Source organism: Miscanthus floridulus, chromosome 3, assembly GCF_019320115.1.
Source record: "Miscanthus floridulus cultivar M001 chromosome 3, ASM1932011v1, whole genome shotgun sequence".
NCBI classification, from domain to species: domain Eukaryota; kingdom Viridiplantae; phylum Streptophyta; class Magnoliopsida; order Poales; family Poaceae; genus Miscanthus; species Miscanthus floridulus.
This window is the reverse complement of record NC_089582.1, coordinates 114,879,581-114,940,006: the sequence shown is the minus strand read 5'-3', so window position 1 is coordinate 114,940,006 and position 60,426 is coordinate 114,879,581. Positions and strand designations below refer to the sequence as shown.

Genomic DNA, 60,426 nt, shown 5'->3' with positions numbered 1-60,426 from the left:
GCAAGCATCATCACCATCCTTCACAACATGGAGAACTTGAGCAACATGACCCCAGGCATAGTCATTGGCAAGTTAGTGGCATTTGAAATGTCACGTAAGATAGGTCAAGAAGAAGCCTCTTCATCAAGCAAAGGCAAAGCTCTCGCTTGTAGCGAGAAGAAAAAGATGAAGGGCAAGAAAGTTGAGTCAAGCTCAAGCTCAAGTTCCTCAAGTGAAGATGAAGAAGAAGATGAGGACGACGATGATGATGATGAAGATTCAAGTGATGATCAATCTTCCTCCTCCACCTTCAACCTTGATGAAGAATCAATCAAATTAATCAACAAGGTGGAGAAGACGATCCAAAGGCTCAATATCAAGGGTGTGCCCATCCAAATTCAAGATCTCATTTTCACCAATCAAAGAAATGAGCAAAGAAAGAGAGGATGCTATGGATGCGGAGAGTTAGGGCACTTTGTGGAAGTTTGTCCAAACAAGCCCACACCCAAGACAAAGAAGAAGGCATGCAAGAACCAAGCCCTCACATCAATAAGATCATGGGATGACTCTTCAAGTGAAGAAGAACCCCATCACAAGAGGCGAAGCCACAAGCATTCATCATCAAGCTCTTCTCGTGTGTGCCTTATGGCACGAGGTAATGAAAGCTCTTCCTCTAGTGAGAGCGATGGTGATGATGATTTGCCTTCTTATAATACAATTGTGCAATAAAATCTTAAATATGCTAAAGTTTGCACTAGTCAACAAAAGAAGCTCAAAAATTTAAAAGAAGAGCTAGGTAGTTCACAAGAAGCATACAAAAATTTGCTTGAACAATATGAAAACTTTGCAAATCTCAATGTTGAACTATCTACTAAAATTGAGCAACTTGAGGCTAGTGCAATAACAAGTGCATGCACAATTAATGATAAGCAACTTGAAAAGAAAAATGAAAAATTAAAAGAAAAGTTAGCTAGCTCACAAAATGATTATCAAAGTTTGCTTGCTAAAATGGAAATCATGGGCAAACATTGTGATAAGCTAACAAATAAAGTTGCTAATCTTGAGGCCGTCAAAAATACCCCCACCAAGGCATCTAAAAGAAATGACATAATTAAAAAGGATGCCTCTACTTCTTGCAATGATTTATGTTTAGACTCACCTTTGTGCAACCAAGTTTGTGTTGAGAAAGTTGTTGTAGATACATGCACACAAGAGGTTGCAAAGGAGAATGAGCAACTCAAGCAAGAAGTAGTTCGCCTCACCAAGGACTTGACTCAAGTGAAAGGTAAGGCGAAGCAAACCCAACTTCATCAAGATAACACCATCAAGGGAGTGAAGAAGCTTGATGAAGGACAAACCGTGGTTTGTTACGTGTGCCACAAGGAAGCTCACAAGTCCTATGAGTGCAAGGTGAAGAATGGGGGAGGAGCAAAGAAAAAGGAGAAAAAGCAAACAAGCAAGCTCTCCAACACCTACACCAACAAGGTGGACAAGAAGGCCTCCACACCTTATCTCTTGAAGAAGAAGAAAATGACAAGGTGGTGGCCATCAAGGTGAACAAGCAAGCCAACAATGGGGTCAAACGCTTTTGGGTGCCAAAGGAAATCATTTCAAACATGAAGAGCACCAAGAAGGTTTGGATCCCGAAAGGGAAGTGAGAAGTCCATCGGACTTTGGGGAATTTGGAGACTTGGCAAGGTAATGGGTGCATTTCATGGGGTGCATCATGATGGACAAAGTCATTACCAAATAGGTTAGTGAATACTATGGACCCAAATTCTATTTCCCATGTTAGGTAACTAGATGTCATTACTTTCAATTAGCATTTGTTTCAATTGGTATTGTCTTTCAATTGGTATACTCTTAAAGCATCTAGTTATCTTATATGCCTAATGTTTGCATTTACATGCTTAAATATTTTGTCATGCATTCAATAGGTATATCATATGGTAGGCTTGCTCGGTTTCATTATCAACCCTTGGAGCAAACCTACATGGTTTAAAAATTGTTTAGGAGCACGGCACATAGCTTGTTTTACAATTAACTATCTAATATGTGCCAAAGTCCAAATTGTAGATAATCTCTCCTAAATATCATCTTTCAAGTGGTATTTTGATACTTAAATCAATGTGCACAAATCTTACAAGTATTCAACACTTGTGTGCACAAATTTAGGGGGAGCTTAATCTACAAGTTGGATGTTTTGAGACTAACACATTTTCAAGCTTATCTTGTGTGTTGTAGTCTCATTACATGGAAAATAGAGTCCCCGGAGTTAAGCATCATTCTTCAATTGGCATCATCATGTTGATTACCTTTCTTTTTATATGCTTTCTCCATGCGTTATATAGATTAAACTCTCTTGTGCAATAAATTGCTAATTATGCATATGCTTTGCTTTCTACCATATGTATGCATACTTTTAGGGGGAACTTAGTCTATATAATGTGAGAGTCAAATTTTGTGATCCATTTCACTCTATACACAAAGGATCATAAAATTTGACCCTCCCTTGTGCTACTAATGTCTTCCTTTTTTTGGTGTTTGATGCCAAAGGGGGAGAATTTGAAGGACCAAAGGTAAGCATCAAGTTGATGTCTACAAGTGGTAATGGTCCGAGAAAGGGAGGAAAGTGAATTATGGATTAGTCTAAGTAATGGGAGAATTTTTTTAGAAAGATAGGCTTTAATCCATAATATAACATGGGGACATTTGCAAGGGCAATACATGCTTTTAAGTAAAGTTTTAATTGATATCTGTCAATTAGTATTATATAACCTTGCCCTTTGTATTGCAACCTAACAAGTAGGTAGTTTTTAACTTCCAAATTCTAATTATTTGCTTGCTTTGGTCATGTTGGCATCAATCACCAAAAAGGGGGAGATTATAATGAAAATGGACCCTTGGCCCATTTACTTTGGATTTTAGTGTTTGATGACCAACACAACCAAATTGGACTAATGAATTTGCAAGTGTTTATTTTGTAGTTCAATAGGGAGCAAGACATACTTGGACGAAGGCGACGTGATGATCCGATGATCAACACCTTAAGAAAGACCTTAGGAGAACAAGAAAAGACCTAAGATATTAAGCAAAGTCCAAGCATGAAGATAAGAACCAAGCCGTATGCAAGATCGCGAAGAAACGAGCTTGCAGAGACGACCGGACGCTGGACTGGACGCTGGAAGCGCGACCGAACGCTGGACCGGTGGCTCGGTAGATAGGTGACCGGAAGCTAGGACCGGACGCTGGCAGCAACCGACCGGACGTAGGGCATCAGCGTCCGATCGAGTACAGAGAGGTTCCAGGCGCGTGAAACTACGACCGGACGCGTCCAGTGGCAGGCGACCGGACGCTGGCAACGTTCGATCGGCAATTCGCGGCTACAACGGTAGGGACGACCAGACGCATCTGGTCAGGATGATTCAGCGTCCGGTCAGTAGCAGATTTGCGGGAGTTCGACCCCAATGGCTACTTTCTCAGTGGGGCTTATAAATACAACCCCTAACTGGCCATTTGAGTGGTGTGGAGCTAAGGAAACATACCAAGGGTGTTGATACACCATTCTAGTGATCTCCACTTGCATAGTGCTTAGTGTTTCATTAGGTGATTAGCGTAGGTGCTTTGCGAAGTGCTTAGATTGATTAGACCACCACTTATGCGCTTGCTCTAGGTGTAAGCCTAGTGTTTAGTGAGGTTTGCATACCTCTTACCACCTCGTGCTTGCGAGCACAAGAGTTGTACATCGGAGGGGCTTGAAGTCTTGCGAGATCGCACCAACCACGTTTGTGGTGCGGCCGCCACCGTGTACCGAAGGGAATAAGGCCCGCGGCGTTTCGGCCAGAAACTTGATAGTGAAGACAGCGGGGAGCATCCGGGAGAGGCTTGCCAGAAGGCACGTCGGAGACCCACTTGCGCGTGGGGAAGGCCTAAGGCTATCCATGGAGTTACCCGACCAGGAGCTTGGCCCTTGCGAGGGATTCCTTGCGAGGGGCTCCAACGAGGACTAGGGGGAAGCTTGCGCGCTTCTCGATACCTCGGTAAAAATACCAGAGTCGTCGACGAGAGTTTGCATATCTCTACCTTGCTCTTTAAGCTTCCGCATTTACATTGATCTTTTTATTATCATTTGCGGTAGAGATAGCAATACACTAGCAAAACCGTAGTTGTACATCTAGATAGATTATCTTTTGCATAGGTTTTGCTAGAGATAGAAAAAGAGGCCATAGTTTGGAGTTAGAATTTTAAGTTGCCTAATTCACCCCCCCCTCTTAGGCGTCACGGTCCCTTTCACACTCTCAAACGTGTTTCTCAGCTATTGGAATGAGCAAAAGTACCCCCACACACGAATGGAGGTGGTATTTATAACATGGGCTAAAAAATGAACCGTTATGTGCCTCTGAGGGGTGCCGGACGCTCCGGTCATGTTGACCGGACACGCCGACCAGTTCACCCTAAAACCCAGTGTTTACAGTGTGACCGGATGCTGGCCAACGTCTAGTCAGCACTGACCGAATGCGTCTAGTCACAATTTACCCTCACTGGAACCTTACTGATGTCGACCGAACGCTGGCCTTCAGCGTCCGGTCACTTCACTTCTCAGTGTTCGGTCACTTCTAGACGACTTCACCTTGATCAAATGAACTGACTAGACTGTGAGCCAGCGTCCAGTCATACCAAAGCCAGTGTCCGGTCAGTATTTGACCCTCCATTCACTTCCAACTCTCGATCATATGTGAATGAAGTTTGCTCCATTGGATCTAAGGACTATTTTGGAGCTACCTAGCGCTAGTTTTAGCAAGTGTGCACCACACCTAACCCACTAGACTCACCTAGGTCAAGCTACCCGTCCATACCCCCTTAATAGTATGGCCAAAGAAAAACAAAGTCCTAAACTACTCTAAGTATCACTCCAACTCCAATCGACACTTAAAACTAGTCCATCCTTAACCTTGTCGTCCATCCTTTGAAAACTGAAATGATTTCCATCATAGGGGCATGACCATCATGATAGCCCAATTGATCTCCATTACCATGACCTAACTTAATTGCCTCTGCAAAACACACGTTAGTCACAGTAATCACGCATTATCATTAATCATCGAAACCCAACTAGGGGCCTAGATGCTTTCAATCGTCATGCACAACATGGTCTTCATCTTTGTCTTCGTCGGGCTTTACTTCACCAATGACAAGCTTCTTGATTGCTTTATGTGGAGCTTCTTCATTACCTACATTCTCAACATTGACTTGCTCTTTTTTGAGAGCCATCGGTTTCATCAAAAGTCACGTCTACCACGATTTCAATCAAACCGGTGGTTTTATTGAAAACACGATATCCATGTTCGTTAGTACCATAACCAAGCATGAAACCTTCATCAACCTTTGGTGCAAACTTAGAGCTTTTGGATTTTTTGTTAAGTATAAAACACTTGGATCCAAAAACTCTAAAGTAGTGCACCTTAGGCTTTTTACCGGTTAAAAGTTCGTAGGCGGTCTTTTCTCTTTTCTTGTGAAGATATAAGCGGTTGATAGCATGGCATGTCGTGTTGACTGCTTCCGCCCAATAGTTGGTTGGAGTCTTGTATTCATCCAATATTGCTCTTGCAGCTTCTATGAGCGTTTGGTTCTTCCTCTCCACAACACCATTTTGTTGTGGAATGTATGGAACCGAAAACTCATGCTTGATTCCTCCTTCATCAAGGAACTCTTCAATGTTGGTGTTCTGGAACTCAGTCCCATTATCACTTCTAACTCTCTTGATTTTGACATCAAACTCATTTTGGGCTCTTCTTGCAAACTTCTTGAAGATACCATGGACTTCACACTTTTGACGCAAAAAGAATACCCAAGTGAAACGAGAATAATCATCAACAATTACAAAACCATATTTGTTACCACCAATGCTTATATAAGCGACGGGTCCAAATATATCCATGTGAAGCAACTCCAATGGCCTTTCGGTTGTCACAACATTCTTGATGGGATGTTTAGCTCCAACTTGTTTTTCCGCTTGGCGTGCACTACAAATCCTATCTTTCTCAAAAGAAACATTTGTTAGTCCAAGGATGTGTTTGCCTTTTTGAAGTTTGGCCAAGTTCTTCATCCCAACATGGGCAAGTCGGCGATGCCATAACCAACCCATGCTAGATTTTGTCATTAAACAAGTCTCGGGATTTACTCTATTTGATGTGAAATCAACTAGATAGAGTTTTTCTTTTAAATGACCCGTAAATGCAATAGAGGAATCCTCCCTTCTATAGACTTTCACACCCTTATTCGTAAAGAGACAATTATAACCCATTTCACAAAGTTGTGAGACGGACAACAAATTTTATCTCAATAAATTCATAAGTAAAACATTTAAAATGGTATTATCATTTGATGTAGCAATTTTACCAAAACCGAGGACTTCTCCTTTTTCCATTGTCATCAAACACAATATTTCCACTATGATCATGATTTGGTTGGAATGATGTGAACATGTTCTTCTCTCCGGTCATATGATTGGTGCATCCACTATCCAACACCCAACTTGTTCCACCGAAGGAATATTCCTACAAGGACAAATTAAGCTTTTGTTTTTAGGTACCCAAAAAGATTTGGGTCCTAGAGGGTTAGTCACATAAAACTTAGGAACCCAAACACTCCTAATAATTTCCTTTCTCTTTTGGGCACCAACATACTTAACCACAATCTTGCCATCCTTGCCCCAACAACACATATAGTCACTAGCATAGCACCGTGAAAGTGGTGCTTATGGCTTGGGGCCATCGGATTGCACCGTGATTGTCTTGTTACTTATAATCCGATCGTCGAGGAAAAGTGGTGAAATCTTACACTTCGTCTTTGGAATGTAGACCTTGTTGTTGGCCTTGCATATTAGCTCATCAAGAGCAACGCCCTTGTTGAACTTCACACAAGGCACACCATTAATCATGTTCCTTCCATTTGCCTTTCCATCATACCTATTTTAGCTAACACATTCCTTGATTGATGGGTGCCTTAATGGCTTGTATATAGTCTTGTTGGATTACTCTTGACACTTGCACCCATTTTTCAATATCATCTTCAACCTATGAATCTCCTTGTCTTTCTTCTCTAACTCAATGAGGTTAGCTGTATATGCATTTATATCAATTTTATAGCATCTTTTACAACCATCACTAGTGGAGACATTAGAGTCTTCGGTTGCCTTAGGAGAAGTTGAAGTGCTAGCCCAAAGAGTACTATAGTTTAGCTCAAGATTTTGGTATTTTTCTTCCAAGCTTGTGAGGCTTTCTTGAGCTATACTCTTCTCATTCTTGAGGCTAGCTACTTGATCATTAACCGAGAAATGTTCCTTAGTCAATTTCCCAATTGAGTTATTGGCTAAAGACAATTCTACGGTTAACTTCTCAACCTTCATCTTTTCCTCGGCGATAGATGCTCCAAGTGCAAGATTTTTCTCTCTCTTGAGTGATTATATCTCCTTGCATCTCTAAGCATCTATCCCCCTTCTCTAATTTCTTCATTAACATTGTTATTTTAATGAAGGCCTTTTTACCAAATTTCTTTATCATAGTTGCTTCAATTTCTTCTATGTTCTCATCACAACTATCATTCTCATCACTAGAGGAAATGGGTGTAGTATGTACCTTCTCCCCTTTTGCCATGAGACAAATTGGGTATAGTAGTCGTTGTCGATGAGGTTGGAGAAGAGCTTCGGTGGTGAAGATAGGTTGTGAAAGAGTTTTGGTGGTGAAGTTGAGTCAGGGAAGATCATGGTCGGTGAAGAAGAGTGGTGGATGGCGATGTTTGCGGCTCCCTTCTTCTTCTTCTCATCATCACTTGAGTCACTATCATTTGACTCCCATTCTTTCTCAAGATGAGCTTCACCTCTCTTCTTGCCTTTGTTCTTCTTATCTTCATCCTTGTTGTGCTTGTGCTTCTTTTTCTTATTAGGACAATCGGCTATGAAGTGACCAGTTTGACCACATCCATAGTAAAATCTCTTTTTGAACCTTCTCTTTCCATCACCATAGGTCTTGTGGTTGCTTTTCTTCTTCATAAACTTTCTAAGATTTCTAATCACAAATGCAACCTCCGCATCAGAATCTTCTTCTCCACCTGAGGAATCATCCTTCACTTTCTTCTTCTTTTCTTGACTTAAACCTTGACCTTCATATTGTTGAGTTGCTTTAAGGGCTACACTATTGTTGAATCCCATTGCATTAGGATTTTGATTGTGAGCATTGATTGCATCTTAATCTAGACACTCATGATGCTTGAGTTTTGAAAGAACTTCTTGACATGTCATCTCATCATAAATGGGCCTTTCCATGATCACGGATGCTAGCATGTTGTTCTTGGCTCTATAGGTTCTCAACATCTTTCTAGCAACCTTGTTGTCATCCCATTTGGTGCTTCCAAGAGCTCTTATGCGGTTGACTAATACCATGAGCCTATCAAACATGGATTGTGTTGTTTCATTTTGCAAGAATATAAATCTTTCCAATTCACTATGAAGTAACTCAATGTTGCCTTTTCTCACTTTTATCTCCTTCAAATGACACTTTTAAAGTATCCCAAAATTATTTTGCACTTTCCATTCCATTCACTTTTCTAAACTCATCCGGAGCTAGGCTTGATACAAGCAATGCTACGGCTTGTGTATTTTGATGGAGGTTGTGCACTTCTTTCGGAGTTATCTCTCTATCTTCATCGGTAGGAATCATCACACCAACATCCATAACTTCTCAAAGTCTTATGGCAATGAGATGCATCTTCATCTTGTAAGACCAATCGGTGTATCTTGTTTCATCAAAGTGAGGTGACTTGCCAATATTGACGGATAGAGTATGTAGTGTTAAACCTTTTATGAGTTTTCCATAGTCAAAACTCATGTTTAAATATATTCCCTTTCCATGAGCATGCTCACCGGCTCCAATATCACTAGCGACATCTTTGTTTGCTTCATTCTCGTCACTAGTATCATTCTTGCCACTTATTGCATCATCAACCTTCTTGCTCAATTCTTCCTTCATCTTGCTCATCACATCTTGCATCTTTTTCATTTCATCTTGAAAGAGCTTGGTTTGAGCACTCATCAACTCTTTAGCTATTTTCTTGGCCACTTCGATGGCAACGGCTTGCATCTTGTCGGACTCTGACATTATTTTTCTCACGCGGTGAAGCGCAAAGAGAAGATCTTGCTCTGATACCAATTGAAAGGATGTAACAATGCCTAGAGGGGGGTGAATAGGCGTATCTAAAAATTTACTACAAATGCTAAGTTCAAATCTGTCAGTCAATGTTGGAAGTCCCGGCGTTTGGGTCGGAACTCCCGACGTTGTCAGAAGTTTCAGCGCAAACATCAGCAGTTCCGACACCTACGTGAGCCACAAAAGCAGTGTCAAATTTAACTTTGCGGATAAATAATCTTACAACCTCACTTCCTAGTGGTTTGATGAAGATGTTGGGTCACTCCTTGATGTCGTAATGCCTCCAAACCGTAGATCGAGTCTAAACCATAAAATGGAAGTTTGGGAGAGAAAGAGACAAACAAATATAAGTAATCTTTAGCAATCACAACAACAACAACAACAAGCATGCGGGACACAAGAATTTATCCCGAGGTTCGGCAACCCCATAAAAGAGCTCCTACATCCTCGTTGTTGAGGTGACCACCTAGGTCAGAGTCTCTTCCACCTCCTTGCCTCTCTCAAAGCGACCACAAAGGTCACTTGAGCTTTCTACTAAGAAATCAAAGGGCGATACAAACTTTCCAAGGCTCTTCCATAAGATGGAAGCTCTTAGGCAACGCCTAGCCGGCTAGGGGAAAAGCCCCAAGAATAATGGACGCAAAATCAACCAGCTTGACGAAGAAATTAAGTGCTCAAGCTTGCCAAAGTGATGCTCTCACTTAATCCACTCTCCTTTCACTCAAAACCCTAAGGGAATCGAAGATTAGAGCAAAGGGGGAAGGAGGGGGTGCTTTAGTTGCTTGGGAGCTGTTTAACACCAAGTGGGTCAGCTGTGAATGAGTCCGTAACGGTTAGAAGTGAAGAGAGGGGTATTTATACTCTATGTGAAAATCTAACCATTCAGATCTACGTCGAAAGTTTCGACGCAGATCTTAGGACTTCCGCGTTAACAAAAAAACACTATTCACATAGGGTCAGAAGTCCGCGCGTGCAAATCAATGTCGAAACTCCCAGCAAACATCGGGACTTCCGACGTGCGCAGTTTAACAACCAGCCAGCACCGCTGATGCCGGGACTTCTGGCTTGGGTTGGGACATCCGACAGTTGGAACTTCCGACGTACGTCGAAAGTTCCGACGACCACAGACAGCCGCCCAGCAGAACCACCGATGTCGGGACTCCTGGCTTGGGTCGAGACTTCCGACGTCCAAAGTCGTCGTGCAGGCTAAGTGATTGGGAGTCAGAACTTCCGGCAAGAGTCATGACTTCCGACTGTCGAGAGTTCCGGCTTACGTTGGGACTTCTGACACCGACAGTCACAGAAAAATAATCTACGTGCTCGTGGAGTGCTAGAGTGTCTCTCTTTTGATTTTATTTTAATGCTTGAGCACTCTATCTTCCTCAGACCAACCAATCATGCTCCTATAGATACTGCAAGAGTTCTAGATGAAGCACAACTCGGAGTCTGAACAACAAACGAGGAACCTAGTATGAACCATACCAAGAGATCAGATTACAATCCTATAGATACAATCAAATGCTGTCATGATCAGGGGCGGATCGTGTAATGGACAAAGATGTATACATTGCCCAAAAAAATCAAAGTTAGTAGGCATAATACTGCATGTATAATACACTTGTAATTAGATCAGATCCGAAGACAAATAGCATAAGGTAGGGGACAAAGAGAAAGTGTATGTGTACCTGATGTGTGCTCGTCGCCGGCGAAGGCCCCAAAAAGCACCTGGCTAAGGGCCCGACGATGACCTGGGCGTAGGGGGCGGCGGCCGCCGCCCACTCGTCGCCACGAGAGAGATCGTGCACGAGAGAGCGCACGCAGGGGAACGGGGGAACCGAGAGAGAGAAAGATCGCGTAGGCCGATCGTAGGAGCGTGCTAGACAGGTTAAGGCAACACACGAATGGAAAAACACGTCTCACACACACACACACACACACACACACACACACACACACACACACATATATATATATATATATATATATATATATATATATAAACTCGACCACACACGAACCACAGGCTAGACCAGACTCCGGGTCAGACCATTACTGCGCTTTGGCACATGGGACGGGCGAGGGGATTTTTTTTAATATTAGCCTAAAATTTGCTCCCACGAAAAGTCAAACTCAGGACCTGAGGAGTGCCGCCGGGCCACCTAACCGATTGAACTAGATGCCCTTTGGCAACATGTCTCACATATAGAAAAGTTGAATACCTAAAAATGTTGAATCAACAAGATATAAAAATCTACCCAATTCAGAAAATATCCACCGGCCGAATCCCCGGCGTCCTCTGTTCAAGTTCGCGTCAGGGACCCCGTGCTAGAATTCGACAAAGGGAAGGGGCCTAACTGCGAAGTCTATGACTCGAATGAATAGTGCTATTAAGGACCTTTTTGCTGGAAATTTGCTGAATTTTGGAAATTCATAGGAAATTCGTAAAATAGCAAATGAGGACTTTTTGGAATCCTTGTGAAATTGTCTATGCAGTAGATCTATAATATGGCATGTTTTAGTTTAAAGTTTTGGCTGCAAAAATAGATTTGTGCAGTAAGGTTGTAATGCTAGTTGAATTTGTTATTTTCCATAACTGCAGATCTAGGGCTCCAAATGAAGTGAAATTTTTATGGCATGCTACTCATGTGATAGTTGATGTGTGGTAAAAATTTCATGAGTATTGGATGAAGTATGAGTGAGTTATTGATTTATCTCACTCTCATATGATTTCTTGCAATAGCAAATTGTCTTTTTCACAGAAGTAGCTATACTTATGCAAATGGATCAATAATTTTGGTGAAAGTGTAAACTCGGTAACTAAAAAAATATTACTCCTTTCATCATGTAATTCAATATAGTGCACATTTGAAATTTGTTCTAAAATATAGAGATTCAAGAAACAAAAAAGTATTTCATCCATCCTAAATTATAAGTCATTCCAAGAATCTTAGAGAGTCAAACTATCTCAAGTTTGACCAAATTTATATGATAAGATAATAACATTTATGGTGCCAACTAAGTACCATTAGATTCTTTATTAATTATATTTTCATAATATACCTATTTGATGTCATAAATATTTGTAATTTTCTCTATAATTTTGGTCAAACTTGAAATACTTTGACTCTCTAAGATTCTTAGAATGACTTATAATTTGGAATGAAGGGAGTAATGTTTACTAAATAGAAATACTTGATTTAGTACTTGTCATATTTTTTATAAGGGATTGAGAGTTTATCCTTTAGTCATGAGGAATAGAATTAGTTTTCAATAAATTAGGAGGTTATATAAGTGAGGGGTATATGCGTCAGAATGGCTAGAATACACTATATTTCAATAAATTAAAAATAATGTTTAATAAAACTTTTTTTCACCTGCTTTGTTTGTGTTTTCGTTCTCCTGTCAAGAAACTTTATCATCTGGTATTTACTAGGTCTACTCGTGCTATCTAGATAAATAATTCTTATGTGTAAGAATGCATCTAGCTCGTTGCAACAAATATACTACAGTATTTCAGTAAAGGAGTTACGATGCTAAAAGTAACAGAATTTGAACCATTCATCCCCGAAGATCATCATCAAAGACTTCATCAAAGTTCAAAAGGCAAAAATCCCTTGAAAAAGCAAGTGGTTTTGCGGCCGGCATTCCGTATTCGACGTGCTCTTCTCTTCTCTTTATATAACGAAGAACAAAAAGAAGCCGCATATAGGAATAGGAAAGCGTAAAGAGATGCTCGTGGGCGCGTGGGCCAGGGTGTTTGGTTCCCGGATTAAATTTTAGTCCATATTACATCGGACGTTCGGATGCTAATTAAGAGGACTCAACATGAGTTAATTATAAAGCTAATTACACAGATAATGACGAATTTACGAGATGAATTTATTAAGCCTAACTAACCCATCATTAGCACATATTTACTGTAGCACCACATTGTCAAATCATGGACTAATTAGGTTAAAAAATTTGGCTCACAAATTAGTCGTAATCTGTGTAATTAGTTATTTTTTAGTCTATATTTAATATTTTATATATGTGTCGAAATATTCGATGGGACATGAACTAAAATTCAACCCTATGGTGGCCAAGACCGTCACGTTGCGTGCCTTGAAAGCTGCGCCATGCCGTGCCGTACCGCGGAGACTTAATTCACGGAAGGCACCGACGCGAACGCGACGTCCGGCACGGCACGGACCTGGATCTGGCCATTTCGTTTCGATCGTTCATGGCTGTGTTGAGTTCGTGAAATTTGGAAATTTGATTATTATAGTATTTTCGTTTTTATTTAGTAATTAGTGTTTAATCATAGGCTAATTAGGTTTAAAACGTTCGTCTCGTGATTTCTAACTAAACTATGTAATTAGTTTTTTTTCGTCTATATTTAATGCTCCATGCACGTATCGTAAAATTTGATGTGATGACTACTGTAATACTTTTGGGAAACTTTTTGAGAACCCAGCCCATATCGCGGACAAGTGGACAGAAGAGTAGAAGACCATCTCGTGACTCGTGAGCTGGTGAAATAGAAAAACTTGCACGTTGTAGCAACAGACATGGCGTCGCAGAGCATTTTTCGTGGGTCCTCTGATACCTGTACTAAACCGCTGCCTGGCCCACCCAGCGACCTCTTGCCGCCGCTGCTCATAAAGTCATAATCCAGGCGTGTGGTCAAGGTGCATGCCCGTCCTCTTCTGTACAGGTACGGGTGGGCGTTGCTGTTGATTACTTGCACTCGTACTGTTGCTCCATGACTCACTGGGTCCTGCTCGATCATCTCATGGTTTGCTCAAAACCACCAAGCCGTAGAATCCTGCGAGTTTGCCAACCCAGAGTCGCACCCTAGTCGATGGAGGACGGATTGGTAGAACCGCATCCAGGGAACAGGGTCATTCTACAACTTTTTACAAGTTCGGTGGATGTCGAATGTGGATGTTATGCGCTTCTTTTCTGCACGTCCGTGGACTCGCAGGTTATGCTTTTGGCAGATGCCTGTCTAACAGGGTCATTCTGCTGCTCTGGATGCCTCTGTACTGTACGGTAGTGCAGCATACATCTGTACACGCTGAGCATAAATTTATCTGAATCCCAAATGGTTCACGAGGTCAAAAAGGAGAACATAACTGGCAAAACTTTTGCTGTTAGCCAACGAGTCAAGTAGAAGCAATTGTGGAGCCAAACCCAGGGCTATGTAGAGCCAATACAACACAGCCCTTTGGGTGGTGAAACAGATGATAATTAATTACATAAGCACGGGAAACCAGGTGATAATTACATAAGCTGCAGAAAACAGATGGCACTCTGAACTCGCTTCAAGGCAAACAAGTTCAAGGGCACAACAACAAATCTCGCGCCAATCAATCAATCAATCGGTGAGAAAGATGGGGCTTATATTTCCGCAAACCCATTATTTGCACAGACTACATCTTAACCAAAGGGCACGCGAAACATCAACTACTTCCGCGATACTGGCCAGAGTTCACATGCTAATATGTACAACATTCTTCCAGGAAGAGCAAGCCGCTTGATAATGATAATAATCCACCTTCACACTGAATACTCTGCACATGGAAGGTAATAGAAAGGTCAGTCCAACATTGCAGTACCGTGCTGTTGATTAGCAAGCCACCAAGCAGGTGTCTACAGCTAGTTTTTTGGTTAAAGCAGAAAGACATGTTTGGTGTATTTCTTATATGCTGGGGCCCTGTGATTTATATGTTTGCAGAATCCAAGGGAATTGATGAACTACATGGAGAAAAAATTGCAAAGTTACGTTACACATGAAAATACAGCTATCAGGAGGTGTCAGACATCAAAATAAACTACAAGTCAGAGGTGTTTACTCTGAGCATTAATGAGGTGGAAGCAGAAGAGATAGCTAATTCCTTCAACTGTAAGCTTGGACATTTCCCTATGAAATATTTAGGTCTTCCAATAAGCTACAAGAGGTTATCTAACGAGGAGCTCAGTATCTCTGCTAATAAGGTTGAAAAGAGATTAGAGACTTGGAAATGCAATCGTCTCATGGTGGTAGATCCATCTTCATAAACTCAAGCTTAACTAGCATCCCTATGTATTCAATGGGGTTCTATTGGTTGCATGAGGGTACTCATAAGAGGCTGGACACTGCTAGAGGCAGATTTCTCTGGGAAGGGGTTGGCAACAAAAAGAAATACCATATGATTAAGTGGGAAGCTCTGGCAGTACCCAAAGAATTTGGAGGTCTTGAATTTGTGGATACCAGAACCATGAATACTGTGTTGCTGGCTAAGTGGATTTTCAGACTTGATAGAGGTGATAAGTGTATGGCTCTAGAGGTGCTTAGAAGAAAATACCTAAAGGACAGAAGCTTCTGTCAAACCAACCAAAGGGGTGCCTCTCAGTTCTGGCAAGGTTTGGGGAAGGCTAGAGAATGGTATGAGAGAGGGACAAAGTGGAGATTAGGCAATGGAAAGAAGATCAGATTTTGGCATGATGTGTGGTTGGGGAACTGTCCACTTAAAATTAAATTCCCAAAACTGTTTAGGATCAGTAGACAACAGGACTGGTCTGTGATGGAACTAAAAGAGGTGGAGTGGAATTTGGATTTAAGAAGATTAGGTAATGATGCGGTGGCTGAGTGGAATGAACTGCAGGAGGCTTTAGAGTTAGCAGTTTTTTCAGAAGAGGAAGACACTGTTGTCTGGGCACTTGAAACTTCTGGCAAATTCTCAACCAAATCTCTATACAGGTTTATGAAACATAGTGGCACAGTTGATTTGAGGATGACAGGGATGTGGAAAGTAAAGCTGCCCCTCAAGATCAAGATTTTTCTTTGGATGTTATGGCATCACAGAGTACTCACTGGTGAACAACTGAAGATTAGGAAAGGCAAAGGGTCAGAGAAGCAAATACTGTGGGAAATTAGAAACTAGGAACCACCTGTTCTTCAATTGTAATATTGCACAGATCATCTGGGTGTGGGTTAGGATTGGTATGAGGTGGACTGAAAGACCCACCTCACTCCAAGATTATGAGAATAAGATGGGTGTTGGGTTGGGTCAAAAGAATATTTTCATTGCTTTCTTCATTCTAGCAGGGGTGGCCTGGAGTCTATGGAAGACTAGGAATGACTGGGTTTTCAACAATCATCTAATCAAATCTCCTAAGTCAATTGCTTACAAAGTTTTGGGTTTCTTATCACAGTGGAAGAAGTTGCTGAAGCCACAAGAGGTGTTGATGATGGAGGATACCATACTGAAGCTGCAGGAGGGACTGAAGGCGTGGTGAAGCTGTTGACCTGAAGATGGCTACATCTGGAGAAGGAAGATGTGGGTGTATGGATCCCAGGCACTTTAGAGGTGTTTGTCTGAATTCGTTGGTGACCAAGGCGCATATGAAGTCTAAAGTTCTTGTCTTTCTTTTATTTCTGCCTGAGCCGCTTCTGTTATGGCGCGGTTATGTCTATCTTTCTAAAACTTGTAGTTGCTTATGCTAAACTGTAAGCTGGTATCCCCAGCAGTTACCTTAGTATGCTTTCAATATAAGCAGGGCCAATGCCTTTGGTCTAAAAAATATGAAAATACAGTTATGCCTTCTGTCATGACCAATGAGAACTTCCAACTGCTGGTAGAAGCTCATACAACCCAACCTAAATCATGCATATTGCTTGTTTCCCTCACATAGGAATGTCAGCTTTGCATCTATTTTGCATTTTTTTTCTTAAAAAAGGATTATTCAACTTCGTCAAATATTATTATTATGATCAATGAACATAGAACAACAGCTTCTGTGGAGGCTGCAGGTGCACCAATGTTAAAAAACTGTGAGGTTATAACATCACAGGTAGTGAAAACTCACCCTATGTTTTGCTAACCGATTCAGCAGCTGCTGACAACTGCTGACGATCTTCCAAGAATGTTTGTGCTGATGGAACAGAAGAAAGGCTCATTCTGGCAGCTCCCTTGTCTTGCTGATCTTCTGTCTCTTTACTGTCTGAAATACCTGATGCTCTCCCCCTAGAAGGTATAGAAAAACTGCGGGCTATAGATCCAGGCGGTGGAGCTGGTAAAGGTGAAGCAGTACTTGGCAGCGTTTGTCTTGCCCTAAAATGATCTTGAACTTTGGGTGTCAAAGATGCAGGATTTGGTACCAAAGGGGCGGAGTGGGCTACTAAACTGGGAAATGCTGTATTTTTTGATGCATTAACAGGTGGTCGAGGAAGCTCATGAAGTTCCTTGATCTTTGGTGAGGAAATGGGTGGTGGCGAGTTGCCGGGGGATACTCTTATGTGCACTGGCTGATGTGCAGAGCTATGCCTGGGCACTGCAGAAATAACATCAATGTTCTCTGTTGACCGTGGTCTGGAAGCTATTGGGCCAGAAAATGACCCTCTTTTCACTTTTTTGTTGTCAGAAGTCTTCAATTCATAATAGCCAGGTAAAGCCAGATCACCCACTGGGAGTACTTTCCTTGTTTCTGCTGTATTGGTATTGCTCTCTTTCAGCACAGACTGTACATTAGACAATCTTGTAGGACTAGGTAGTTTATTGTCTCTCAAATCTCTTATGTCTGCAGATGGGTGGAGTGGAGATGAATGGAAGGCACCTTTGCTCTCAAGAGGTCCAGAAGTAGGATTTCCTGATGCTATCTGAGAAGTAGCTCGAACATCATTTGGAGTAGGCAAAACATAAGTATTTAACTTCCTTGTCGCAGAACGCCGCAAATCTTTTATTCTCTCTTCTGTATTGAGCTTTTTCTCAGGAAAAAGTGGTGCTGACTGACTTACAATTCTTTGTCTTTCATGTGGCACAGAAGAATACTCTTCTTTGCTTCTGTTAAAAAATTCCTGCAGAAATCATAAAGTCGGATAAGAAACAGTCAATGGTAAAGGGGAAAAAAAGAAGTTAAAATACATACTTGAGTCGGCTTCATTTTGAACCTTCCCATTTACCATTATCCACTAGCTAAGGATGATTGACTAATAAATAACTAAATCTAATGCTGTGCTCGTGACATTTGTCATAAACATATACAGCATAAAATGATAGGATATAACAGTACTATACTAGAACAACTGAGGATCATGTTGGCAGGGTCATTGTTGGCATTGAACATCAAGCAGTGTTCCATATCGTTCAGTAGGATATTTGACCACAATTTAATAACAAGCTATGTTAGTACCTCTGTATGATTCCTAGAAGCGTTGCCAGATTCCTCAGCTTCCTTATTTTCTCCATAATCAAAAGACAACTCTCCATCATGACTGTCATTGTAATCTTCATCATTCTCATCCTCAACAAGGTAATCCTCTTCCTCAAGTGCGCTGAACTGATGATCAATGTGTTGCTGCTCAGCAGCAAGCCTAACATGTGGCTCTACAGCCTCAAGGGACTTGACCCCCTTTCTGAACAAATTTAGCTGGTTCACATGATACAATTATGTTTCACCAAATTAGTTTCCAGACAGATTGCCATAAAGAAGGAAAGGAGAGTCTAAGACATAATCTGTTGCAGATCTCTCTCTTTGTTTGCTGCACAGCTGATTTGGCAATAGGTCATTCTTTGCTGTCCTAGTTGCTGTTGAAGTAGGGCAATAGGGCACCACTGGTACATTAGTTGGTAGCTAATACATCAGCCATGTCTTGGTAGTGGGCTAACGTAGGAATTGTACAGCTAGTACTAGGAGTAGTTGGGGCTGTACTCGGCCATGCTCATGTGTACCTTATAGTTGGTACATGAGTTGTATATACTCTACCACTATGCAATGAAAAAAGGCAGTTCAGTTGCCACAAACCAAAAGAGCAGAGCTCTGGCCAGCGCTGGTGCTTGTGATGTGTGTGTACTTGAGCTCAACCCCTTCTTCTACCTCTAGCCATAGTGAGTGAGTGTGTGTGCTAGTAAGCAAGTTGCTTACCTGTGCAGGGAGGCGAGGGACCAACAAGTGGTATCAGAGCCATACAGGTTCGCCTGCGTCACGGGACTAATCGCCGGCGATGGCACCTGGCTCGGAGACGGGCGACAGCAGCGGAGCTGCGGGAGGCGACAGTGCTGCTAGGGCTGCCCAGCCACGACAGGAGGTCGTCATGCGCACAGTGCGGGAGGTCAGCGGCACCAGTTGGCCGACGCTGACTCGCACCAACTATGGCGAGTGGGCGGTGACCATGAATGTCAAGCTCAGAGCCCGACGGCTCTGGAACGCCATTGACAAGGGCACCGACAACGAAGAAGACATGTCAACGAAGGAGGCTATCCTCGCTGCTGTGCTGACGAAGTACAGGGTGCCATTGGGGGCGAAGAAAACTGCTAAGGAGCCGTGGGAGGCCATTGCTGCAATGCGCGTCGGTTCTAACCGCGCAAAGAAGGCGACGGCCCAGCTGCTGAAGCAGGAGTACGCCAACCTCAAGTTCCGCGATGGTGAATCGGTGGAGGACTTCTCCCTCCACCTACAGTCGGTCATCAGCAAGCTGGGGAGCCACAGCGTCACCATCAACGAAGAGGAAGCGGTCTCCAAGTACCTCCACTCCGTGCCGGTGAAGTACATCCAGATCGCTCTCTCCATAGAGACGATGCTGGACTTGTCCACCCTCACCATTGAGGATGTGATCGGCCGTCTGTGGGCGGTGGACGAGCGCATGGAGCAGGCCACAGCAACGACGGACAGCGGCAAGCTGCTGCTGACACAGGAGTGGGCTGCCCGGATGGAGGAGAATAAATCCGGGAAAGCCTTCTCCAGCCGCGGTGGCGACAGCAAGCGCCGCGGCAAGGCTTCTTCGAAGAAGAAGATCGACCCCAACGCCTGCCGGCGCTGCGGGAAGACAGACCATTGGGCAAAGGAGTGCCCAAATCGCAAGCAGGAGAAGAAGACCGAGGCTCATTTGGCGTAGGCTAACGATGATGATGAGGCCACTCTCCTGATGGCGACGTTCTGTGCATTGCACGACTTTGAGGCCAAGGAGAAGGGAGAGGTGATGGCGGTACAGGAGCACGGGAAGGCTCTGAAGGCTGTCAACCTCGACGAGCCGCACGCCCAAGTCCACCTCGGACGTGTGGGCGGCGAGCAGGAGCAGCGGTGGTATCTGGACTCCGGCGCCAGCAACCACATGACGAGTTCCAAGGCGGCCTTCTCCGAGCTCGACGGCAACGTGACCGGGACAGTGAGGTTTGGTGACGGCTCAAGGGTGGCGATCCGAGGGCGCAGCACCATCATTTTCCGGTGCCAGAACGGCAAGCACCGCGCGCTGACGGACGCCTACTACATCCCCCAGCTGCGCTCGAGAATCATCAGCATCGAACAGCTGGACGAGCGCAGCAGTGAGGTGCTGATCAAGGATGGCATCCTCAAGATCAAGGACCGGGAGCAGCGCCTTCTCGCCAAGGTGAAGAGATCTCGGAACCGGCTGTACCTGCTCGACTTGAAGGTGGAGCAGCCCATCTTCCTAGCTGCACGGTGCACGGAGGAGCGGTGGCTGTGGCATGCCCGGTATGGCTATCTCAGCTTCGACGCTCTTGGTCAGCTGGAGAAGATGGTGACTGGGCTGCCTCACATCGAGCACGCCGGCGAGCTATGTGACAGCTGCTTGGCTGAAAAGCAAAGGAGGTTGCCATTCCCGAAGACAGCGAAGTATCGCGGGGCGGAGGCCCTCGAGCTGGTCCATGGTGATCTCTGTGGGCCGATCACGTCGGCGACGCATGGAGGCCGCAAGTACTTCATCTTGCTCGTGGACGACTGCAGCCGGTTCATGTGGCTGCAGCTCCTGACGAGCAAGAACGAAGCGGCGGAGGCGGTCAAGAAGTTCAAGGCGCGCGCGGAGGCGAAGAGCGGCAAGAAGCTGCGCGTGTTGCGGACTGATCGCGGCGAATTCACCTCTATAGAGTTTGCAGCGTACTGCGCGGATCAAGGTGTGGTGCGCCACCACACCGCGCCGTACACGCCGCAGCAGAATGGCGTGGTGGAGAGGCGCAACCAGACGGTGGTCGATGATGAAGGCTAAGAAGATGCCGGCGGAGTTCTGGGGAGAGGCGGTGACCACGGCGGTGTTCATCCTCAACCGCGCGCCCACCAAGAAGGCCCTGAAGGGCAAGACGTCGTTCGAGGCTTGGCATGGACGCAAGCCGAATGTGTCCTTCCTCAGGACATTTGGCTGCATTGGCCATGTCAAGAACACAAAGCCCCACCTCGGCAAGCTGGAGGATAGAAGCACACCCATGGTGTTGTTGGGCTATGAGGAGGGCAGCAAGGCCTATCGGCTCTATGATCCCAACGGAGGCAAGGTGGTGGTCTCTAGGGATGTAGTGTTCGACGAGATGGCTGCTTGGGATTGGGAGGATCAATGCGCCGGGGAAGCTGCTGGTGTCAGCAGCACATTTGCTGTCGAGCACCTGGTGATCCAAGGAGGAGATGATGGCGCTGGAGAGCAGGCTGCTGCTGGAGAGCAGTCTCCACCAGCAGCAACGCATTCACCTCCACCACAGTCCCCTGCGACGGCAGCACAGGGGACACCCCCACTGGAGTTCGCATCACCACCCACCGACATCGACGAGTTCGTGGATGCTTTCCATGACGGCAAGGAGGTTCGGTTCAGGCAGGTGGACAACATTGTCAGCGAGGGGGGAGCTCCAGGGCTGGCTAGCCGGCTTTTGGATGACCCAAAGGTACTCCTTGTCAGCGCAGAGGAGCTACCGACGTTCACAGTGGCTGAACGCAACGCCAATTGGCGCCAGGCGATGTTGGAGGAGATGAGGGCGATCGAGGACAATGGGACATGGGAGCTGGTGGATCCACCGGTGGGCTGCAGGCCGATCGGGTTGAAGTGGGTCTACAAGGTGAAGCGGGACGAGTGCGGCGCCATTGTCAAGTACAAGGCTCGGCTTGTCGCCCGCATGGAGTCCGTTCGCTTGCTGTTGGCCATGGCAGCAGCGAAGGATTGGCGTGTCCACCACCTCGATGTCAATTCTGCGTTCCTAAACGGCGAGCTCGCGGAGACGGTCTTCGTCAAGCAAGCTCCGGGCTTCGCCGTCAAGGGCGCTGAGCACAAGGTGCTCAAGCTGCGCAAGGCGCTCTACGGGCTTCAGCAAGCTCCAAGGGCGTGGAACGCCAAGCTCGACGCCACTTTAGGCGAGCTTGGGTTCACTCGCTGCGCCACAGAGCACACGAACTACACACAGCGACGGGGGAAGGAGGAGCTCGTTGTCGGCATGTATGTGGACGATCTGATCGTCACTGGAGCGCGAGTGGAAGACACTGAAGCATTCAACCGCGAGATGGCGGCTCAGTTCAAGATGAGCGATATTGGCGCGCTCTACTACTACCTCGGCATCAAGGTGAGGCAAGGGAAGGAGAGCAACTCCCTAGGCCAGCGCGCCTATGCGGAGAAGCTGTTGGAGCGTAGCGGCATGGCGGAGTGCAAGCCGTGCGCAACTCCAATGGAGGAGCGGCTGAAGCTGTCCAAGCACAACACGGCGGCGAAGGTGGACGCGATGCGCTACCGGAGCATCGTCGGCGGGCTGCGCTACCTCACGCATACTCGGCCGGACATCGCATTCGCGGTCGGGTATGTTAGTCGGTTCATGGAGGAACCGCGTGAGGATCACTAGACGGCGGTGAAAAGGTTGTTGCGCTACGTCAAGGGGACGCTAGATCAAGCGATCATCCTCGCCAAGAGTGGCGGCAAGGGTGGGCTGCAGCTCACGGTCTTCAGTGTGGCACCCCCCAAGGCAAAGGAAGGTGAGCCGGAGCTCACTGTTTTCAGCGACGCAGACATGGCGGGCGACGGAGCACCTCTGGTGTGCTTGTCTTCCTTGGAGCAGCCCCCATCGCCTGGCAATCGTTGAAGCAGAAGATTGTGGTGTTGTCGACGTGTGAGGCGGAGTACGTCGCAGCGGCCATGGGGGCGTGCCAGGCTGTCTGGTTGCGCCGGCTGCTGGGCGAGCTGACCGGCGAGGAAGCTCACCCGCCAACTCTGATGGTGGACAATCAGCCCGCCATCGCCCTCGCCAAGAATCCTGAGCAAGCACATCGACATCAAGTTCCACTTCCTCCGGGACTGCGTTGATGGAGGGCAGATCGTCATCTAGTTTGTCGAGACCGACAGACAGCTCGCTGACATCCTCACCAAGTCACTCGGGCGCCTGCGGTTCATGGAGCTGAGGAAGATGATTGGCATGAATGAGGTCAAGGCTTTGGGTTAGCAGCAGGATTAGGGGAAGAATTGTAAGACATAATCTGCCGCTGATCTCTCTCTCTCTCTTTGTTTGCTGCACAGCTGATTTGGCAATAGGTCATTCTCTGTTGTCCTAGTTGCTCTAGGAGTAGGGCAATAGGCCACCACTGGTACATTAGTTGGTAGCTAATACACCAGCCATATCTTGGTAGTGGGCTGAGGTAGGAATTGTACTGCTAGTACTAGTAGTAGTTGGGGTTGTACTCAGCCATGCTCATGTGTACCTTATAGTTGGTACATGAGTTGTATATACTCTACCACTAAGAAATGAAAAAAGGTAGTTCAGTTGCCACAAACCAAAAGAGCAGAGCTCTGGCCAGCGTTGGTGCTTGTGCTGTGTGTGTGCGCTTGAGCTCAACCCCTTCTTCTACCTCTAGACATAGTGAGTGTGTGTGCTGGTAAGCAAGTTGCTTACCTGTGCAGGGAGGCGAGGGACCAACAGAGAGAATTTATAAGCGACCAGATGTGCACCTGTGCAGCATGATGGCGAGCAGCTTGTGTGAAAAGACTTCGGAATTGTCCTTGCTTCAATGATTTCAACCGGAATAGAAAAAGAGTTACTTCCTCTTGATAATCTTCCTGAGCTTGTTTCAATTGCTCCGATGCTCCATTATCACCTTTAGCATTCTTAGACCTTCCCTTTTCTTTCTGCGCATTTAGCATGAATTCGTACAATTCTCTGAAAGGAGTATTGGAGCTTCAAAATTCACGTCAACAAAACAAAACAAAAAAATGGGTGAATTTTGTACAAATATCATACCTTTTTTCATCACATTGGCGCTTCATTTCCTGCAATGGGAAATACTCTACTAATCACACATAGTTGTCTGATGGGCATAGAACTAAAGCTCTTAAAAGAATGAATACTTTTAACTCAAGAAACAAAGGCATCGACCAGCAGCATACATAAATAAACTGGATGCAAATTAGAAATTTGATTAGCAAGGCCATGTTTGCTTGTCATGCCTTTTGATAAACCTAGGTACTGTAAGTATACTGGAAACTGTGAGCCTATTTGTAAATATAAATCAGTATTACATTTGTCAAAGATTATTTTATAGTCCAGGGACCATGGTACAGATATGAGCATTTGACTACATAAAGCACATACCAATACGTGGATTTGCAAGTAAACATCGCCCAAACTACTAACTTTCTCCATTCTTGAGTAAACAGGGAGCTCATTTCTATTATATGCTTAGAAGGCCACAGGCAGGATGAAAAGGTGCTGAAAATAGCAAACTTGATAAAGTGCATAAACCTAAACAATAAGAAAAAGAAAATATAAGCCTGCACATAACGCCTAGAAGCACCAGCATGAGAGATCATACCTCCACAGTTTGAAGCTCATTAAGAAGCGACAGCGATGGAGTGGTGATGGTATTATTAACATGCACACGCTACGAAAAAGGTAGTTGTATGAATCAGCAGCAGATGATTATAGTATATCAACTAGCAAGTTAAACAAATAAGCAATTAGAAACTTACATAACTATCTACAAGTTTCCGAAGTTCACATTGTGATTTCCCAAGCAACAGCAAAACTTTATCTGGGAGATAAGTTATATGTAAGAAATAAACAGAAAATTGAGCAGCAATTAAAAGATGCAAGACATATTCAGAAAACATTAGGAGGGGACATATTTCACATTTTTGTCATCTCTTTGTCTTTTTTTCTCAATGAGACAGTCTAGTGACCAGAAGTGAAGATGTGTAGTGCAATTTTTTTTCTGTTAACTCACTCTCATTCTCCTTGAAGAGCCTAACTGCAGCTACATGAGGTTGTTTAACTTAGCTTTTGTAGCATGGCTTTTTTTTTCCTTTTTGTGACAAACAATCACAAGAGGGTTAACAATATCATCCAAACACAAATGCCTTTTCTAGAGTAATTGCACCACTTACAAAAGGACTGGAAATTTATACAAGAGACTCCAAAACTTTATAGATATATGAGACCCCATACAGGCATTGGTATAAGACTTTCTGAATATCAAGTTAATAGCTTTGAAACCCTCAGGATAATGAGTTAACGACAATAATCTATCATAATCTAGAATAAGCATTATAATGATGAACATGCATTGCCATCAATAACCAAAACAAGCATGTTCACAAAGAAAAAAGAAGACATGATATAATTACCATTTATTCCATCCTTATTTGGCGTAACTCTTTTAAGCAAACAAGTTCCCATTTCTTGAAGTGCTTCAGAGAACTCTGCATATAACGCCATCTATACGTTAATATTTCACAAATACAAATGAAGTGAGGTTACACAATGTCGGCTAGGTGAAATTAAGGTGTTTAAGATTTGCATTTCCTGCTTGATTAAGTAAATCATTAGGAGAAATAGGTTCTAAATATGTTCAGCATGATCTTTAGAGAGACGGCCGATTGCTATTTTATATTAAAATACAATGTTGAAACCTAAGTAATAAACATAAAAGAAAACATAGCCAATAACTAATATTTCCATGAAATGCCATTGGACATATATAAGAAAAAAAAAATGGACTTAATTAAGGGTCTCGGGAAGAGGGGGAGGCTTTAGACAAGAAAATTACCATATGCACTATTTGCAATTGCTGCAGCAACAGAAAGCAAGTTATCGTAACAGCTCCTCATATCTGCCATATCCTGTCAAAGAAAGCAACAATTCAGAACAAAACTAGCAGGAAGCAGACCTAGAATTTAAAACAAGAGAAGTTTTAACATCATCCATTATGGTATTCTGATGAAGCTATACAGCTGGTAAACAGCAGGACTAGGTTATCACTGTTTTTGTTATTCAGGACACCCACACAAAATAGTTCAATTTTGAACAATTGAAGACTTCTGACAAACCCATTTGGCAGATCCAAATAGATTAGACAAGATCCCAATTAAGCAAAATGACACCTTCATTTACTGCAAGGAATTCAGAAGTATCACGAGTTCTGCTGGCTGCCCCACTACGCTAGTGCAGAAAGACTTGCCTAATGCTTAAATGCATCTCGCACCAAAGCGCACACAACCATCAATGCATGATAATCGCTCGATTAGTCGATTACCACCTCACTGAACAGGAGAAAATGCATGAAAACCAAAGCAAACATGACTCTGCCAAGTAACCACAGAAGCTGAGCTGAAATCACGCCACTAGCAGATCAAAGGAAATTCTCTTTCAAGAATATGCTAAACCAAAAGTGAGCGGACGATTCCCACAGCACCAGGAAACAACCCCAAAACAAAGCTCATTCCTCCCCGTGGAATCCCAACGATGTCCAGCCGTGTGTTGTCAAATTGAGCACAGATCCGGACACTAGAATTTCTATGCAATCCTCATGACGACGATGCTCTAGACTCTCACACACCAACCACCGAACTATGAACCGGCCATCAAAACCAATCGCGCGGAATCCAGCAGACCGCAGCGGCTGCTGCGAAAACCAGAAGCCGAACCGGAGCTCCCCCGCGAGGCGCGAGATCTCCACAGCCGCAACCGACTGACCCGCCCACCCGGCTCGCTCGCCCGCCCACGAAGCGAAAGGGAGAGGCAAGGTCCACACACCTGGGCAGCCGCGAGGAGCTCGTCCGCCGCCGTGGCGGCGGCGGCGGAGTGGCCCCGGCCGCCGCGGTCCCGGTCCACCCGCTGCTCGTGGCGCTGCAGCGCGAAGCCCCGCAGCTTCCGCAGCGATGACTTCATGTCCTCCTCGCGCCTTGCGCCCCGCGAACCCAAGTCAGGGCGGGCGCCGGATCAAGCCCCAGATCGCCCTCGGCCGGCCGGCGATGGCGATGGGCTCGCGGGGAAGAAACCCTAGCGGCGCTAGCCCCGCACGCACTCTCCCACTGACGAGCGGGAGAGGGAGTGGGGAAATGGAGAATTCTTTTCCTCCTTTTGGGAGCTCGAGTGCGCCAGGTGCTGCTGCGCTGGTGGTGCGCGCTTTCTTTACTTCCCCTCCCGCGGCCCGCGCACTGTTTTAATGTGCCATTAATTAATTAATTAGTCATAGTATTTTTTTAATTAAAAGAAAATGTAGATGATCTTTTTCTCGGTTGCTTGCCTCCAATGAAGCTTTGGTAGCTGCTCCGGTCTTTGTTTGGTCAAACAGAGCCGTCGGCGTTGCTTATGGAGGGGGTGTTGGGATCTACGACTAAATATATCACATCAGTTAGTTATTCGCATACTAATAATAAAACTAATTACAGAAATCGTGACTAATTCGCAAGACAAATTTATTAAGACTAATTAATCTATTATTAGCATATGTTTACTATAACACCATATTATCAAATCATGTACTAATTAGGCTTAATAGATTTATCTCACAAATTAGTTGTAATTTATGTAATTAGTTGTTTAAATAATCTATATTTAATACTCTAAATTAGTGTTAAACATTCGATCTGACAGGGAGGAGGATCCAACTTTGTGCTAGTCTACCGCTCCTACTAGTGCTTCACACACTAATATATTTTCTTCGGAGCAGAAAGGTTGGTGTTGCCTTAATGCCTTTGTTCTCTTATCTTGCCTTTGCTCTCTTAATTTTTTATATCTTTTTTTCCTAACAGAGACTATCCTATTCTTCTTTGGCTATGCAACCAATCAGTCCGGTCAAAGAGGGAGTGTTTGCGGAAAGCAAAGAAGGATGGGACTGCAAATATCGCATGGGCATGTCTGACCCATCTTTTCGTTCAACGAGATCCGATGCCAATCAGCCAGCGGCGTCCTCGTCTCACGGCTCACGAGTTGGTTGTTTGGGACGCGTTCGGTGACGAGGACGTGCCATTATTATACTGCTACGACTACACTGATTGATGCTTACCGGCACAGGATCCATGCCCAATTAAGCACACGGTCTTTTGACCGGACCATCATTTGGGCGTTTTCATGATTAGCTGCGCCGTACTACGACCTTCTGACGAGGGTCGCCGTCACTGGCGGACCGCGCGTACCCAACATGTCGGTGGGGGATCGTTGTCGCGGGCAAGATCGAACCGTCGGGACTCTGTTTGCGGGGGCTCGTCTTGAGGTCTCAGCAAGAACAGAGCCATGCAGAAATCTCCAACAAATCCTAGAGTACAAGTTAACAAGATAGCAGAATGGCAACACATTTTGGTGTCCCCTAATGTTAATTTCAGAGAGAGAGAGATACCCTGATTTTAATTTGAGGCAGATAACAGAAGGGTGGCATGCATGATCGTTTTACGAGATGTTAATTTGAGTCAGATAACAAAAGGGAGGCATGCACGATCGTTTTCGTGATTAGTTTACCACCCACTGGCCTCGTGGTCCAAGTAGCAAAATATGCAATGTGATACGTTTGCATGTGTTGTTGTATTAAAAAAACCCGTAGGATTGGAAATCTGCAGTGTTAGAATCGATATGCAAAACTGTCGTTTAAGATAGAGAAAAGAGAGATCTAAGTTGAGTTTATTTATAGAACTCCTAAAAGACTACAGTTTTTGCAATACCATGGTTTTCAAAACTATAAAGTATGTTGCTTCCAAACACTTCATGTTACAAAAGATACTTTGCTTTCGATCAGGGCCTTAACAAGATTATTTGGCCGTGTGTAGAAATCATAGAAAAGCAAATGGACTTCGCTACGTTCGTTTGGCTTATAAGCCGTACTATTTCAGCCAACGAACAGTCAGCCTGTTCGGGAGGCCGTATCGTATCGTGGATTATTTACTGCTGGCTGGTTTGGTGTGAGAGAAAAACACTGTTCCCAGCTGAAAATTTACGATCGTTTACGAGCAAGCGAACAGGCTGAGTATTTTTCTCTCACAACAAATCAGCCAACAGTACTTTCAGCCATAGCTTATCAGCCAAACGAACAGAGCGTAGCAGAAGAATGCAGCATATATGGACTAACGGAATAAATCACACCATGGCAGATCTACAAAATTAGCTCGCTTGGAGTCTGGGGTCCGGCCAATTTGCCTGCACCTTATGAATACTACATGTTGAGCGAAAGCCGAGGGAAGGAAAACAGAAAGGCTTGTCCACCAATCAGGCAGCTGCTGCCATTGGTACTGCCCTGTAGCAGGCCCGCTTTGCTGCCCGCACAATGTCATCGACCTGCAACCAAGCACAGCTGTATAATCTGTTAGCCACGGCAACAACAAAATCAATGTGGCCTAAAGTAATACAAATGGCAGCAAATCAGGGAATTTTGCAATATATGCACATAAGCGTTCATGCAGACATGTTTAAAAAGTAAGGTATAGCATTGTAGCAAAAAATTATATTCGCTTTCCATCAGCAACAAAAAAAAAAGCTCCCCAATTATCTCCCGAATGAGTGATTCCACTACCAAACAAGATCCACACCCAATTCTTACTAGTCTCCAGTCTTCTGCATAGCATCAAGCATTACAGCCAAGCTGCCAACCAATAATAGCGACATTATGCTGTGTGACCACTTTGACCACAATGGCTACCTGGTATGCACTAGACAGACAAAGAAACCACCCAACTCCTTAACATGGCAGGACAATCCTTCAGGCATATCCGGGTGGCGGATAACAGCTACACAAAGTATGCAAAAATGCAGGAGCTGACAGCAGTATCTGATTTGTGATTTAGTGTGGCCGTATGCAACCCAAGTTATGGTAAAATGCCATTCACATTTGATGGTTCCAAAGGAAACATTTTTTTATGACTACTACTCACCATCTTTTACACAATTAGCCACTGGTGGAATTTCTAAGGATTGGACATACAATTCATAAATGAAGTTAAATAAATAACTAGATGAAACTAGGGATACAAGATACGACATGTTATCATAAATAGCATAAGAAGCATGGAAGAGTGAGCAGTCTTGAGCAGTGTATACAAGAGCTAACAGAAAAATCTAGGATGGAAGGCAAGGAAGAGGACCTGTGGAACAGCCATTCTCTCAAGGTTGGCAGCATAGGGCATAGGTACATCAGCTCCAGCGATCCTCTCAACTGGTGCATCAAGGTACTCAAAGCTTTCTTCTACAACAGACATGCTGCAACAAACATGTGTTAGAATACTAGAAACCACACACAAATGTGTGAGAGGATAAGGGTTAGAGAGAACCATATCTCGGCACCAATCCCATGTTGGGGGAACCCTTCTTCAACAGTCACCAATCGGTTGGTTTTCCTGACAGATGCATTAATAGCAGCTCTGTCAAGTGGTCTGATCGATCGAAGGTTGATCACCTGTAACAAATATGAACCAAAAGTAAGGTACTACAGATGGCATATGGAGAAAACTAGATGTCTATACTGAACAAGTGAAACTATAACGCCTACAAAAGGAATTACCTCAGCACTGATTCCTTCCTTGGACAGTATCTCTGCAGCCTGAAGACAAACTGAGCATGAGAATGCACCAAAATAACAGCCCACTATGATGAAAAATGAAGATAGACAAGTGACATAAGCACTACTAAAACCAACTGTCACCTAAATATCCCTCTTAGAACAAAAACCAAAAGTACAATTTTCAAAAAGACAACTTTGTAGATCAGTTTAATGAGTAACAAAAGTGCATTGATGCAGTACATCCAAATTCCTACAGAAGTAAACATATCTTGGGAAACACATGCTAATTATTTGTCAACCTATAGAGTAATGATTAATAAATAATGGACTAATAATTAATCCTCCTTTACATTGTTTATAAAGTACATCATGACATACCTGGAGAGCATAGCTAACCATCTTGGAGAACGCCGTAATGGTAACATCTTTACCCTCACGTTCTATCTACAGAAAGATGAGGGCCACAGTAAAGTGCACATAATATCAAGTATAATCCGGAAATGGAAATGGGGGAAACCCATTTTGAAAGCATTCTTCCGTATATATGTATCTGATCTCTACACCCAAGGTGGTTCATCAATAGGAACTCCACTCAAAACCGTCCCAAGGTAAACTTGTGGAAATAGTCCTACCTAAACTAACCTCCTTCCCATACACCCATATGCACCCAAGACACAACATACCTTAGCTTTGCCAATTGGTAGGCAAAAACTAGAATCAAGCACTTCAGCAGAAATTGGGAAAGATTCTCCATAACTGCAAATGGTACGATAGCATCTCAGCAAAATGATAGGTAGCTAGCAAAATGATTCAACAAGATCAGACTGACATACAGCAATTCATTTTCCAGGAAAATAACAGGATCAGGATCCCTAATAGCAGCTTTGAGCAAGCCTCGGGCATCTTCTGAAGAGTATGGTGTGAGAACCTTAAGTCCTGGAACATGTGCATACCAAGCTGCATAACACTGCATACAATTGAGTTAGTAAATTCATGATAGTACAGTTATAATCTCATAATCAAGGTGCTAGCAAAAAGATGTATGAAAACAGGTACTATGTAATCATTAAAGCTCATGATCATAATGAAACAATTACAAAACTACTGCTCAGCTCCCTACAATATAGACATGGTAAAGTAACTCGCTGTGCAATATTTTGTAATTTCGCTCAAAACTTATCAGTTTATTTTACACCGTTAATTTATAGAAGTGCTGCAAACAGGTTCACAGAGCATCAAAGGATTGACATCTTGACAGTGGCAAGTATTACTAATACAAACAAGCACAGAAAAGGATGGCAATTAAAAATGAAAAATTAGGAAGTAGAAGGATGATAATCAGACACATAAGTACATAACTACATGAGCAATTCCGTCTGACAAACCTGTGAGTGTTGAGCACCAACTCCAGCAGCAGCTCCATTTGGTCCTCTAAAAACAATAGGAACAGATATCTGACCAGCTGACATATAGTTTGACTTGGCAGCTGAATTGATGATATGATCAATAGCCTGAAGATGCAGTATAGATTACTCAGGTTTTTTCACAAAATATGGAACATTGAATTCGGTGGATGACATTAATGGGAAAAAATCAGTATAGAAACTACTACTTGTCTCAGTCACATGAATTAAGCATGCATAAACGGTTGCCTTTTGACAGTAATTCAGGGAAAATAAGCATGAGGAACTGATGCAAGCAGCAATTGATAAAATTTCTCGATAATTATGGATCATTTGCAATCAATGTGGGAGAAAAAGTATGGTTTTGCTAGGGAGCACTTGCAAATTTGGAACTACTTTGAACTATTACTGCAAGATTACCACTAGAAAATGGCAAAAATGCCACCAGAACTATCATTTGAGTGGCATTCTTGTGAAGACTAAAATCAGTGGCAAATTTGCAAATGTGTATTGCAAAGACTACACAAAATTTAGATAACTAAGAATTCTAAAGACAGGTGTATTGCATAGCAACCACGGACCATTATAGTACACTCAGACGTCCAGGGTATACTTTAAGACAAGCAAGTAAAATCTTTTAATTCGTTACCAATATCAAAATCTGACCTGCATCGAGAAATTAAATGTCATAAATTCTATAATAGGCCGAAGACCATGATAAGCTGCACCAACACCAATGCCAGTAAAGCCAGCCTGAGGGTACAAAGAGAAAGCAGTAAGTGTGTGCCTGTGTGATCATGTTTACGCAGCCTGAAAGCAATGGTTTCAGGATTTTAATAGTGCACCTCTGTGATAGGTGTGTCAAGAACCCTATCAGGACCATACTTGTCAAGCAAGCCCTTAGAAATCTGCAACAAGACACCAATGAATATTATAAAATGGTAGGATTTAAGATTTCAGTGTTACGTTACCGATAGATAAAAGCAAAAGCATTAATCCTTAGAAATTTTGCAAACCTTGTATGCACCTTGATACTCTCCAACCTACACAAATGAGTAGGAATATGAATTATAAAAAAGACACTGAACAGGGGGGAAAAGACCAGCAGCAAGAATTTTTCCAGGCAATACCTCTTCTCCCATCAGAAAAACGGAAGGATCAGCAGACATCTCTTCATCCAGTGCAGAGTTCAACGCATCACGGACAGTCATCTGAACATGTAGAATAATAATGTATATGACTTGCCACATAAAGATGTAGAAACTACAGTATGGGAATAAAACACTAGCGGGTGCTGGCATAGGGACGAAATAAGGTAAAAAAGAAATAATAAACAAAGCATAAAATGCATAACAATATGTAGCTAAATACAATGATTTGATCACACATAAAATGAACTCCATGTACAATTTTAACATTTAGAAACTACCAAGCGTGCTTCATCTATATAGAAGGCACAAAGAATTGCAAAACCGTTTTTCCCACATATAGCTTGTCAGGAATCTCACACAAAAAGATACTTCAACGAATATATTCTAGTAGCATTTCTCTAACATGCACCGCACAAAACCAAAGTGTATCCCACTAAGATGTAAGCCATAAATTAAAGCATTAAATCATTCCCTTGGCCCACAAACCACTGCCATAACAAAGCGACCAACCCATCACCGAACTATGAACAATTTGCTTCATGGGATCATATCAACTACTGCAATAACTAAACTCGCAACCAGACGTCTCCACCGCTTAAACCACCTACCCCTAGTTTACATTCTAGCCGCCGGTTGACAAACAAGACAACACAATTACGATTTACATGACGTCTAATACCAACACACAACCTCCTCGCCTCCACGGCTCCACGGTTAAATGAAAAGGTAGGTTTCGGTCAAGCGGCGCCTCACCTCCTTCGCCGCAGCGGAGTAGCCCCTCGCCACCTCAGCCGCCGCCGCTGGGCGGAGCCTTCGTAACACCTGTCCCAGCATCTGCACACACAGAGACCAAAAAAAAAACAATAACACCGTTACAGATCGAACCTCGCGAGGCGATCAGAAACCCACGGAGGTAAAGCCTGGTTCGGCACTCACGGGACCGGATCCAAGCTGCCTCCTCGCGGCGCCCAGCATCCTCCTCCTCCTCAGCGACCGGACCGGCGCGGTGGATGGAGGAATTCGACGCGGCCTGGACTTGGAGGCGGCGATAGAAGCGGGATGGAAAGGAGGGAGGATGAGACGCCCTGCCGGGATGGGAGGAGGATGGCAAGCAGGGAGGAGGAAGGTGGGCCGTAGGGGGATTGGTTCGTTGGCCTTGGCCGCGCGACCGGGATGGAGGAGGCGAAGGAAAGCGTGGATTTGTCTCCTGCGTGAGATTTTTATTTGCGCGCTTTTTTGCAAGTAAAGCCCCCGCGTGGTGTGATTTTGCAGAGAGCGTGTGCACGACGTTGGCCCAGCAGGCAGAAATGCAGAAGGCCTTCTCGGCCTAGCAGAGCCACTCGCAAGTTGGCCCACGTAAATAATATGGGTAACTTGTTTTTCAGGGCCCGTTTTAGGGCTCCAGCTCTAGTTTGTTATGCAGAGCAGCTTTGCTGACGAAGTTAAAACTGTTTTAGAAAAATTTGGACAGTTCCAGTGTCAGTTTTGTAATGCTTTATATTGGTTTTGTGAAGAGAAGCCAGGAGAAATCACTTTAGTAAGATAAGAGCGTCCCCAACAGGGTGGTGACGTCGCCAGCTGACATCACGTCCAACGTGTAGGAGAGATGTTGCTAAAAAGCAACAACTTGCTAGGCTCGCTTGCTTCCCAAAAAGCTCACGGTCTCTGCTCTCCCTGACTCATCTATGTATGCCATGGGTGGTACAAGCTTTTTTTTTTATTTGTACTCTTTCCCAGCATCACTTCAGCCATTTCTAGTTCCATTGAGATGTCCTAAGACAAGCTGATGGCTACTCGCTTCGTCCTAGTATACAAAACGTACCTCCTGCTTTTATAAAGACCAAAGAACGTATTAATTCTCTCTCACAGTACTAGTATCTGCAGGGATGTACGTGCGAGAGAGAAAGATACCACGCCTTGCGTTTATAGGACTCGAGCAAATAATAATTATGTCTTGTATATTATGATAGAGTAAGTGTTATGAAATATTCGTGGTAGGGCGGCGATCACTACGATTCTATCCCCTCCCTCCAAAAAAAAATACAATTCTCGTTATCAAGAAGTTAAATAATTTAAACTTTGACTAAATTTATATAAATAAAAGTAATAATATTCATGATACAAAATGAGTATCATTAGATTAATTATAGAATATATTTTTATAATTAATTTATTTAGAGACATAAATACTAATATTATTTACTGTAAACTTGATCAAACCTGAACTAATTTGACTGATACGGTTTCCACGATTGCATTTTTTTATGGACGGATGGAGTACACAAGGATTTTTCCGTCCAACTCAAATTAACTGCCATTTTAGATTTTACACACTATTGGGCCGTGGCAGCGTCCATTTTCTAGCATCAAATCAAAGCGCATGCCACTCCATAGACGAACCGTACTTAAAATTTTCTACCGTCCTGTAATACAGTGCATTCTAGCATTCAAAATTTGTCTTCAAATATAACGCATTCTAGAGGACAAAAACCAATTTTGTATTAAATATTTTCCATTTATCAAACAATCACCATCAATCACGTTGATGATAACGTCTGATTAGAAAATAGAATGATGGTACATGCGTCTTTTATGTTCTCTCTTAATTTATCCTAAAATTCATAGAATGCACAGTGGGAGTAGCAACTATTGCTCCTGATTCAAACTCAGGTTGCCAAATCTGTTTTACATGGTATTTTCGGGACCATTCTTGCGCTGGACTTGCCTTAAACCTGATTATCTGATGCTTAACGCATCATTACACGGTACCAGGAAAAGTAAGGGCAACGGCCAACGGGGCAAGACGCAAGAGATAGGGGAAAACACTTAAAATCCCTAGTAGGCCTCTCTTTGAGGGGCAGCTGGGGCATCTCTGGTTATGCCGCCGCTGCTGACTTCGTCTGACAAGTCGGTAACGCCGGTGACACAGCTTGAGGACGACGACTGCGGCGCCGAGAACAGCAACGGCTGCTGTCCTCCCACATGCGCAGCGGAGGCGCGGTGTCCCAGAGTTTCGCTGTTGGCGTCCCGGTTCGGCCTGCTGCTTCCTGGCCTGTTGTTCTTCAGGAAGACCCGGCACACGACCCACTCTCCCGGTCCCGGCTCAGCAACGCAACCCTGCAGTTCGGGGGCAAATGTAAGCTACATATAAGGCAAAGTATCGCGATCGAGGTTGCAAAGCGGATCAAGTTACTTCGAACGGAGAATAGATTCTCAGATCTGCGTGATCTGAAACATTATTGCGTTGTGTTGTATTCCATTTAGTAGTCGATGTTAAGCTGTCACAGTCGTCTCAAGTTGCTCGAAGACGGGGAATTTTCTTGTTTTAGACTCAGTGTACAAATGCTATTAACTGACGTCGATCTTTCATTTCTTTTGAAATGAGCCATTTTCAATACTGCCTCCATTTTCATATATCGCATTTAGGACAAGCAAATTAGTTTAAAATTGATTATTAATTAGCTTCTGCTAGACATCATCATATATTTTGAACACGAAGAAGTACGCTTTACTATTTTAGCACGTCCTATACGTTGGTACTTCGCTGTTAGCGTAGCTAAATGAGCTTAAGCATTTTTCACAACATTTTGATTTGATGGTAGGGTGACTTTGATGCAACCATAGTTATAGTTACAACAGTAAATTGGGAGTGGTATGTGCTTGCGGCAGAGAATGAAGTCAGCGACTGTGTAAAATTTCACAGCAAAGACTGCAAGAATTACCGTTGAGCCCAAAGGTTGAAATTATGGTGGGAATTCTTACCTGGCTCGCATTCTTCTTCCTCTGCTCGGCCACGCCGCGGGGCACGGCGAGCCGGTACTCGTGCATGATCCAGCCGGTCCGCGACGACGGCGCCGGCGGCTCACTGCGGTGGAAGGCGAGCGCCGTCTTGACGCCCACGAGCAGCTGCCTCTTGCCGCCTACGCCGCCGCCGCCGCACTGCAGGAACACCGGCTTCTCCTTCCCCGTGGCCTTCCAGTACCCGCTCCCAGCTCTCCTCCTGCGGCTGCCACGGCCGGTCGCCGGCGCTCGCCGCAGGCTAAAGAAGTAGCCCTCCCCTTCGCTTGCCCCTGCGTAGTTTAGGTACACAAAATAATCAGGAAAACTCCGTATCGATAAGCTTCCATTTACGCTAATATGAAGGTGTCCGCGGTTGTGCTTGTGCCGCAGCTGCAGCCTGCAAGCGAGGCGGCTCAAATGAAGAGAGCATGCGTGCGCACGCACCAGGGAGGTCCCATGGATCGAGCCTGGCGACGTCGTGGACGACGGGGATGACGGCGGCCGGCAGCGGGCGAGCCAGGGCCTGCCGGCGGAGGTACAGCACTACCAGCTCCTCGTCGGTGGGGTGAAACCGGAACCCCGGCGGCAGCTGCGTGGGCGCCTGCGCAGGCCTCTCCATTGCACTGCAGAGCCTCTCTGCTCAGGGCTCACCGCCGAGCCGGACTCTGCTCTGCTGCAGCTGGCTGGCTGTGCACAGTAGCGAGCACCGAAGCAGAGCAGGACAGTCTAGCTGGAGCTTGGAGAGGGAGCGAGCGAGAGAGAGAGAAGAGGAGGAGGAGAGATTTGTGATGAGTGGAGTGGGGAAGAAAAGGCGGGGAATTTATAGGATCCGATGTGGCGTGGAGCGGACTCCATCCTGCATCTACTTCTTTTGCTTAAATAGTATGATTCCTTCTCCGATTTGACATGATTCCGTCCCGGTCCGAAACAAATCTTCTCTAAATCTCTTCTCCATTGCTGTCAATTTCAAGATGGAGTAATGATAACTGCAAACTAGCGAGGGGAAACAAAAAAAGTAGGAAAAGGAGGAGTGCTAATTTAACTCAAGCAATATAAGCTCTTTCTTATATTCAGATACAAATGAACCCGTTTATTTGTCTTCCTTCATATGCTCGCTTTCCTTTATCTAAGCCTAGATTCCAAATTTTAGTTGGTGCAGCTGCTCTGTTGGGCAATTTGGTTGAGTAGAAATGATGTGCTTTTCAATAGAACTACAACTAATTCTTTCATGCAGGTTATTTTCAGGGGATGTATTGGATTAGAAGTTGGTTGCTGTTCTTTAAAGAGTTTAAAGAGGTAGAGAAAGATGTTTTGAAGATGGGATGCAGAAATTTGAAAGTTACTGTGTGGAGATTTTTTTTTTTTGGTTGGAGGTTTAGCAACAGAATTGGAGCTTAAACTAGCTTTAGCTTTCTTTCCCATGTCACTCTTCTCAACATTTATTTTGTGTAGTCTCAATGCTATATACAATCATGCACGAATACATAGGCTGAATTATTTTCCTTTATCTAGAAAAACATATGCTCTCCTTTCCTGGAAAGGATAAATCTCTTCATTTTTTATACAAAAATAGTGTTCTTCAGATGCGCTTTCAGCTGGTTTGTGCTTGTGTTGCAACTTGCATTGCAAGTAGTTGCTGCAAAATGAAGCGGCATAGCATGGACAACATGGACCCTGACATGGCAAATCGGATGGAAGCCTGATTGATATGTCCTTTCTTTTGTAAATGATTGCTAAAAGAAAGAAGACTTGAACCAACGTTTTGGTAGTTGGAAATGCTATCCAACACACATTTTTTAATATATTAAGAGATTTAGCATATGGATATCTTCCATGTTAATCAACAGCGCCAGCTGTTTTTTTCCCCAGAGAAGAACTCAGCTCAGCTGATCATACATATCCATATATGACATGTGTTGTACGTGCTGTATGACTATCAGGCCACTTTATATACTCCTTAATCTGGATTGCAAGGAATCATTAGCGCTTTTTCATTGCGTCCGATTATAATAAAAACATGCAGCAGCAACACCATGGCGCTTTCTTGCAACCTTCCTGAACTAGCCGCTTGACGCCTAGCAGCAGCACGCTGGTTGCTTCCTGCCTCCTCCTTCCAAGCAACCGAGCACCACCCACAGGTGCCTGAATCTTGGGGGCTCTTGGGTCCACTTGTGGTCAGATATTTCTCAAAGGCGCTGTCAGAATTGCATTTTTAACGCATATGAAATTCTCAGCATCTGACTTTTCGCTCCTTATGATACAACGCTTTTGAATTTTCTTTGCTTCTGGTTCTGAAGAAATGAAACATTCTTTGCGTGACTACGCATAACATGTACTCCCCTGAAAATAACCTGCAAGAAAGAATTAAACTGACTTGTTTGTTCAGACTTTGGAGTACTAAACTGTTTTCTCTGCTCTCAAATCGCCGGCATCAGCAGAGCACAAAAGCTGCACGGAATAACGGAACAGTTCTTGCTGGGAAAAGATCTGCAAGCCAGGTGTAGGAAGATTACTGCGCAGGAAACGAAGAATGACGTCGTGGAGGCGTATTTCTTCCGTGAAAAAGTGAAAAAGATGACGCCAAGGCATGGATCATCCACACCCAGCGGCAACTACGTACGCGCAAATGAAAGCATGCAAGCCAGGCCAACAAGGTAACTTCACTCGCTGGTCGCCCTGTCGCCGTTAACTGTGACAAACACTTGCTTGGATCGGAATAACCCCAGCATGACGAAACCTGCATTGCCGGAGTTGCTTTGCCTGCCAAGTGACTGCTGACCTTTTGGTGAACACACAAGCACCATTTGTTTAGCCTTGCAAGGGTAACTTGCTCGCCAGTTCTACCACTTACTAGCTACCAAGTACCAGGTTCTGTAGCTTCTGAACTTGTAATTCTTCCAGCACAAGTGCAGTGCTCTACACGTCATGTTTTCAGGTGTACATCTATATATTTCACTTTCTCTTTTTTTAAAAAAAAAATAAAACTTGACGATCGAAGAGCAGAAACTATTAGTGACATGCATGCCTGCAGGTTTACACTTGATGGTATTCGTAATGGGGACAGGGTTAGGCCAAAGTTAGCCTGCCCAAGCAACAGGTCCCCTTCAACTCTCCAAGCCAAAGAAGCAGCACCATATGTCCACACCACATGCAGCGCAATAATTGCAAGTGTTGACAGGAATTAACGCAAACACATGACAGGGTTGGCATCAGGAGGCAGGCGGCAATGCCGGACGGACCAGAAGTAAACCCCGCCGGAAGGCCAAGGCCTCGTTGAGTTCCAAAAAGTTTTCCCAAAAAATATTATAGTACCTATCACATCGAATCTTGCGATACGTGCATGGACATTAAATGTAGATGAAAAAAAAACTAATTGCACGGTTTGGTTGAAAATCGCGAGACGAACGTTTTGAGCCTAATTAGTCAATGATTAAATACTAATTGCCAAATAAAAACGAAAGTACTACAGTAGCCAAATTTTCAAATTTCACCCCACAGCCCAAATCCTCTCCCGGCCATCCCATCGCCTCGTTTTCGTCGATTTGCTGTCGCTTGCCGTCGACATCGACCTGCTCGATCGACCGAATTCCATGAAACACTGAGCATGTCCTGAGGGCGCCCCGGCCCTTTTCAGGCCTAGTTGCAGTAGGGGCCAGGGGGACGTTTGGATTAGGAGAGCATCTGCCTCACAAAGTCCAGTCCAACAAGGCTGTCAGCTCACTTGATGCCATGTCTATTCCTTAAACAAACAGCAAGAGCCCAGAGATGGCTGCCGAGAACAAGCAAGCAAGCAGGCATGAAAAAGAAAAGGTATGTGCAGTAGGTAAAGATCAATCATAGGGGGAGAGGGAGAGGGAGAGATGAAGAGAGAGAAAGAGAGATATAGAGAGAGGGAGAGGTTATTAGCTAGGACGTCCTACATTTCCACAAACACAAGCTAGCCAATACCAATTGACGTAGGAACCCAGAAACCCTCGGACGATCGATCATGTGCAGTGCAGGTGTGATTGTGAACAGTGGCGTCATCGTCATTACTGAAAAGAAAAGGACTAGAGCCTGATCAATACACTTCTCTTCATCAGATTCGTCGTCTGCATATACTACTAGCTTGTGACTTGTGTGGTAGCAGCTCATCTGCTGATGCACGCGCCATTGCATGCAGCAAGCACACATCGATGGCATGCAGGCGCCTAGCTGAGCTCTTGGCCGGCCGGGCGGCGAGCGGCCGGTCGGGGTTGCTTACGGAGGCCGGCCGCGGCAGGGCCCCGGGGCGTAGCGCATCGTCAATGCCTTTGGAGTGCGGGTGCCTCAGCTTGTCACTTGTGCGCTGCGAGAGAGCTTTGCCCGTGGAACGAAGCAACTCCATCCGGCATCCGCATTCATAATCGTCTTGGGTAAATTATTGTGAAGGACAAAACAAAGCGACGCCCCTGATGGAAGCAATAGAAAAAGGGAAGGTTAGGTTGATGCCTTCTGTCGCCGGATAAGCAACTGGACCAGGGAGCTTGCTCACCCATGAATATGTGATTCCCCCTTGTGCAAATATTCTTTCTTTTTATTACCAGACATGACCTCAGGACCTTTTTTTTTGCCGGATGGAGCTCGACGCGTTGGTAGACGACGACGTGCTAACGTGTTGAAAATATGTAAACAATAAATAAATCGCTTTATCTAGAATATATATGTAATAAACAAATTAGACAGAATTTTGAATTTTAACTGTGATGATAGTTCTGAGCCTTAGGTTAGGCAGGCTTTGACAGGGTACGTATTCTCGTCTTTGCTCCTTGTTTTGTTGGGTTCGATCCCCCGGTGGGCGGATTGCAATGTCGGAGGTAAAAAAAAAACTCTGTCAGCCCCGCGTTACACAAAGCATATGTTTGTGGCACCGGCCCACTCATAGGGCAACGGGACCCTGTGTGCGGGCGGGGTACGAGGTTCGAGGGTTTTCTGGCAAGGAGTCTTCTACCTTAATACGAAATGCTCGGGGCGCATGCTATCCCCGTGCAAGTCCGAGTTTTTCTTTGTTGGCCAAAAGCATGGGGTGGTCTTATATGTATCCATCCAAAGGTTAAAAAAATGTTTGTAGGACGAAGTTATTGCGTGACGGGCCATGTAACTGGAACCATGCAACCCTCCTTCCTCCTCGCCCGCGCCACCCCCACCCTCATTGAACTTGCTCACGCAACCCTCCTTTGCGCCCCCTCCCTTGCGTTTCCACCACCGGGCACCCGACAGCCCTCGCTAGCTACCTCATCGTGCCACCCACCTCCCGTTGTCGCCTCTCGATCCCGTCCTCCCCTAATGACAGGGGCGCCGGCAACCACTTCGTTGCGACGCCCTTGCCGCCAACCCCGCTCAACTGTCGTCACCCACTACCCCGACGGGTGATACCCCCGCTGCCTCGCCCTGTCGCCGTCTCAACTGCCACCACCGCCATGCCACGATTGTCGTCCCATAAACCCCCTGCTACAGCTACCGGTGAGCTCCTTGTCTCGCGCTGAATGCCGAAGGCAGGGGTAATGGGCTCATGGGCCGTGGGGCCGCACCGTCTGCGCTTTCGCGTGACCGATTGCGTACTAGAGGTTGCGATGTTTGGATAGTGGGAAAGGAAACTGAGCTAGCTCAATTGATCGAGGGTGTGGATGTAGACCACCTAGGTGCAAGTCCCGATCGAGACGAATTTGGTTGCCTATTTTCTTCTTATAACATATAAAATGTCTCATAGGTTTGTCAAGCTTTTTTTAACCGCGAGAATTGTCGCACACACGTGAGAACGAATCACTTCCCACGAAATTCTCTCACACAAAGCTAGCCGCATAAAAAAAGGCGAAGAATAGTCTAAGATGATATCGTGAGAAGCAACATTGCCATTGCTAACCGAGTAACGAGGCACACATGTGTGAATTGTGATGATGTGAAGTGTCTCACTTTCGGAAGGAACGGCTTGCTCCCAAAGTCCCAAGGGATTATTGGTAGGCCAGGCCACATGCACGGGGCATCCATGCCATGCATGGGCTTCGCTTCTCGCTTGGATGATGATGCGTCAGGATTAGCTTTGCTTTAGGCCGTGTGCGCTTCCTGGGGAATGACCTCCAGGAAGAATTCCCGTCCGGATCGGTACTTTCATTTATATTAGCTTTCCAAGGCCAAAATCGTTCCTGGCGTCGAATCGGCTCAAACGAACGGAGCCTTAAGCTGATTGATTGCTTGTTCGGGAGGCAGGATGGGCTATGGATCAGCAGTGTCAGACTGATGCTTCCATAGCCTGTTCGCTTGTTGGTTTCAGCCAGCCCAAATCAGCCAGCCAACAGTGTTTTCCTCTCACAAAAAACCAGCACCAGCCAGCCCAAACCAGCACCAGCCCCAACCAGCGAAACATGTGTATGCTTGCGGTTGCTGTTCATTTCTGACGGCCGCAGCTTGCTAGATCATGGTGTGTGTCAGTGTGTGCAAATGGTCAGAGGTTCAGAACGGTAATTGCTTGGATTTGAAGAGTGTAAGCTATGATTATCCCAGGAAGTGATGGTGATAATGGAGAACGGTAACGTACGTTAATGACATCCGATGTATTTGTATATTGTTATTGGTAGTGTAGTGGAGCACGTGTTCTGCGGCAGCATAGTTACCTGAAGTTCATGGGTATGGCCAATGAGCTAGTTTCATCCTCAAAAGAATACAATTCTTGCTCCTCTTAAAGGAGTCAAATAATTTTAAATTTAACTATATATATATAAGTACTAACATGATACCAAATAAGTATCATTATTATGTTAATTATAGAATATATTTTTATGTTACACTTATCTGGAGACATTAATATTTATATATTTTTTTTTAGAAAAGTTTGACTTGTTTCAAATTTAAAACCACATACTTTTTTTGTGGAGGTGGGGGTAAGAGGGACAGAGGGAGTCGCTTGATTGCTTGAGCGTCAAAAGCCCTGCTTCTAGGGCGACGCAGTTCGCAAGGACTATGGGCCGGTAAATTCAGCCCAATAAGGCCCAATTCTTTTTTAACAAAAAGTCTAGTTCGTGACGGTGATCCTAACCTTGACGAACGTGTAACTTACGGCCACTGGATGTATAAATAAATAGCAACGCCACATCCGAAAAAAACTATTCTTGAGTTCCAATCCAGCCACGCAAACCGCGGAAGCAAAAGAGGGGTTTTGGGAGTTCTTGCACGATGGCGACCAGGGACATGGACGATTCACCCGAGTCGGCCGAGCTGCGGCGATTGCTTGAGGTGAGCGCAGCCTTGTACCGGAGATATGTCCACTAACCCTGGTTTTTGCTTCATATGAGTTCCGGACCCCGAGATCTCTTCTAATGCTTGGTTTTAGGTAAAGAATATTTTTCAAACTTCAAATTGCAGGCCAATCCGATTTGCAACCCTAAACTGCGAAATTGGATGTCGAAAACCTCTGTCCATCTAAATCAGATAACTTTTGGTCATCTGACTAGCCTGAAAGGCGGTTTTCTATTTTCCAAAAAATAATTGAGATACTGTTTGATCTCTTAAATTCATAATTAATTTGTTTGTTAAATAAAAATATTTTAAACTAATACCAATTTTCTTATAAAAATGCTATTCACCTGATGGTGCTCTATTTAGAGTTCGTTTGGACCATATTTGTTTTAAGTAAATAGTGAGCACGACTATAAATAATAAAACAATAGAAATAGAAGTAAATAGGTTTCAAATGACTATATGTACATCATAAACAGGTACACGGTTTTTTAGAGAAAAACTGGTACTAATGTCATATTTTTTTAGTTCAAAATAGATTAATTATGGATTTTTAGAGATCAGATTAGATTTTTGTTTTATAAGAAAATAAAAAACCACCTTTAGAACTATAGCTAGATGATCAAATTTATCTGGTTTTCAGTAGTTGAGTGTTCGTTAACCAGTTTCATAATTCAGTGTTGAAAATTGGAGCGACTTGTGTGACTTAAAAGTCAAAAAATTATGCTTTAACGTGTGGTTTCTAATTGCTCTTGAGGTGAGAACGTGCGAGATCACTGCTGGCTGTTGGAGTTAAACACTACAGTTTTGAAATTTAACACAATAGTGGCACACACTAAGGGCTTGTCCGGTTGCTTAGGAATGAGGACCAGAAATATTTTCTAGTTGCAATGGTTCACTAATTTGTATAATCTTGAGAAGCTAGAATTGTTCCTGAGCTCATTCCTAAGCAACCGAACATACCATAAGGTTGCGATTCGAATAGTACTGATTTCCACTTCGAAGTTTCGTACATGTCACTTCTCATGTTGCTGGCTGCTTGGTCACACTTATTGGGTGCTACAGCTTATTGAGTTCTAATGTCTAATATATTGAACTAGTTGTAGTTTCTTTTATCCTTTTATCTATTATCTATAACCCATTAGTTGAACACAATTTCCTCTGCTCGTGCCCTCTTAGCTTGTCATTCTGCTGTCTAGCTTAGAACCAAACTATTTTGAAATGCATATCTCAACATTCCAGATTCTGTGAAAATTTCTAGAATTGAAGATACATGCATGAACTTTGTAACTTCATTCTAACAAAACATAAAGATCAGTATAACCATTATCCAAGGTAACTTATATGCTGATAGCCTGATAGATAAGTGATCTCCGTTTTACTTGTTACGCTCAATAATTTTGGAGTTTATTAATTGGTTGATGTGACATAGGTGATGTTATCAGCTGCAATTAGTGCCAATTACATTTGTACTTTAGAACTATGTAGCAGTTCTATTATGTGATTTCTAACCAACTGCTTTGGATGTGTTTATATATATCCTAGTGGTTTATGTACACGAAAGGGTTTGTTGTAATCTAAGATTAAATTTGTACTATTCCTAAGCTATTAAGTTTCTGTGGAAGATAATTTAGTACGAGATACGAGTAGTGGATTGTACATGTGTCTGATGACCGAAGTTTTTTTTTTCTCGAATACGCAGGAGATTTGCACATCATTTTCATTAAGAAGTAAGCAAAATGAAATACAAGGTTTTGCCGGCTAAGCCGGCTGCACATTCAGGGCTACATGATTGAAGCAACGACGATAACAGAGCAGACCCTAGGCACGATAGAAGTGTCGAGAGACCATGTATCCAGTAATCCCCTGTTGTGTTTTGCAGGGGAACCTTCTATCAATGGAGAAGCTGTCCCTTATGACCCAAAGTACCATGAGCAGTGGTTGAGAAACAATGCACGCGAACACTGCTATGTCAGGCTTCGTAGCTCAAGGAGCGTTGCGAGAAGAGAGATCATGCAGAACTTCTAGAGCAGAGACGCGCCCCCTGGGCACGGATTCAACACTTCCCCTCCTGAGCTGAAGAACCCAATGCCTGTCCTTTGATGCACCATGGTCAGGGAACACATGCCGCCGCCTCCACTGTGAAACGCTGGTGACACTTCTCGATGTGCTACCATCGATTCCGGTTCAGCAGCTGAGATTTAATTCATGATGCTAGTCTTGATAGGTACAGTACCATTGCCTATCTGGCTATCTCCCAGCTAGACGCGTGCGGTCGCTTAATCAGAGTCAGTGTCACTACCATAGTCGGCGTTTCACTTTGGTTTTAACATTTGTTGGCCGGCTAATTGACTGACAATGACGAGATGCTGTGAATGTTTACTGCTGCACGAAAGGAACTTCATTCCGTTTCTGGGCCGACTGCCCACATTGATCGTTTGTCTCGTCCGCATTCAAGTTTCTGTGCGACCGGGTTACTAGCTTTTCATTTTTCAACGATCCAGCCTGTTCGCTTGCTCGTAAACGATCGTAAATTTCCAGCCGGGAACAGTGTTTTTCTCTCACACCAAATCAGCCAGCAGTAAATAATCCACGATCGTTTACGGCCTCCCGAACAGGCTGAAAGTGTTTCTGAAGCTGCTGCATTCACACGGACTGTTGGATCAATCAGCCCTTCACTGGGCACGGTGATCAAACGGTAGAGCCACGCCGTCATGTGCTCGTGCTGTCGCGTATGGTCCGCTATGCCGCTGCACGCCTCCACGTATGGACGGTTGTGGTTGGACGGGCCCTCACCCTCACGCGCCTGACATGGCGAGGCGTACTGCCTGCTCCAGGTGCTCAGGTGGGCAGGCTCGAAGATTTAAGTTTAAACACAACAGTTCCCATTCGTGGCAGTGGCAGGTAAATGCTTCTGCCAATCCTGCCATGCGTGGCCACTGGCCAGCCAGCCAGCCGCGCGGGAGGGAGGTGGGGGTGTGCAGAATGGCGTGGAATGGATCCTTGAGCAATTCTATTGCCACTTCATGAGTTGTTCCTCTTCTTCGCAGTCATGGCCCCGTGTCTTTGAGCCAGTGAAGTTAGGCCACGTTTAGTTCCGCCGATTCGGCGCCGGCAAACGCACTGTAGATGCACAGTGTCGTTTTGTTTTTATTTGTTAATAATTGTCCAATCGTTGACTAATTAGGCTCAAAATGTTTGCCTCGTAAAGTACAACCAAACTGTATAATTAATTTTTGATTTCCTCAATATTTAGTACTCCATGCATGTACCGCAAGTTTGATGTGACGGAGAATCTTCTTTTTGCATAGTGTCAAATTTGAGAATTTGGTCGAACTAAACAGGGTCTTAGTACGTTTTAAAAAAAAAAGAAAAGAAAAAGAAAGTGAAGTTAGTACGCCTGCAGCTGCGGCGGAAGGTTCGAAGTTCAGAGATGGTGTGCCAAAGCGCAGGCGTCCATTACTACGGTCTTTGATTGAGCCTGCTGTGTGTGTTTTCCAAAATGAGAGAAGGGCAGGCCATCAGATCAGAGCAGCTGAGGTGACTGACGGTGCCCAACTGCCGGTGCGCGAGAGAGAATTGTTGGTTGCAAGCTTGGACGCGGAGGAGGAGCGGCAGCGCAGGTAATGCCCATTAAGGCCGCGCTCGTTAACGGTCCGCGCGCGTGAGCTTTGTTTGTCTCGTCCCGGGGCCGGGCAGGGGCAATCACTCCGCTCGCCGATCCGCTGCTTGTGGACCGCGACCGCCTTGGGTGAAGTTCAAACACAAGCATGTGAAGTGGATTGCGAGGCCGCCGAGCAAGACGAGCATGGAGCATGGAGGGGACTGTTTTGCTCTTTCCATCGCTCATTCGTTCCGTGGCAGCCATGGAGCCTGGAGGAGACTGGCGGGATCGCGTCCCAGCCCGTGCGTGGAACCTGGTATGCTGCCGGTACACGGAAGTAGCTGCTGTAGTATCAGAAGCGCGCTCTACAGTCTACACCAACCGTGCTGTCTGCGCACCCACACTTTTCGAGTCGGTGACCAGGCCATATAGACGAGCCAAGCCAGCAGCACATGCCCGACCACCGCTAGCGATTTGCCGACTTGGACAACGAGCAGAGCTGCGTGGTTCCCGTTGGCATTCGATCGGCAGCTGTCGATCTCGCGTTTCATTCATGCCGCCGTGGGGAACGCCCGGAAGCGGTGGCTCTGGACTCTCTGCTTCAGCACCAGCAGACTGCAGTGACCAAAGCAACACGGTCGCCGGTCGCCACCCGGTACTACTAGTGCTAGCCGTCCACCCAACGCCCGTGTGGCCGTGTCTCCTCATCGTGAACCTGCGGCCTCGCCTGGCGGCCCGAGCGCGCAGCGGCCAGCCCGGGTCGTTGGTTTGCGTGGCAGTGTGGGATCAGTCAACCAAACCAACTGGGCAACTGGGCGATCGATCCGCGCGCGCGTAGGTTAAATCAAATCGCGCCGGCGCGGATGCGTCCACTCCACTGCCTGCCGCGGTGCCGCCTGCCGGCGTCCCCGAGGGGGCGAGTGCGTTTCAGGCGAATGTGACTTGGAGGCGCAGGATTGAAAAAACATCAGCAGCGGATACTTACACACAACGATTAATCCTTTTCATTCAAAAAATGAAACAGAGGGCAGGGCGCTCATGTTGGCTCCGCCATGGCCCATGGGCCAGAGCTAGGCATAGCTTTGTGTTGTTGTGTTGCTCGCTGCTTGCTGCTTCTCCGTGGTCTGTGGGTGGACTAGTACGTACTCCTCCTACGCCGATGGCAGCATTGATGGCGGGAAAGACAGTGCCCAGTAAATGGCCACTGCTCCGCCATTAAAGCGTGTGCCTGCCATCTCCCACTTCCCTCTCTCCTCCCCCGCCCCTCTGATGAGGCAATAAATGCCTGCGCTACGCCCATTAATGTCTCGAGATGGAGAGCTACGGCTACTGGACGGTGGTGACCACACGTCCGCCTCTCCCCTTCCGGCCTCATCTCTACCTTGCCCTTTCTTCTTCCTCCTCGCGTCTGCCTGCCTCGGCATTCCGCCACAGTACCTGCTCCCGGCCCCTTTGTAGCGCTGCGGCCTGCGAGGAAGAAGAGCCGATCGAGCAGGAGCTTCGTTCCCTCGGCGGCAGGAAACCAATGCAATCAGGCGTGACAAGTTAGGCCGGCCTTGGGATTAGGCCGTCACTTTGGATGCTAGATGACCTAGACGTATGCATGTGCCGTTTGTTCGGCAGTCCAGATCACCATAAACTCTGGATCTGAGATGTGTACCCGTTTCGATCCTTGAATGATTCCCCCTCGTGTACCACCCGACTCGATTTCTTGAGGACGATGCATACGGATACGGCTGATTCATTCACTCCGTAGTGAAGTTTGCAATGCATACGGAGTACTACGTAGTGAAGTTGCAATTCATACGGCTGACAGTACAGCAATTGACAGGTTTAGCCAAAAAAAAATTAAGACGTACTATGGCGTCTGGTTTTCGACTACGGTGAAGAAACGGTATCGATTTCCTAAGCAGGCAGAGAAGCACGCAAGAGTGCAAGACATTTGTGCAGGTTGATTGCAGAGCTTAACACGGTAGCATGGCTTCTACTGAAGCCCTAGAACAGTACAACTATATTCATATATATGTTCATCATCCATCTAAAACCCTTCACAGCCTCATCATGGCCATGTCTGCCTTTCTGAAGGAAGATCTCATCGTAGATCCTGGTCAAACACACAGAGCGAGAGCGAGAGAGAGAGATGCGTAGTTGACCTCGTCGTACACAACTTTTGCACAGAGAAAGTTGTGATCAAAATTCCCCTGAAACAACAGAGCCAGGCAGGGCAAAGCTAGACGGTTGATTTCTTCTCTTGTTGCGCTTCACAAGCTGACCACGTGCTCACGCCCTCTTGCATGCATCTGATGAGGGCGTCGCCGGGCCATTCCTTTCCTCCTTGGCCGGCGGAGGCCGCCGCGGCGGGGCGGCGCACACCGGGATCACCGACCGCACGCTCACTGCCGGGGCGTGGAACCCGCCCGCCGCGAAGGTTCTCGGCGCCGCCGCGCCGCCGTGGTGGTGGTACGCCGAGGCAGCGGCAGTAGGCGCGTAGTAGCACGGCGGAGGCGGCGGCATTGCCTCCGCGGCGACCGCGACCCTGTCCCGCACCATGGCCCGCTCCAGCATCCGCACCAGCTCTGCCACCGCCGCGGCGTCCCTGGAGCCGCACGCCGGTTGCTGCAGCAGGTGGAGGGGAGGCAGGATCCTTGGGCCGGCCGGCGGCTGCACCTGCAGGGGCCCCGTCCTCGGCGGCTGCGGCTGAGCAGCAGGGGTGTTCCGAGGCCGCCATTGGTGTCTGTACAGCGACGGGTTCGGAAGAGCAGAGGAAGAAGAGCCGATGCCGCTGTGCTTCTGCAGAGGCGCCGCCGCCTTGCCGTCCACGTCGTCTCGCGGCTTCAGCGCCCCGAGCACTCTGGTGACAACCACGTGCTCCTGCTCGTCGCCAGCGCCGGGCTCCTTGCGAGCCTCCGGCACTGCAAAGATCATGGCGTGGGCCATTAATGATGCTCTGTGACGTGTAAGGATCTGCAAAAGATTTGTCTTTTCGGGCCTGGCAGACTGATGACGTACTCTGTTTGAGCGAGGACCAGGCGGCCATGGCGGCGTTCTTCTCCGCCTGCTTCTTGGTCCTGGCGGGGTCGCCCGCGAAGCTCATGCCAGCGAGCTCGACGGTGGAGGAGAACACCGGCGAGTGGCCCGGGCCGGAGCGCACCGTGGTGTACGCCGGCAGCTTCAGCCCCGCCCGGTGGGCCGTCTCCTGCAGCAGGTTCTTGTACACCCCCGTCTCATCCTATACAATGCACGCACGGTTTCACTTCCACGTCAAGCTCGGCGGCAGCAAGAACCAGAAACAGAGCACGCGAGACGATGACGGTGGTGTGGTGACTTACGAGGACCCGGGCGGCGAGGGAGGTGGACGGGCCGCGGAGGGAGAGGCGGGCGAGCGCGACCTCGGCGGCGGCGTGCTCGGCCTGGCGGAGCGTGGTGCAGCCGCTGGGGCCCTCGAAGGTCTCGCCGTTGAAGGTGACGGCGGCCCGGAAGCGCGGCGCGTGGTCGGGGCCCTCGCGCGTGCACACGTACGACGGCAGGCTGAAGCAGCTCCTCTGCGCCAGCTCCTGGAGCTGGTTCTTGTACATCCCTACTTCCTAGCTGTATGCCTGTATAGTTCCTACTATAGTATCCTACATATACCTATCTACCACTCCGTCGTCTTCTTGTCGTTCGTGGGAGAGATCATGGCTTCCTGGTCGTGCAACAAGAGAGAGAGAGAGAGAGAGAGAGAGAGAGAGTGGGAGGCTGCGGTTATGGCGCTGTTGGAAGGAGATGAGGAGGAGGGGAGGAGGAAGAAGAGGGGGAGGTGAACGTTTAAACAAGTGAGGGTGTGTAGACTGCAGAGCACCCCCAGACGGTGCAGTGTTCTTTATCTGCCCGACTGCCCCTCCCTCTCCTCTCTCCTCTCTCCTCTCTCCTCCCCCTCCCCTCCCCTCCCCTCCCCTCCCCTCCCTTTCTCTCTCTAGCCTGTTGAGTGTTTCTCTCTCTATTTCCCCTCCCCTCCCCTCCCCTCCCTTTCTCTCTCTAGCCTGTTGAGTGTTTCTCTCTCTATTTGTATTGGACTGATCTTGAGAAGAGGTGGGTGGGGGGAGATGGGCACAGACACCTTCTGGTATTAATGGGGCATTTATGGTGCTTTGTAAGCATGCTGGATCGATCACACTTGCCCAGAGCCCGTCAGCCGGTCAGAGAGAGCCCAGAGGCCGTCCCCCTCCCTCCTCCCAGAGCTCGATTCCGGACCCGGAGTATCCACAGTCCACCACCACTACATGTTTGCATGTGTGCCCGCGTCGCATGTTGCCATGTTGGCAACACGTAACCTCTCATGTATGTGGAAGGTTTTTCTTCCTTGCTGAATGCGGCAGTAAGGAAAGAAGAGGAGAGTGGGAGGGGGTTAAGATCTGCGTTGATGCACCGAGTGTTAATCACTTATTGTTTGCTGATGATTCACTGCTACTTCAGAAAATTAATGGACGAAGTGCACATCATTTAAAAAAAAGTGAAATACACTGGCGGTCCTTTAACTTGTCGGTCTGTGCCAATCCGGTCCACAAACTTGCAAACGCAGAAAATAGACCCCTGAACTTGTCAAGTTATTCACCGTAGGTCCATTTCTCATCCGGCACGGCCTCCAGGCGATGTGGCAGTGCCAGCGTGGCGGACGAAGGACGTGAGCCGCACATTTCAACGGGCCTGCCACGCTCGCTTGCCGGCAGTACGCAGTCAGCTTGCTCACCGCCGATGGCCACCAACCCGTTTTCGCCGCCCTCGCGCGTGCTGACACGCAGCTACTTCGGTGGCGCTTCGCAAGCAGGAGCTGCAGTACCTGGAAGCCGCGTCCCCGCCGTTAAAGCGCGAAGCCACCGGGCGTCTCCCTCTTTCTCCTTCCTCTGCTCACCGCCGAGCTCCTCAGTTCGCCGGCCAATTCGTCGCCACCAAACCATCATCGTCTAATTCCTCTTGCTAGTCGAATCGCCTGCTCCTAGCGCAACCATCGACCCGCTCACGCCGCCCTCGGTGCCGGAATTGGCCCGCGCGCTGTTCCCGCAGCGACGGCTCGCCATTGCCGCTGTGGACAGCTCCATTGTGGCCAGCCTCCTCCAGAACTCCTCTCGCCTCACCGTTGGTTGTTTTAGCTCCTCTTTGATGCCTCCATGCTGGCACCGCGTGCGCTCGCCTGCCGGCACCGCGTGCGCCCGGCCGCGGCATCGCTCTCGCCCGCTGGCTCCGTGTGCTCGCTGCCGCATGCGCTTGCCGGAGCCACTGCGCCGCCTGCTGGTGCTGCCACGCTCGCCCGCCGGCACCGTGTGCGCTCCTCCGTGGCACAACGCTCGCCCACTGGGCGCTGGCTCCACGCGCTCGCGTGCTTGCTGCCGCGTGCGCTTGCCGGAGCTGTCGCGCTAGCCCACAGGTGACGCGACGCTCGCTCGTCGGTGCCGCCACGCTCGCCCGTTGGCACCGTGTGCGCTCCTCCGCGGCGTGGCGCTCGCCCGCTGGGTGCTGGCTCCACGCGCTGGCGTGCTTGCTGCCGCGTGCGCTTGTCGGAGCCGCCGCGCTCGCCCGCCGGTGCCGCCACGCTCGCGCCCAGCGACAGAGGACGCCAGAGAAGGTGCTGGCCCGCGGCGAGGGAGAGGTGCTGGGGCATCTCCATGCCCTGACGCACCCGTGGGAGGAAGAATCAAGGCCGTAGACGGTCCGTGGCTTCCAGGCCATGTGCGACCGCGGTGTTGCTGGCCTGAAGATGAGCGGCTCAATGGCGAGCAGCTCAGGCGACAGAGGAAGTCCTGGAAAGGGATCGTGAAAGGTCCTAATGGCTAGAGGGGGGGTGAATAGCCTAATAAAAATTTCTACAACAACACTTAACAAAATGGTTAGACAATTATGAGGCGAAGCAAGTGTTGCGCTAGACTACTCAAAATGCAAGCCACCTACCACAATTCTAGTTTAGATAGTATTGATTCACACAAGAGGTATGAAACTACCCTATGTTAGTGTGCTCTCAAAGGCTAACTAAAGAGCCACACCAACCAAGCAAGTAAGCTCTCACAACTAGTTATACTAAAGAGCTTGTCAACTAGTTTGCAATAATGTAAAGAGAGCGATCAAGATAGTTATACCGCCGTGTAGAGGAGTGAACCAATCAATCATAACAACGAAGACCAATCACCTCGGAATCAAAGGATGAACACAATGATTTTTACCGAGGTTCACTTGCTTACCGACAAGCTACTCCTCGTTGTGGCGATTCACTCACTTGGAGGTTCACGCGCTAATTGGCTTCACACGCCAAACCCTCAATAGGGTGCCGCACAACCAACACAAGATGAGGATTACACAAGCCACAAGCATTCACTAGAGTACATTTTGGTGCTCTGCCGGGAAAAGGTCAAGAACCCCTCACAATCACCACGATCGGAGCCAGAGACAATCACCACCCTCCGCTCAACGATCCTCACTGCTCCGAGCCGTCTAGGTGGCGGCAACCACCAAGAGTAACAAGCGAAATCCGCAGCGAAACACGAACACCAAGTGCCTCTAGATGCAATCACTCAAGCAATGCACTTGGATTCACTCCCAATCTCACTATGATGATGAATCAATGATGGAGATGAGTGGGAGGACTTTGGCTTAGCTCATAAGGTTGCTATGTCAATGAAAATGGCCAAAGATGTGAGCCATAGCCAGCCATGGGGCTTAAATAGAAGCTCCCACGAAATAGAGTCGTTATGCCCCTTCACTGGGCATAACACGGGCCGACCGGACGCTCCGGTCGAACTGACCGGACGCCATCCCACAGCGTCCGGTCACCCAATGGACGCCACGCATCACCAGCTTCAAACATTGTTCGTCAGATGTCAACGGCTATGAAGCTGACCGGACGCTCCGGCAAAACTGATCGGACGCTGAAGCCCCAGCATCCAGTCGTTTCTAGTAAGCTCCCCGAGGCGTATTTCTTTGACCAGACGCGTCCGATCCACCTTGACCGGACACAAACCAGCGTCCGGTGCAATACCCTAGGTACTATGCCGACCGACCAGTTCGACCGGACGCAAGCTACCAGCGTCCGGTGCTTTTTGACCCAGCGTCCGGTCGGTTGACCGACGCCAGCGTCTTCACGACTAAATCGTTTTCACTTCTAACTTCTTCACCCTTGCTCCAATGTGCCAACCACCAAGTGTATCACCTTGTGCACATGTGTTAGTGTATTTTCACAAATATTTTTAAGGGTGTTAGCACTCCACTAGATCCTAAATGCATATGCAATGAGTTAGAGCATCTAGTGGCACTTTGATGACCGCATTCCGATACGAGTTTCACCCCTCTTCATAGTACGGCTATCAAACCTAAATATGATCACACTCTCTAAGTGTCTTGATCACCAAAACAAAATAGCTCTTATGAATTATACCTTTGCCTTGAGCTTTTTGTTTTTCTCTTTCTTCTTTTCAAGTTTAAGCCCTTGATCATCGCCATGCCATCACTATTGTCATGTTATGATCTTCATTAGCTTCTCCACTTGAAGTGTGCTACCTATCTCATGATCACTTGATAAACTAGGTTAGCACTTAGGGTTTTATCAATTCACCAAAACTAAACTAGAGCTTTCAATCTCCCCCTTTTTGGTAATTGATGACAACCCTTATACAAAGATATGAATTAAAATTCAATTGAATCCATGTTGCTTGCCTAAGCATATTTACCATGTGTAAAAGGATATGGATAAGTTTCATGAACCCTAAATGGTAGCAATTGTTCCCCCTACATATGTGCTAAGAGTTTGGATTGTAGCTTGCACATATGCTTAGATAAGAAATATAGGAGACAATGTCTACCAAATGATGCTAAGGTGTAAAAGATGGACCTTTGAAGCGTGATACCAATTGGAGTGCACCAATATACCATCCTTAGCACCATGGTTAGCTCAATACCATTTGGAAACATACTTTAGAAAGATACCATTTATAAAGGCTTACTTGAAAACATGAAAATTATCTAGTGATGTCATTTCATCATTCAATCTTACAACTAACATTCATCACTCAAGCATGGATATGTAAATTTAATACTTGTGCCATGCAAGCAAATATATGAAATGCACATACAAATGCACCATACAAGTTCATGAGCTTGCTCCCTCTACTTGTGTGCTCAAGAATTTTTAATTGATTCCTTTCCTTTGTCATATCTCTCCCCCTATGTCAAGTTCTCCCCCTTTATTGTCTTTTTACTATCTTAGTACACTAATATCTTCGTTTTTCTCCCCCTTTGTCATCAATGACCACAAAGGTTCTAAATATAGATAATATTACTTGTAGGGTCGAGATTATCAATGTCAATCAACGAGGTGAGGATTATTTTCCCAAATTTGGTTTAGTCTAGATCATTTACCAAAGATATTTAACTCGGTTTGATCCAAGGACAAGCTTCTTCACACCTCCAAATAAGGGTTATCTTGTACCATGTTGAGTTAAACACTTATAGCTCATTTTCTAGATTAAACACTAGGTTTACAAGCCCATAAACATGTCATATGCTATCACTAGATCAAATCAAGTATGGAAGCAATAGTGATACCATATAAACATCAAATTCATTTGATTTTCATGAATGAGCTTAATAAAATAGAACCGTTTGAAGATCCTAATTAGATTGAAAATATGACTAGATGCACTAAACATGTCCTTAGCAAGGATGTATGTCATGCCAATCAACTTTTACCTTGGATTGCTCGAAGGAGAGGCATGTCATGTAAATGGGGGGGGGTGCATCAACACATATTTGAGAAATCCAATATGTTCAACTCATTCCTTAGCTTGTAAAATATTTTCTCATCCAATGACTTGGTAAATATATTGGCAAGTTGATCTTCGGTGCCTACACTCTCAATGTAAATGTCCTCTTTTTATTGATGATCTCTTATGAAATGGTGGCAGACATTAATGTGCTTTGTTCTTGCATGTTGCACCGGATTGTTGGTTAGCTTGATTGCACCCTTATTGTCACATAGCAATGGCACTTTCTTGAACTTGATTCTAAAGTCACTCAAAGTGGCCTTCATCCAAAGTACTTGTGCACAACAACTACCGGCGGATATGTATTTGGCTTCGGCGGTTGATAATACAATACTATTTTGCTTCTTTGATGACCATGAAATAAGTGATCTTCCCAACAATTAACATGTGCCCGAGGTGCTCTTCCTTTCTACCTTGCATCCCGCATAATCTGAGTCAGAGTAACCAACTAGCTCAAACTTTGCTCCTTTGGGATACCATAAACCAACATTTGGTGTATGCTTCAAGTACCTCAATATCCTCTTTGTAGCCTTCAAATGACTTTCTCTTGGTGAGGCTTGAAATCTTGCACACATGCATACACTAAACATGGCATCCGGCCTTGATGCAGTCATATAGAGTAGGCTTCCAATCATAGACCGATACAATTTTTGATCTACCATATTTCCACTTGTATCACTATCCAAGTTGCTATTGGTTCCCATTGGTATGCTAATGACTTTGCTATCAATCATGCCAAACTTCTTGATTATGTCCTTGATGTATTTGCCTTGACTCACAAATGTACCATTCTTTAATTGCTTGATTTGAAGACTAAGGAAGTAACTCAATTCTCCAATCATGGACATCTCAAACTCATTAGCCATCATCTTTCCAAACTCATCACAAAATTCTTAATTGGTTGATCCAAATATGATGTCATCAACATAGATTTGCAATACAAATAGATCTTTTCCAATCTTCTTGATGAAAATAGTGGTGTCAACCTTGCCCATGGTGAACCCTTTAGAGAGGAGGAAGTCCCTCAATCTCTTATACCATGCTCTAGGTGCTTGCTTCAAGCCATACAATGCCTTCTTTAACTTGTACACATGGTTGGGCTTTTTATCATCTTCAAAACTGAGAGGTTGCTCAACATATACTTCTTCATTGATATAATCATTAAGAAATACACTCTTAACATCCATTTGATAGAGCTTGATATTGTGGGCACAAGCATAGGCTAGCAAGATTCTAATTGCTTCCAATCTAGCAACCAAGGCATATGTTTCTCCAAAGTCAAGACCTTCAACTTGTGTATAGCCTTGTGCTACCAATCTTGCTTTGTTCCTTACTACTATCCCATCTTGATCTTGCTTGTTTCTAAAGACCCATTTGGTTCCAATCACATTATGTCCCTTTGGTCTTTCTATCAACTCCCATACTTGATTTCTTGTGAAGTTATTCAATTCTTCATGCATAGCATTCACCCAGTCAACGTCCATCAAAGCTTTATCTATCTTCTTTGGTTCAATGGATGACACAAATGAGAAGTATTCACAAAATGATACCAATCTTGATATTGTTTGTACACCTCTAGAAATATCACCAATGATTGTATCCAAAGGATGATCTCTTGCAATACTTGTTGGTTGGAGTATTGGAACTTGATTGCTTGCACTTGTTTGATCATTGGGTTGAGATGATGTACTAGCCACTTGATCTTGATCAAGGTCATGAGAGTCACTTGCACTAGCTTGATTTGTATCATCTTGCACATTTGAGTTAGAGAGCACTTACACTTGATCATCTTCATCATCATTCACTTGCCTAGGCCTCAATTCACCAATATCCATGTTCTTCATGGCATTTGAAAGTTGAATGCCTCTAACATCTTCCAAGTTCTCATTCTCTTCTTGTGAGCCCTTGGTTTCATCAAATTCAACATCATGAACTTCCTCAAGAGTACCACTATCCAAATTCCAAACTCTATATGCTTTGCTTGTGGTGGAATAGCTAAGTAGGAATCCTTCATCACATTTCTTGTCAAACTTGCTCAATCTTGTGCCTTTCTTCAAGATATAACATTTGCAACCAAAGACCCAAAAATATGCAATGTTGGGCTTTCTACCATTCAAGAGCTCATATGGTGTCTTCTCTTTCAATCGGTAACGATAGAGGCGGTTGCTACAATAGCAAGCCATGTTGATAGCTTTGGCCCAAAAGGATTGACTCACATTGTACTCACTAAGCATAGACCTTGCCATATCAATAAGTGTTCTATTTTTCCTCTCAACAAGGCTATTTGATTAGGGTGTGTACTTGGCCAAGAATTGATGCCTAATTCTAAATTCATCACATAACTCATCAATTCTAGTATTCTCGAACTCACTACCATTGTCACTTCTAACTCTCTTGATGGTTGTTTCAAACTCATTGTGAATGCCCTTGACAAATGATTTGAATGTTGTAAACATATCACTTTTATCCACTAGAAAGAATACCCATGTGTATCTAGTGTAGTCATCCACTATCACAAATCTATATTTATTTCCATCGATACTAGTGTATTATGTTGGCCCAAATAAATCCATGTATAATAACTCAAATGCTTTACTAGTGCTCATCATGCTTTTCTTAGGATGGGTGTTTCCAACTTGTTTGCTGGCTTGACAAGAGCTACAAAGCTTATCCTTTTCAAACACAACATCTTTCAAGCCTTTAACTAAGTCATGCTTAATCAATCTATTCAATTGTTTTATTCCAACATGACCAAGCTTTCTATGCCATAACCAACCCATGCTAGACTTAGTGAACAAGCATGTAGATAATCCCGACAACTCAACAGGTCTATCGGGTGTCCTCGAGAATCCCGAATCATCCACGATTCTCTTTTCAAACAAGATCCCAATCACAGTCATTGCAGATTACAATAGTTTATTCAAATATATACACCAGAGTAAAAGATAGCGGAAGTCTTAAGATAACATAGTTACAAACCAGTTGTTTTCAAACTTACAATACCATAAGTGTCATACAACCATAGTAGCGGGATAATATTACATTAACTTTATTTATCATACAAACTAGTGCCTTGTCCAAAGGCCATTCATCACTCCTCATCGTCATTGACTTCAAACATAGACATGCAGCAGGGACCAAAATAAGCCAGCGCATGCAACTCACCTACAACAAGGGTTAACAAACCCTGAGTACAAAAGTACTCAACAAGACTAACCCAACGAAAGGGGTGTAAGATGATGAGTACAGGCCCGATCTTCCGAGAGGTAGCCGGTAAGTTCGATTTGTGGAGATCTCGACGTTGGCGATTCGGCTTCAAATCAGACACGATTCAAACCCTGCAACCGTTACACCACTGCTCCGTTGGTTATCAACCAAGCACAACTTGATTGACCTCGCCAAGAAGGCTTTTCCTGCAAGCGAATCGAAGAGCACAAGCAAGAAGGTAAAACACGCAATCTGAAATTGCAAATATGAATGACACGAATATCAATAAAGGATTCAAGAACTCGGTTCTAAAGGACTAATTGACACAGTGGAGGAGATCAAGAACGGGGATCCTGGATCACTGTAAAAGGATTTGTCACCACAGTTACAATGAATGATTCAGTTCCTCGATGGAAAACTAAACTCTAAATAAAACCCAATTATGTAGCAGCGGCGGCGGCTGTGTTTATAGTCTAAGACTCGACCTAGGGTTGGGGACGGCCAGGGGTTGGGCGCCCACAACTTGGGCTTAAGGCCCGACATGATACATGGCCAAGTTGGCCCAAATAGGTGACGCAGCACCTTGCT

General features: G+C 45.5%; 4 protein-coding genes across 5 annotated transcripts; all 4 read right to left on the bottom strand.

The window, feature by feature from the left end:
* Nucleotides 1–14,410: 14,410 nt before the first annotated feature.
* On the bottom strand, nucleotides 14,411–27,329 carry LOC136542141 (uncharacterized protein At2g33490-like). 2 transcript variants are annotated; one of them, XM_066534444.1, is made up of 10 exons: nucleotides 26,927–27,322; nucleotides 25,941–26,013; nucleotides 25,519–25,593; nucleotides 24,865–24,926; nucleotides 24,708–24,776; nucleotides 24,137–24,165; nucleotides 23,848–24,055; nucleotides 18,339–18,575; nucleotides 17,016–18,003; nucleotides 14,411–14,737 (listed from the first exon to the last, which is right to left on the bottom strand). In XM_066534444.1, exons 1-9 carry the CDS (start codon nucleotides 27,059–27,061, stop codon nucleotides 17,017–17,019), a joined length of 1,875 nt encoding a protein of 624 aa, XP_066390541.1. In that variant the 5' UTR covers nucleotides 27,062–27,322; the 3' UTR covers nucleotides 14,411–14,737; nucleotide 17,016. The 2 variants fall into 2 exon arrangements, with proteins under 2 accessions (XP_066390541.1, XP_066390542.1); XM_066534445.1 differs by lacking the exon at nucleotides 18,339–18,575 and having other exon boundaries at nucleotides 26,927–27,329.
* A 1,874-nt stretch (nucleotides 27,330–29,203) lies between these two features.
* LOC136542139 (pyruvate dehydrogenase E1 component subunit beta-2, mitochondrial-like) lies at nucleotides 29,204–34,409 on the bottom strand. The gene is made up of 14 exons (XM_066534441.1): nucleotides 34,150–34,409; nucleotides 33,967–34,047; nucleotides 33,193–33,273; nucleotides 33,079–33,105; nucleotides 32,908–32,970; nucleotides 32,729–32,815; nucleotides 32,045–32,170; nucleotides 31,493–31,626; nucleotides 31,343–31,415; nucleotides 31,038–31,103; nucleotides 30,660–30,698; nucleotides 30,430–30,554; nucleotides 30,244–30,358; nucleotides 29,204–29,440 (listed from the first exon to the last, which is right to left on the bottom strand). The coding sequence occupies exons 1-14, from the start codon at nucleotides 34,186–34,188 to the stop codon at nucleotides 29,372–29,374; spliced, it is 1,125 nt and encodes a 374-aa protein (XP_066390538.1). The 5' UTR covers nucleotides 34,189–34,409; the 3' UTR covers nucleotides 29,204–29,371.
* A 1,451-nt stretch (nucleotides 34,410–35,860) lies between these two features.
* Nucleotides 35,861–38,419, bottom strand: LOC136542140 (NAC domain-containing protein 41-like). The gene is made up of 3 exons (XM_066534442.1): nucleotides 37,438–38,419; nucleotides 36,976–37,283; nucleotides 35,861–36,330 (listed from the first exon to the last, which is right to left on the bottom strand). Exons 1-3 carry the CDS (start codon nucleotides 37,610–37,612, stop codon nucleotides 36,049–36,051), a joined length of 765 nt encoding a protein of 254 aa, XP_066390539.1. The 5' UTR covers nucleotides 37,613–38,419; the 3' UTR covers nucleotides 35,861–36,048.
* Nucleotides 38,420–49,727: 11,308 nt separating this feature from the next.
* On the bottom strand, nucleotides 49,728–51,752 carry LOC136546577 (double-stranded RNA-binding protein 5-like). Its single transcript, XM_066538550.1, has 3 exons — nucleotides 51,178–51,752; nucleotides 50,858–51,077; nucleotides 49,728–50,760 (listed from the first exon to the last, which is right to left on the bottom strand). Exons 1-3 carry the CDS (start codon nucleotides 51,421–51,423, stop codon nucleotides 50,129–50,131), a joined length of 1,098 nt encoding a protein of 365 aa, XP_066394647.1. The 5' UTR covers nucleotides 51,424–51,752; the 3' UTR covers nucleotides 49,728–50,128.
* Nucleotides 51,753–60,426: the final 8,674 nt, after the last annotated feature.

What these genes read in the sequence shown, in the direction of transcription:
- LOC136542141 (XM_066534444.1), bottom strand. Translation starts at nt 27,061, where the DNA reads ATGAAGTCATCGCTGCGGAAGCTGCGGGGCTTCGCGCTGCAGCGCCAC. An exon ending in AAATAAGGATGGAATAAATG is followed by an intron (nt 24,927 to 25,518) that starts GTAATTATATCA and finishes CTTATCTCCCAG; the next exon opens with ATAAAGTTTTGCTGTTGCTT. An exon ending in CTTCTAGGAATCATACAGAG is followed by an intron (nt 18,004 to 18,338) that starts GTACTAACATAG and finishes TGATTTCTGCAG; the next exon opens with GAATTTTTTAACAGAAGCAA.
- LOC136542139 (XM_066534441.1), bottom strand. Translation starts at nt 34,188, where the DNA reads ATGCTGGGCGCCGCGAGGAGGCAGCTTGGATCCGGTCCC. An exon ending in TTTTTCTGATGGGAGAAGAG is followed by an intron (nt 33,106 to 33,192) that starts GTATTGCCTGGA and finishes TCATTTGTGTAG; the next exon opens with GTTGGAGAGTATCAAGGTGC. An exon ending in AGGAAGGAATCAGTGCTGAG is followed by an intron (nt 30,555 to 30,659) that starts GTAATTCCTTTT and finishes TATTTGTTACAG; the next exon opens with GTGATCAACCTTCGATCGAT.
- LOC136542140 (XM_066534442.1), bottom strand. Translation starts at nt 37,612, where the DNA reads ATGGAGAGGCCTGCGCAGGCGCCCACGCAGCTGCCGCCGGGGTTCCGG. An exon ending in CGATCCATGGGACCTCCCTG is followed by an intron (nt 37,284 to 37,437) that starts GTGCGTGCGCAC and finishes TAAACTACGCAG; the next exon opens with GGGCAAGCGAAGGGGAGGGC. An exon ending in GGAAGAAGAATGCGAGCCAG is followed by an intron (nt 36,331 to 36,975) that starts GTAAGAATTCCC and finishes CCCGAACTGCAG; the next exon opens with GGTTGCGTTGCTGAGCCGGG.
- LOC136546577 (XM_066538550.1), bottom strand. Translation starts at nt 51,423, where the DNA reads ATGTACAAGAACCAGCTCCAGGAGCTGGCGCAGAGGAGCTGCTTCAGC. An exon ending in CCCTCGCCGCCCGGGTCCTC is followed by an intron (nt 51,078 to 51,177) that starts GTAAGTCACCAC and finishes TGCATTGTATAG; the next exon opens with GATGAGACGGGGGTGTACAA. An exon ending in CTGGTCCTCGCTCAAACAGA is followed by an intron (nt 50,761 to 50,857) that starts GTACGTCATCAG and finishes TGATCTTTGCAG; the next exon opens with TGCCGGAGGCTCGCAAGGAG.